Source organism: Onychostruthus taczanowskii, unplaced genomic scaffold (assembly GCF_017590055.1).
Source record: "Onychostruthus taczanowskii isolate IOZ18803 unplaced genomic scaffold, ASM1759005v1 scaffold37, whole genome shotgun sequence".
NCBI lineage: Eukaryota > Metazoa > Chordata > Aves > Passeriformes > Passeridae > Onychostruthus > Onychostruthus taczanowskii.
Window position 1 is genome coordinate 9,494,818 of NW_024501126.1, and position 72,089 is coordinate 9,566,906.

A 72,089-nucleotide genomic window follows, 5' to 3' on the forward strand; every position below is an offset into this window, starting at 1 on the left:
GCATCTCTATGTCTGTGCCTGTATGTGCTCATGCTTTGCAGTTCCCCTCTCCTTGGGGCACTTTGCTGTGCACCCAGGAGTGCATTCATACTTGGGTTGCCCATGTCTGGTGCTTACTGTGGCATGTACAAAAGGCCCATTGCAGTGAATGCCTTCTGGGCCTTGGTGGTTTTTTGCAGAGTTAGATGAGTGTCATGGAATTATCCCTAATGTTCTGCCCCTTCTGTTCATGAGAAATGATCAAAAAATGTTCACAAAACAGAACTTTTTCTTTATTAATGTGATTAATTTTTTGGAATGTTTCAACTGGCTCCACTACTGAGTTCTCATCTGTTGTAATTTCTCCTCCTGGGCGAGAGAAAACCAACGACCATCCTTTGGACTAGGAGCCAATGGATTAATTTGTAAGTTTTCCAAGTATTGAGCATTGCAAGACAAAGAGATTTTGTAATAGTGCTGGACATCAGGTTTTATGAACAACCTCACTTGTTAGAATTATTGCTTCCAGAACTCATCTAGAGAATTAAAAGCTCTAGTTTTCTCTGTCTAAACAGAAACCTCACTGCTGGAGAAATGATCTTATGAAACAGCTCCAAGCTCTTAGTTACTATTTTTACCACTAAATTTGCCTGCAGCTGCCAGTTTGAATTACTTCCATCTTTTCTCTGCTTAGAACAACCAAGGCAGTAGAGAAAAGAGAAAAAGAGGATCTTTAGAGATTTTGATTCTGTAGGATGCAGTAAGAATCTGGGTACCTGAAAACTCGATAGGCATAGACCTGGAATGGATAGAACTATCGATTCCAGCATTTGTCTGTGTTGGTTCCTCCCTTTTCCTCATGTAACCAATTGGCTTATTACCATTGCAGTATAAATCTGTAGACAATCTAGGACAAAAATGTAAGTTAGTTTCCTTATGCACTGCTGATTTTTGTAGGGTTGAAGAGTTAGCTATTTGGAAAAAAATGTCCTTATTTAAGAATTCAAACCTAGGCTTGAATTTATAAAACTAAAACTTGGATTTAATAAAACTAGTAGCTATGCTTTTAAAGTTTCAAGTGATAAAGAAAAAATATAGCAAATGCTTGTAGTTTTGATTTATATAGTCTGATATATGTTGACCTCACTCTGTCGACAAAGCAACGGAGTGTGGAGCTGTCTCCTCTTATCACTTTTATTACAGTGATCAGTCTACTGTAATTTTTATCTATTTCCTGAGATACTGACAGTCTAGTGTTCCTGATTTTTGCTTTTCTGCAATCTAAAACACTGTTTTAAAATAATCATGGCAATTGAAAATGTGGTGTATATATTTAAAAATAAATGTATTTTTTCCTAGAGCATGCTATCTTGTTTATTATTGCCATCACTGAAATGAAGGAAAAAAAGTGATGAAATGTCAGGATTTTTGGAGAAAGTCTTAAGCTTGGTCATGCCATGATTAAATTTGGTTTCTACATTTTCTCAACTGTGTCACATAAAAAAAACTGTTATATGGTTCTCTCCCATGATGCATTCACAGTAGGGATGTTCAATAACTGCGCTATATTTTTTCTTCAAATTCCAGTCATGTGACTGCACTAAAAATAGCTCTGCCTGTGACTTCTGGCTTTGTAGATTTGCTATATTTGCTGTAAATGGAAGAAGATGAGCAGGGGCTTGGAGCTGCTCAGTAGTGGTCTCTTACTCAAGCTGTGAGATGTCATATAAAGCAGCAGATATTGACAGAATTAATTTGAATTAATACTGTTTTTTCTTCACATTCTAATATTGTGTTCTATTTATGGACAGATAGGGAAAAGTAGATATCTTCAGAATACTTTGAACTTCACTTCTAATTACTTCTATTTTAAAATGCAAGTTCAGATGAAAGGTGGAATTAGGAGGTTAATCATCATGCACTTACCTTCTTTCTCTGGAGAACAGAATAACATTTGTGGCAAAAAACCCCAGATTCTTGATCACCAAGGCAACAGATTAACCTATGCTAATAATGCAAACATGATTATATATAAAGATTAATATTTTGTGGACTGCATGGTGGGGATTCCAATGGTTTTATTAAATAAGGTACTACAGAAAATAACCTGTTAATTAACCTTTAAAATTTACCAAAAGGAGGGCTGTGTGGGTGAGTGCCTGGGAATGTTAATGCAAAGGGCAGAAGACACAGCAGGCAATATCCATGATGATAGTACATCACCTGGTGGGAGACAGATTTACAAACCAATGCCCTACTGCTTTGAGATAGAGACCATTTTGTTTTCACAACTTTCTGCTGGACTGACAATCCACTGAGGCTTTGCATTTCCTTCCAGCTGCATTCTTGCCACTACTTTGATGGATGTCAGGGCCAGAAGAAGCATGTGTTAGGACTGGTCCAGAAGATAATCTGCTGTACAAAACGTTTATGGTCTACTTCAGCTAAAGTCAATGGAAGACTATTGATTTAAGTTGAATAGAATCTCTCTCCTTTTTTAAAGAGAAATTTTCTTCCTTCTAGCAACTAGCTTTTCATGGGATCTTGGCTTCTAGTTAATAAAATAGAGTGCTCAAATTTTATTTATGCTATAGTATGGCATATTTTCATGCAGTGTTGAGTAATCTTCTGGGTAAAATGTGTGTACTAAATTTCTTACACACAGCCAATGTAATATAAAGGAGTCTTATTGTGAATTGAAATCATACCTGTGCATATTTACTTTATTTGCAACCTCTGTATTTTCATAGTGATTTCCCTTCCTGGTGGAGAACATTAATTTTCAAATTAAAATCTAGTTAACATTTTCCTAGAAAATACTTGTTAGTCCTGCCCAGTGTTTTATACACAACATCAATGAATTTTGAATATAGTGGCAACTGAGGAAATGTGTGTATGTATGTACATAACATGCAATATGCTTGATACTATATTTCCTCTATTTATCAATATATGCAAGAGATTATCTGTCTTTTCTCTTGCCTTGCTTTACACAGCAATTCTTAGAGAAAGCAACAGAGGCCTGGCAGCAAAGTGGCTTTAACTCTTGATAATAATTTATTTGCATGGAAGCTCATCTGAATGAATCAACTTTTACTTCTACCACAACATTTTTTCAAGTCTGAGTTCTCCAGAGAGATAACTGAATGACAAAACAGTACTTTGACTGAGAGGAGAGGAAACCTGAGAAAGAAGCCTGAGCTTTTAAGAAATTGTTTTAGGAAGACTCTGAAAAACTGAAGAGAGTAGGAAGAGAAGAAAAAGTTAAATACTGGCTGGTGACATGGGAGGATTTTTTTTTGCTGGGAAGCAAGAACAGGGGAGAGGAAGGATTCTGAATGCTGCACAGCACCCTGACCCAGCTGAGACAATACCTAAGCATGATTAGATGGTATGTGAGAAAATACTGAGAGGGACTTCTTCTGATGCCAGAAAAAATTTGTTTGGCAATTTGCTATTAAGTATCCTTGAAAAGGTGAACTGTAAATCAGGAGTGTGTGTGTGCAGCTGGAGGTCTGGGGAAGACAGCTGTGCTTGAAAGACATTGGCATATCAACAGTGGGTGTAGGGCCTTTGTAGATTCGTGGCATAGGAGGTGCTCTTTTTACACATTAGAAAATGAATGAGAGGTAGTAATAGGGAAGGTAGTAAAAGGGAATATTTAAAACCTTCCCAAGAGGAAGCCAGCAAGAGATTAGATGGCAAAAATACAAAAATGACATCTCTCACCCTTTAATAAATTAATCCAAATTGTATTGTTTTTTTTTCTCTGCTCTTATGAAAAAATGTGTCAGAAGAATGGATGTCCAGAGTTAAAAACAAGTAAGCAAAAGTCAGTCCTCCATAAAACTAAACAAAAAATATTCTTACACTGTCCAGTATGTTGCATTTACAGCATCGAAGAAAGGTAACAAAGACACAGGGCAGAGAAGCTAATGCCCATTTTATAGCCTCTGCATACTGCCTTGCCCACAAAGGAATCACAGCTGATATTGAGGGTAAAGATTTGTGTAAAATGTCATGACATGCATGGTGAGCTGTCTGATCGCTAGAAGAGAAGATCAATCTTTAGTTTAGTTTATAATCTTTTAACAAAATGGGCTGTTTAAATTCCCAGTGTAATTCACGGCAGTGTAAACACTGAGCAGCCTGGTCCAGCAAATGCTGGGACATATTTGGTAGTTATGTTATGACTCTTCCTGCCTGTGTTTTTATGTTAAAATATGGCTTCTGTGGGCTTTGGTCCAAGTTATCCGTTTTAGAACTCCATATGACCTGGAATTTTTGGCTGAACCATATGCACCATGAACTAATATTTTATATATTCTCATCATTCTGAAGTGGGATAGATCAGAGTCATGTTCTCTGAATTTGTCTGTTACAAAGAGCTCCTTTGCTCTGCCAAAGAAAAGCACATAAAATATTCATAATGCCTTGCAGAAGAGGACATGCATTATGATCTTCAGCCCAACAGACAGTTAAATGGACAAGGCAAAAGGACACCATGACTAACAACCACAAAAGGGACCCAAAAATCTGGAGTCCAAAAGTAGTAAAGTCTGGGATTTTTATTTCAGTGAAAGTTAGACTACCTACATAGTAGACATGTGTTTAAATATCTAGAAGGATGTAGGCCTGACTGATCACTGAAAGGGGAATTGAGGCAGATCAGAATTAGAAGGGACTTTCCCCAAACAGACTTGAGTTCCACAAAAATTAATCACAAAAGCTAGCCCCAGCCCAAGATAAAAATCCCTATGACTTGAAGAAAAATGGTAGGAACTGGAGTTACTAAGAAGCAGGACACAAGCATACAGTCAAGTGAAATCAGGCCTCAGGAAATACCACAAATTATATTATTTTCCTACCATTCAGCATTTCAGGTAGCAAATCTACAGCCAAAACCTTCCTTTTCAGTGTGCTCTGCACAATTTCCTAATTTCTGAATACTCAGATTTGAGCAGCCTTTGTAGCCTCAGGCTCAGGTCAGTCACGTAACCCAACACTTCCAACCAAAGAAAGGCCAGAATGATTTATCAATCTAGAGAAGAAAATGATATCTTTTTGCACAAGCTGCTGGGCAAAATATTTTTTTTTAAATTTCTCTATTTTTCTACTCAATTTCTTTGCTGTAAGGAATATTTTATTAAAGATACAGACAGATTCACTATGGTTAAATAAGTTCAGCACTTGTCATTTAATTTTTTGTCTCTTCAGCAGTTTGGCTGTTAAAGAAAAACCACAAATCTTAAAGGCAAGATCAAGTAGATTTGAAAATATCATTACTCTTTCTTCATATGGCCCATTCATTTAATGACTACAATCCACTGTAAATCTGCTTTTGCTTTTATTAAAAATCAAGCCTTCACATTTAAATAATATGGTCATCTTTTTCTCATAGTGCCTATGGTGTTATTTACTGTCTGCTGTCTAAACAAACACAATGCTAAGAAGAGTTACAGCAATATTAGGATAAATAGATATCTGTTAATAAGAGTCAAATTTGGTTCATTTTTTCTTCAGTGCACAGACAGCTTTTTTATAGAAGGAGAAATTATTCCTTTGGCACTGTTTAAGACTTGTCATGTATATTGTGGGAGATGAGTGGATTGGTGGGTTTCATTCTGTCCCTTTTTTTTTCCCTAAACTTTCTCTTTTTCCTCCCAGCACTTGAAGACCTCAGAGCAAAATCAGATTTACATCACAGCTACACAGTTCAAGTGTATGAGATGTCCTTTTTTTGCCTGTTGGTGTTATAACCAAAAGAGAGAATAGACCCTTTAGTTCCAGACAGGTAGGCATGAATATCTGAAGAGTGTTTGTAGCAGAAATATTTTTGTCATCTGAACATCATCCTAGATGTTGTGTTGCACACATGTGGGTAAGGGATGAAGTTTGGTACAGGGATGTACCATCAGCAGATGTGATCTTTGAGTCAGAGAGGTAGGGAAGATATTGTCACATTTCCCACTCTAGTAATTTTTCCCTAGTAATTTTGCAGTATTTTCTCTTTTTGATAAGAATTTCTGAAAATAATTATGATTAAAAAAAAATGTCCTAAGTTTAAGTAGGCGGCGGAAACTCATGGCTGCAATAGTTAAATATTTCTAATTTTTAAAAAAATTATTTTTTAAGCAGTAGTGCATTTGAAATATTTTTACACGGTTGCATAAGAATAGGATGGAAAACTCAGGAGTAGAGGTGATAAAGGATGTCTTCCTTCATTTGCAAGTCTATAGAAGACTTCCTCTTTTTTTATTTCATCAATCTAGTGGTGCAGACAGCAATAAGGCTAAAATGAGGTTAGTTCTGAGATAGATTGAATCTGTCAGTGTGCACTAAACTTTGGCAGGATTCCACAACAGCCTGAAAGTTGGTGAGCTGAGATGAAGAAGCACTTTCATTGCTATAAACTAGACATGTCAGCATGCTGACGCCTAACACCCAGGAAAAAAAAAAAAATAACAAACCCTGAGCTTTCAAGAGATACCACACCTGTTTCTAATAATAAATGACATGTTACTTCCTAGCTATTCTCTTAAACTGAGCTATGTTTATCTTCTACCTGACTCCATGATAACTTTGAAGTTTGGATTAAAAGTCTTTTCAAAAAGTAATTCCCATTCATGGTCCAGACCTTGGTAGGCAGTAATTACAACGCTGCCAACTAAAGAAACTTGTTCAGCAAATTTCATCACCAATTTGCAATACTCACAGAACAGTTTTATCCAGCTGTGGGTACATCAGCGCTCCTGGTTGACTTTAAGTTCACAAATGAAGCAGGATGAAGGCACACAAAGCAGCTATACTGGAATGATACTACTGATACTTCTCTACTGTGAAGTGGGCAGTTTGTTTTGTTAAAAAAGAGAATAGAATTGGATTTAGTATTTGATAGTTTGAAACAAAAGCCACTGTGCCATGTCACCTTACAGTCCAGCTTTCAATAGTATATCTTGGCAAAATGCAACACGGTTTCTGTTTTGGTATCCAAAGGGAAATCTGTTCTTCCAAACGGTATATCTATCCTTAATCTGAAGTGTTTAAGATAATCAGATTTGATTGTAAAGAGTCAGGATCAATAACAAATAAACATGTTTTCTGCTGATCAGCAGGTATTCTAATTCATCAGCACTTTCAATCATTTTATTGAGCTTTGTTCAGGTCTATTTTCACAGGCACAACATTTTATAGTGTAAAAATGCTTGGCAAATAAATGTAACTACAGAAAATTGCTATTAACAGCAGGTATAATAAGGCTCAGTTTGAAAAATTCTTAAAACCATTATAAAGTCTTGAAAGCAGGAAAACAGACAAAGAGCAGCGCAGTAGATTATTGAGTTAAATCACAAAGATTGCTTTCTTCTACTTTTTCTCTGTTTTCTTTTCAAAGATTTTTAGGAGGATTTTATAAGGTTTTCTAATTGAAGCCTAGTCAGCTCTGGGAGCTGAAACTAGGGTTTTGATTTTTTAAAAATTTTCATTTTTTTATTTATTTATCTCTGTATTGACTCTATCAGAGCTGGTCCAGAACTAGAACTTATTTACACCAGAGAAATAAATGATAAAAATTGATATACATAAATGTTCATTTGAAGAACGTATTTATTTAAAATTGCTGTTTATGATGGCTTGGTTGTCTCTCTATTTTTTTGTCATACAATAAATATAAGTATGTTACCTGAAGTCCTGCCTCTGGCTAGATTTGTAACAATACAAAAATAAAATAAAGGTTGTTTTTTTTTTAAAGACAAATTTTGTTTCTTTTTTTTTTTTTAGTTCTTCACAGTGAAATAGTTTTGGTGGTGCATCTGAATAAGTAGAGTGCAACAAAATTCAAACCAGGTGTATGAGACTGCATCCCCATTCACATACTTATTGCTTCTCCTTTCCACATCTGATCTTAATTTGATTCTTTTGGTTTGTGAAACAGTGCAGTAAGTTTCACAATAATCTCCACATTTTCTTTTCCTTTCCACAACCAAAAACACAGAAAGTCAAAAAAGAGGGAAAAAAATAGAGTAATAACAAAAATCTTATGTTCCCCAGCAAAATTTAATTCTACAAACAGGCTAAGGATTAGACAAAATTGAGGCTTTTCATAAAAATTCATGTACTCTTTTTTCCTTCTTATCTTTTTCTGTTTTAATATGAAATTTCAAAGAGGATTTTCAATCCTCTGTTCCACAGGGAGTAGTACTATAGCGCTCACTGCTCAGGTCAAAGTTGACCTCATGAGAGCTCAATCAATTCTTCTGTTTCAGTCAGTTTCTTTCAGATGCTGTTAGGAGAGGTTATTGAAGAGAACACATCTTCCCACCTATGTCAAAGAAAGAAATATTCACAACAATTATAAACACAGGTTTTGAGTCTTCTTATGGTTGATGTAATAACTTCATTTTGCAGGTAATATAAAATAGTTGATGGCTATGTTTTTGGCAAATCAGCTTTATAATACCTTATAGATGGCTACAGATCTGATAAAACCATTCTAGTACCAACATGACTAGTTTGTACTTTTTATTTTTCCAAATGATTTGTCAGCAAACCAAAGAAGTTTTCAGTTCTCTCTCACTCAGTTTTAATCAAATGATGTAAAAAAACTTTAAATTTGAATCAGTAATGAAACAATGGTCACACAGGCAACTCATTTCTTTATCTATTAATAGATCTTAATAGATCTCTGTGCTCTTCACTACTTGAAATTACATTTCTCAACATCATCTGGAAAAGAAATACCTCTCTGACATAATTAAAATGCCCCTGAATTTCATTTCCTTCAGATTTTGTTAGAAAAAATTTTGGGCACATTACTTTCAAGATCTCCCGGGTTGCATAATTGTTTTGTTTTCCTTTTTTTTTTTTTTTTTCCCTGGTACCTCTGTGAATTTTATCTTGGGATTGAATTTCTTGGGGATTCAAAGCAACAAAGAGAATCTATGCACTAACACTTCCTGTGACTCTGTGAGAGGCTGATGGAGTATTTACAGCATTGCCTTCATTGTAATTGTGTGAGAGACTTCTTTGTAGTCCAGGTAGGATGTTAAACTTAATGATACCATTGGCAGCACTCCAAACTATGTCTTAAGAGATACATATATGTGGATGTATTCCTGGGCCTTTATTTTCACTAAATCAAACATAGGTGACACAGACAAAAAGTTCTAACACAAGATAATTCTCTGCAAAGTCTCTCTTTGTGGAACAGCATGTGTGATCCAGCACTTGACTCTTGCAACTTCTTGGGATAAGACACAAGCTTTTGCCTAAGTTCAGTCTCAAGGTGCTATTTCTCATCACACTCATGTGCGTGGGGAAAGTTTAAGATTTCCTTTCAGTTACCCTGAAATTGTTCTCACAGTTTCAGTTCTAAAGGTTAGCTGTCACAGGGAAATGAAAGCTTTAAACAGCTCTGAAATATTGTTTGGAGAAGCTGTTGAAAAAGTCAACTGAATTCTGTGTCTGCTAGTAATATTTGGGCATATTTTAATGTCCCCTGGGATCCAATGTAGGTTAGTAATGTTGAGAAAATTCACAAACTCTTTATTCAGTCCAACTGCCAGGGCTATGTTACTGAAAGGAATAGAGGAAGCCTGTCTCTTTTCTTGTTGTGATGCACACACACACTACATACAGAGCTTGACGATTTCCCATGGCCCATAGGGTATAGGCATTTTCCCTGGGTTAGACTTTCCAGATGTTGAACCTGTCTCTCTGTTGTGCTGTATTTCCTGTTGCTGAATCTCATACATGTCAAACCCTTTTGATGTGAAGAAATGACAAAACAGTTTTTGTACATGTGGCTTCGGATTTGGCAGATCCTCTAAATGAAAAACCATTTCCTGATGTGTTTATTGAAGCAGCAAGAATTTATAATGTCATTATGCAAACTGAAAAACTAGTAACTAGTACCACAACCCTGCGGGATCAACTCTTTATCAGGTTTACTCTCTTCTCTCTAGAAAATATTTTGGTTTTCTTTCTGTTCTCAGTTTCTGTTTTTAGTCTAAACCTACAACTTTTGGTGAGACATTGGTTTTCTGTTACCTGTCTGCTCACTTCTAGATAGGAAATTACAGGGTAGGGAAATTCCTTTTTCTCCAGTGCTTTGGCAGTCATTCAAAATTAATTGTTTTTCCACTATGAGAGGTACCACCACCACTTGGATGAAATTGTTTTTTAGATTGTCTTTGGTTGCTCTGCTGGAATTTCCTAGACAGTGTCAAGCTTCAACTTCAAAATGAATTCCTGAAGTAATTCTGATGATTGAAGTAGAAATATTATAAGACATTCACAAAACAAAGGTATGACTCTAAAGCAAAAGACAAAAATGGAAACGTGTCGCTTCAGGTGTTGAAAGATACACTGACGGCAAACTGGAAAGATGACAGAGAGAATCTCCAACTATTAATTCCCATCTCTTACTTGTGGAAACATGCATATATCCATATATGAGAGAAACCTAACAGAATTATCCTGAGTACAACCTCATAAACTGCACAGCATACTTGACATTTTTTATCTGTTTGGAGGGGGTTTAACACCACTTTGTGCTTTTAAATTGTATTTCGCCATAGAACTTGCACACACTTTGTTTTTCAAAAATCCTTTCTTAAGAAAGAGAGGAAAAAAAACCCCAAACCTCTGGGTAGAAGGAGTTGAGTTGTACACTTAAAAGAATTGGCCATCTCATTGACATGTTTAAATCAGGGTAATTCCATGAATTTGTAGCAGCTGGGTTTCTGGCACAGAGATTTAGCTAATCTGGGACCCAAGATAGATAAGGAATCCTCCTCAAAGCATTTGAATCTCACATTCTTTTTTTAATTAGGAGGCATTTGCAAAAATGGGCTGGAGAAAGATGCATGGTCTTGATCTCTTCACAATAATATCTATTTTCCTGTATTATATGTACCTTGTAGATCTATTTCTTATTTGTGAGCTAGCACCTCCCTCTATTTGCAAAACAAAGTAATGAAATGTGTTTATTCTTCCTCTGGGCCTCTCAAAAAATGACACACAGATAACTATGTTTCAAGGAGCTTACACTGCCATAAATTCAGCTGAATTTGGTTCATGCTCTTCTCATTCTACTGGCCCTCAGTTTCAGAGCCCTGTTTAATTATTTACTCAACTCATTTCCTTCTTCCTGTAGTCATGGTCTCTCTGATCCATGGAAAGAGGAGAACAACTACAGAATCAATTTCTTCTGCTTTTTTGAATTATGTGAATAGTTCTGAAATGGTGATGTGATTAATCAAGGCACTTAACTGTCAAATACTGGATTTATATGACAGTAAAGTGAGAGCTTTTGTATGTTACAATACACAAACACACAACCAGCCAAATTGCTTTGTGGTGTAAGTCTGTGTGTAAGTCTTTGTGTGTATGTAGCAAAACACAAAATCAAATATTAAATAAAAAAGATTCAGACACAATTCTATTCTACTTTTCCCAGATGAGCTGAATTCCTACCATAGGAGGAATGTTAAAATTTTTTCAAATTAAAATGACCTAATTGAAAGAGAGCAGCAACTGATCCAAAGCAGTTTTACACAGATCCACATATAGGTACACAAGAAAACAAGGTCTTCTAGCTTCTGAGAAAATAGCAAACATTTTGTAGTTGCTTTCAATTGTTTATGTATGTTACGTTTCTGCACACAGAAAGGTAACAATATCCTAATATTGCTATTTGCATATTTATTATATATATATTTATAAATATGCATATATATATATATTCACACACACATATATGTGTATGAGTGTTTCACACCATGATAAAAATTTCTATTTTGCTGCGCAAAACAACTCCTATGTCACACCTAAATATTGCATTAAATAAAGAAGTATAATTATTTTTTCTGTTTCTTTTGGCTTAAGGCTTACAGTTTGCAGAAATGCACATTTTATGACACTGAATCAAGAACTGAGGCAGCTGAAGAGTAGTCACACACCTGTCCTGCCACTCCTATTAAACTGAGCTCATGATATTCTGAACCTGCCTAAACTCAGCTATGAAATCCTGATCCTCAAGAGCTTTAACATGGGCTTGACTTGATGCATGGGAGCCCTAGAAGAGCCAATGGGATGGCTTCCCATGTGTGAAGGTAAACGGGTGTGTCAGCCTTGCCAGCAGTAGGCTCCTTGGAATGGATACCCTTTTCTCATTTCATGGAACAGGGGATAGAATGAAGTCTAGTATGTCACTGTTCCACTCACTGTTTTAAACAAAATATTGTAACATATCTCTGGTTACTGAAAAATGCTTGGATAATGCATCTGGAAGCTGGCCATGTTGCTTATAGGGGAAGGAAGGAGTGAATAGCCATGGGAAACTGGAAGAATTAGTGAATGAATTTTAAGTGCTTGAGAAGTTCTGGGCAGCTGAAGATTTAATAATTTTTGAGAGATTTGCTATAGTATGTGACAGCTTCTATGACACATTTTATCTTGGAGCAATGTCAGAGAAGGATGTCTTGAAAGGAAATTCAGCTGCAGTGATTAAACAAATCACTCAGTGAATATAAAAGCAGGTACCAGGAGATATAGAACAGTACCGAAATATACAATGAAATGGAACTTGTAAGAAGGTGAGGAATTTTACTTGTAATCTGTGAGTAAAAAGACGTGAAAAATGCTGAATTAGACCCTTTCTAGCCTACTGAAATGATTAAAGGTGTTAGAAATATATGGATTGCTGCTTTTTTTCATTAGAAATGTTGGTTGACTAAAGAAGAAAAAGAAGTTCCATTTGTCCGGATGAAAATCCACTCTGAGAAAAATTTGGCAAGCTCTCATGTGAAAAGCATTAAAGAATGAAAGCTTTTTTAATTTTTTAATGAAGGCATATTTTCTTCAACATCCATATTGCTGGTGGCACAAAGCTTTTGGTAAGAAACTTTGGAGTGAAGTATTTGGTTGAATCTTATCTTCGTCTTCACAGATTTTTTTCTTTTGTGCTCACTATTGCTACAGAAATCTCCCTAGCAGCTTCTTCTCTGATTTGATGTCTCTGGTGAAATTGCAGGAAGTTGTTTGTCCTCTAACAACCTACTCTCATTTAATAGAGTAAGCTTTTCATTCCCTTATGTTTCCTATAACAGAATAGATAGAAGAATGGGCCTTTTTTTGTGCTCTTTCATCTTTTCCTGTGACTGAATTTCATTAACTCCTGCATTGTTAATATTACGGGTTTGTATCTAATTCATTGTTAAGTCTGTGCAATAAAACATGTCTTTAATTATTGTCTTCTACTAAGAATTACTTTCAAATTTAAGGAAATATTAAGTATTGTAATCAGCTCTTTTCTAGATTTGAAATATTGCTGTCAAAAGCAAATTTTCTTAGACATAAAACTGTTCAGTAACACATCAGGATTAACATTATACAGATTGTCACGAAGACATCAGTCATTGAATCAGCTTTTATTCATGTATTTTTATGGATTGACTGTATGTAGCCTTGGAAACTTCATTTGCTCTACTAGAATGATCTCAAACAGGATTTGAGTTTAAGCATGAATGAGAATTTAAATCATGGTGCAGCAGATCTGACCTGGTATAGTAAGAATTAGGAGAGAGGAGGTTTTTAACCTACCCAGAAAGAAGCAGAAGCATCTGTTTAGTGAGCAATTTCCACAAACTTCTTGGTGATGCCCAGGTCAAGTCAGAAAATTGCCTGATTTCTGCAAATGCTGAAGGGCCATCCATAGCTTTCAGATGGTCCTTTTCTGTCAGTGTCCATTCAATCTTACCTCTTACTCCATCACACACCTTGCATGTCGTGTGATCAAATCATATATGCAGTTTTTCTCTTGTGTAGATTAAACATGATGGGTACTATTCACAGGACAGTCTTCATTTATTGCCTGGGAACTTCCATGTGTAAAGCAGAAGATGCGATAAAAATAGGGAAAAGACAAATGTGCAGTCTAAACTGCAATGCAAACAAAAGCATAATAGACTTTGTTATTTTATTGGGTGGTTCTGGTTAATTCTTGAATCCATGCCAGTGGCAGACAGCAAGAACACAACTTGGTATGGCAACCTATCTAGGCAGATATCTAAGTTGTGGTCATAGGTTGAAATCCTGGTCTAATACACCTCTTTTTCAGTGAGAGTAGGACTTTACCCAGGTCAAATTATGTACATTCTACTTTTCTGGTGTGAATGTTGTGGTCCTGTGTGCTCATGAGAAGCAGAGGTCACCCTGCAAGGAATGTGTTAAGCAGCATGGATTCTTGGAGCTTAACCTGGGTAGGGTATTCATCATTGCAATGTAGATTTTGGTATGACCCATTTGAAGCCAGCTGAGCTTCACAGAATAATGTATATCTGGTGAGGATGTGATCCTTAAACTTTCATTGTAATAGCCAAAATATTATGTTCTTTTCAATTAAATGCAAATATCTAGTAAACATGGAAACAATGTTGGTTAGAATCCTGATTCTGAAAGAGGGTATTTTTCTAATTCTGCGTGGAATTACCAAGGCTCTTCTGTTGATATTTCTAGGTCTCTAATCAAACTATCTTACTGTTCTTATTTTTTTAGATAGGTACTTTTGGGAGTAGAGGACAGGGTTGATAGCTTTATAGAACAATTTTCAGTTGCATCAAGAAAAAATAAAAGTTTTTACTCGGAAAAATTTTCTGAACTTTGATTTCTTTCCAGATCCATAATACTGTAAAAACAATTATTCTGGATTTTTTTTCTGAGAGATTTCAATAATATCATAGTTAATTTCGAGACAAGTTTCAAGTGTGGGGAAAACAAAATAGCAATAAAAAGATTCCTCGCCCAGATGTACCACTTTAATACTCGAGTACTTACAGGAGATAGTCCCAGAACATGGAAAAAAAAATAAAATACAGCCTTCACCTTATTTAATTCAGAATTTTTTTCATGGTTCAAATACTTTTTGTTTTCGTGGTGAGGACAATAAATTGTCTGTAAAAAAATCCCATATATATATATATATATACACAGAGTAGTGAAGAAGCTTTAGGTTAGGGATTGAAAGAGCTTTTTAAAAAGGTTTTGGATGGTTTTTGACTGTTTTGCATGCACCAAAAGAAGATGTTTTAAAATTTCATTTAAGAAAAAGATGTACAGATTACAGGATGTATCTCACATGTTATAAGATTTTTGAAATGTCATTTATCAAAGCATGTGATGGCAATATGTCATAAGAAATTATATGTCTGAACTAGGAATGTTAAGTCAATAGTGAAATTGAAATTATTATAAAAATTTTTTCATGGACAGTGGAAATAAAGCTCAAAGAAACTTATTTATAATAAAAATCTAAAATATTGGACATAAGTTTATCTTGTCTAATGTCTTATTTACAACATTTAACACAGACTTTGTTCAGTCATATAAATCTGTATTTTTTCTTCAATTTTACTTTATGTATTTTTTGCTGCTTAGTCCTTTTGAGTTTATCAGAGCCCTACAGATCAGTAACTTTTTCTTCCTTCCTTTCTTCAAATTGGGTGTTGTCTTGCATAAATCGCTACATTTTCCCCCTCTGGGTCTTATTTGAATATTGCCATTGTTAAAAAAAAAGAAAAGAAAAGAGTCACATAGCAAGTTTTTTCTCTCCCCATTAAATATGTCTCAAAGCCATTTCATACACTAGATCTCTGCTTTTGTTGAAAATTTCATCCTGATTTCTTAGACATCAGCAGCTTATGATTTATAACATCAACACCTGTTGCTGTAACAATACCTCCCACAGTTTCACCAGAGATAATGTTACACTAGAAGCAACAGGAATGTAACAGAAACACCTTTAATCTCCCATGGAAAAATATTCTGTCACCAGGTTAAGGATTTGACTGCTGCTCCATTTAAACAGAATTTAATGTAGGTTTTATTTTAGTGGAATTATTTCTATTTTAGACTAGATCTGCCTTAAAATGTACACATAATTTAAATTGCATGATATCTGGCATGAAATCTTTCCAAGCTTGACCTTGACCGTTAGGAAGCTAAATTCTGAGGTTCTTAACTTAGAAAAAAAAATAATTTTTTAATGAGAATTTCCCTGAATAACTTTAGTCTCAAATTTTTCTTCTTTGGATTCATTAGGAATGTTAGTTAGATAATTGGTATAATCTCCTTTTTTTTGCAGTAGGAAAGCTCTGTTACTCAGAAACAGGCAATGTCCAGATTTTGATGGCACTACCGCCATCCATTGATGGCGGTGATGATAATCCATTATGCAGAAATGAAAAACCTCATTTCTAAGAGAGTCAATAGATGTTGGGTCATTTTTGAATTACTGATTCTCATTAAAATACTTATTGGTTTTCATTAAAAGAGTTACACAGATTAGAATATATGTCGAACACTAGTTGCAAAATCTTTATTTAACATTTCAGCACATCTGTACAAAGGAATGGTAGGTGTGGAGGTCACTCTTTTGTGAGAAAATAGGAGACATTTGACCATTGAACTTATCATCCTACCTTGCAGTCATCTTTTAGAACATAGAAATGTTAAAAAAGCAATGAGAGGCCAGTACAGAACTGCATTTCCTTCTTGTTAGGAAGTATCAGTAAAAAGTAAAAAGATCATTAAGTATTGCATTAACAGGGTAATGTATTAGGTAGATTTCAATGTTCAAGCTTGTTGGACTAAAAGAACATTTGGAATTTCATTGTAAGTATTGAGGCATTTGCAAATACCCATTTGCATATGTTTAATCAATTCCAAGTGCTATAAGAATGTTGCTATGATTTTCAACTTAATTAGTACCTCTTTTTCTTTCTTTTTTTTTTTTTTTTCTATAGGTTCTCTTGATTAAGTTGTACGTATTGGAAAGAATAAAAGATTTTTTCTGGTGTGTTTATTCCAAAACCAAACTACAGTCTTAGTTTTGAGGAAATTGCTTTTTGACAACTAAGAAAAAGTGGAGCATGTAAAATTATTTATGACACATGCCTGTTCAGAGACTTCTCTGAAAGACAGGTTGCTCCTTTTAAGAATACTTGCACAGTTTATTCTTTGCAGTTTTGTGCCCTGAAGACATCCAAGGATGTCTTGGAAAGAATAGCAGCAATACGACTGCTGACTTAATTTGAATAAGTCCTCTTTCACTTCTCTGGAGTGGTGCTCCGTGATAAATTTCAGGTGAGAAGAGGTCCTACTGTTCCCAAGGCAATATAAACACTTAGAAACCCCAAAGAGTGTTGGAAGGTTTGTCTGCATTTCCCTGCCATGTCATTAGTCAAAGTGAGACATTCTTGACCAGCAGAGGGTCCCTCCCTTAGCTGAGAAAGGCCTCTAAGGAACTTGCCCATTATGTGACCAGATGAGTCCAAAGAGCATTGTCAGAATAGTTTATGTCAGGAGCCCAGTCCTGAGAGAAAGGGTAAAAATTCCTGGGAGAAAGCTGTGGGTGGGTCTGTTCAGTGAAGCTGTGGTTCTGCACTGAAAATTCCACAGAGGCAATGGTATGAACATAAATCTAGTGTGTAACTCTTTTTCTCTTACAATCTGTTGGTGTAAAAAAAAAAACCTATCCCTAAATATTTTTACTGCTTACACAATCAAGACGAGGAATGCCAAAAAGTGCATATATAAATTGGTGCAATATAAATTGGTGGCCAAAAATGTGTTTGAATTCACTCATAATCTCAAAGCCTCACTGACAGAAATGAAAGTAACTGTTAATGCAAATTATTATCTTTGCCGTGGATAGGTGCCTTCCAAAGCATCTGCTCATCTTTATAAGGGTTAAACAATATTGTCTCAATAAAAGTCTATGACTAATTTGCTGCTTTAACAGGCAACAAGCTAAAGACTGTGAGGAGTAGGAGTGCTCAAAAAGGATCAGACTAGCACATTGTGTGTAATTTTTACTCATATAGAGGAAATGTGACAGTGACACTTTCAATGTTTTTGTTAAAATTTCTGGCCCTGCGGGAGACACTGTGGTTTATAAATAATTTATTGTCTAATAGGTATTATTGTATTTTATTTTTCTATCATCTTTATGGGATTGAAAGGGCAGGTTTGTGTGGGAAGACTCAAGTTCTAGCTCTTGATTCTCCTCAGTGCCTGTCCTTAGATATAATCTAATATTATAATCTAATTTTCCTTGCTTCTGAGCAAACCCTGGTCATTCATGGCACTTCCAGAACACCCTAAAAGTTTGATCTGCTTGTATTGTCCCTGTAAATATTTTGCAAGCTTGCAATGAGCCTATTAGGGAAATATAAAAAGTGAGAAAGTATCTGTTTTGGACACAGCATCAAAAAAAAGGAACTCTTGAAAAAGGTGTTTATCTCTTTGAGACATTCTGAACAAGTTCTTCTCTCCTGGAGGAGAAATATCTGGTTTAAATGCAGATCCTACAAGTCAGTGGTTTCCAGGTGCTTTTATGCTTGATCTTTACACAGAGTCATTAGTGGATCATAGAAGAGGTGTCAAGCAGACCTCTTGTAAAACAGCAAACTATGTGCCCAAACTATTTTTCTTTTTACAGGTACTTGGAGTTTTTTCTCTGGTTGGATGTACCTCTGACAGTTTAAAAAACCACCATTGTTGGGAGAAAAGGTAACATCAGGGCATTAGCCTAAATTGGGCCTTATTTGCACTGCAATTTTAATGAATCTACTTTTTTCTCCATTCTGATCAAAATTATTAAATTATATTTTTACAGCTAGTTTATATGAGTAATTTAAGTGTAATTCAACATTTAGCTGAAATTATTCTCATTCTTGCACATCTGCCTTTTAAAACATCTGTTCAGTTGTGGGTGGTTCGGAAAGCATAAATGGCCAAACCAGGATTTACACTGACCTGTTTACTGATCCAGTGAGCAACCACTAATCCAGTGCTGGTTTATGCTTGTGGAGGGAAGGATGGTTTGCATACGTGAAGGAGGCATAGAATAAAATGCAGTGACAGAACAGGGACCAGAACTATGAGATTTTGTACCCAACCTAAACTGTTTGCAATGAGATCATGTAATTTCAGGAAGATATGTCATGATGTTGGCAGCATCTGAGAGACACCATTTGTTAGACTGCTAATGGAAAAAGGAAAAGATGTTCCCTTGTGATAGAGACCATATTCTGTGATTCTCTCAGAATTTAATGAGATTCTTGCCATAATCAGAATAAGACGTGTAACAGCTCTCTTTTTAAGTATCATTTAATTTAAACTGTGATCACTCAAATGTCTTCTCTAAGATCTTTTCTGTCTCTAAATTTCTAGGCTCTGTCTCTAAATTTCTGTCTCTAAAATTCTAGTGTCTAAAGATTTTATAATGAATTTCTTTCCTCAGAAACACCTTGCTTTCTAGTGTAACTGTTCTGAAGACAAGGGAATCATTCTGGCTTTATCCCACCACAGCCAAAATGAGAATGCAGCTTATAGTGTCAGGCAATATTATGAAAGTGTGTGAAGGTTGTTTCTTTCTTCTGAAAGATCCCTTTTATTTCTTTCAAAAACAGGGCAATCAATGTAATGATATTGGTGCAAAAAACCCTTGAGTTTTAAAGTGTTAGTTTACTGGACTGTGGCAGCTTCACCGAAATTCATACATGACAGGAAACTGTGCTCCTTATATAGAGGTTTCCAAAGGCTAATAAAGCATTCTCTTTTAGCAGTGAGTTGTAATATCTATATTTTGTGAATAAAATAACAAAACACAAATATTTAAAGCCAAAATTTTCTTGGAAATTATTGTTTAGAAATTGCACCCAAGCTCACACTTATATAGATATGCTTGTTAAAATCAGAGTAGTTATAAGTTAGTTGTGCTCAATCATCCTTGCACTCACTCTCCACCAACCGGAGGGTTTTTTTGTCATCTTAAAAATAAGGTTGCTCTCTTGATTCATATTGTTGGTTTAAAAGTCTTGAAAAGTTAGCAACGTCTTAAGCAACTCAAATCAAAATCAACTTGGGTAAAAATATTATCTTAGTGCCATACTGGTTATGCTATTGCAATGCTGCAGGACATTTAAAAGGGGCTGAGTATTATGGGAAACAGGCTCTTTTCCCCCCTTTTATTCTTTTTAGTTTTGGAGAAAAGGGAAAAGCAAGGAAAAGCTCAAAATCAAAAAGTAATCTTGGAGCTGTGCAGTGTGATTTCTTCACTGTAACTTGCCTTGCAACAACAGCGTTTTCAACAAAATCAAGGAAGTGTCACTAGTTTAGACATTTTTAACATGGACCTATATAGTTCTCTAGCACTTAGTCTTGTATTTCCTCCTCTGTGTGCCTGCCTCATATAAATTGCAGCTGTTACTTTAGCTTCCAGGCAGTTTGTACTCATTGCACTTTGAAGAAAAGACAATATTCCTTACCTGGATTAATCTAAGATACCCTTGTTTATAGCTGTAGACCTCTATCAGAAGTCTCTTGACCTTAGGTAAGACTGTATGAAGTACAATAACAAATACCTGAAGAGCTTTAGAAATATTTCAGGAGGTATTTTCTTCAAATGAGTTATTTTAATTTTCAAAGAATTTTAAGTAGCTTTAGAGGATTCCTGTGGTCCTTTGTGTTGCACTGCATGTAAAACTCTTTTCTACTCATGGTCTCTGTGATTTCGTCTGGAAGGAGTTAAATGAGTAAGTGTTCAGATTCAGTTTGAAGCACGCTATTTACATTTGCTGTGTCCAGGTGGGCACAGCTCTCTCTTCCTGAACTCTTTACCCAGCCAAACATCAAACTAATTCAGTAAAACATTAGGCAAATTGTATTTACGTAGTCCTGTCCTAAGTACGAGCAACTTCTTATTCAGAAGAAGTTGACAAGATAAAAGCTGTGTTTTCAGTAAGAACTTCTTGTTACATACCCTGTAAAAATTTTGTGTATTTCAGCCTCAGCTGGTTGACTTTGATCCCTCTGCAGCTGAGATAAAAAGGCACTTCTGAAACAAGATTCAGTCTACTATTTTCTTCTGGTGAGAGATGCCCTCCATGTTCCAAGCGATGGGGAGATCTTAGGAGTTTGGGTTGGAGCTTTAATGAGGCCTCTACTATTTAGGCTCTTACCAGTCTATGAAATTAACTCTTCCATTAAACATCTCCATCCAGTACAGTGAAATTTATTTCGGTAGGGAACTCTGATCAGCTTGAGACAGGCTGGTGCAAATATTTATTTTGCATGAGCAATAAACATAGATGTGAACCGGGAAGAAATCTATGCTACGTAGGCAGAGGTACTGACAAGAGTAGTGTGCCTGTCTGACATTTGCATGTTTCAGAAATTGACCTATAGAAAAATATAAAATAATTTCAGGTAATTTCTCATCCCAGTCAACCAAAAAGAGGGAAAAAAAATCAAGTCTGGCTTCTATTAAAGTAGCTAAGCAAATACAAGAGAGCTACAGTATAGAGGAAGAGAAGTTTTACCTTCTAATAGATGAAATGTAATAATAGCTTGAAAGAACTAGTTTGCATTCCTCTTCATTTAAAAAAGTGGAAATAAGCATGTGAGCAGAAGTGCTTGTGGGATAGATAGGCATCTGCTCATTTTACTTCTTCATCTGTGTTACAGTTTTAGGCATTAAACTGCACCGTTTTAAGGAACTTTAGGGCTTTTGGACAGTTCTCCATATAACTGGAAACGTCAACTAAAATGTTAAAGGTTCATTCTATTTCTGCAGCAACAGGAAATAACCCTAATTATTAAGAACTCTGAAATCTATGAATTATGATCTTTAGAAATATCTTTCATTTTAGAGGCTAACAACTGGATGGGGATTATATTTTTATTTTGTCATAGTCTGTAGCAATGCAAACATTGCCTGAAATATATAAAAATTATATAATAGAATTTATTCTACAAGGAAGTATGAAAGCAGCATGGTGCAACTTCCAGTAAAAAGACCTCTTTTTCTCCTCCAAACCTGAGAGATGATTTACTCTAAGAAAAAAAAAAAAAATAAACAAAAAACCCACCAAAACCAAAACCAAACAAACTAAACAACTCCAAAAGCCCAAACAAAAAAGACTCCCATTCTCTTCCTCTCCCACTTATTAAATTATGCTCTTAGAAACATCAGTCCAAAACATAAATCCTATGGGTAGCACTCCCTGGGCTGAGCAGTAGGGATGTATTGGCTGGAGGAAAGCTGTAACAATATTTGTTGCACACCAGTATTTCTAAGCTGTAATGCAAGCTAATTTAGTTCAGGTGCTCTCATCCTCTCCATGTAGGCACCTTTCCAGAGTGCAGTGGAGTGCTCGTACAGGCAGTCCCTGAGGTCCTGAGAAGTTCTGCTGATCCAGCGCTGCTTTACACTTTGCACTTAGCCTGTAGTTTGGCCCCATGCATTAAAGATTTGAGCCCAGTGTGCTCAGGAGCACACAGAGCCCCTGCAGGATCATACTCTAGTACTTGCCAAGCAATTTCCATCTTTCAGTCAGGACTAGAAGGGGCTCATTCACAGCCTCTCATCTTACACAGTGCATGTAGCACATGTCACTCCATTCACCCCAAATTCAACAAGGTACAGTCTTACCTGTTCACAACAGAATAACTCAGCTGGCAAGGAAATATGAAGTAAGCTTTCCTTTATTTTCTTTTTTTGACTATCTGATTTTTAGATTTACCACCTTGCTACCTGAAGTCAAAGCATTTTGGAATGCACTTTTTCCCTGGGCAGTAGTTTTGCCCCTGTACACTTTGTTTCTCTTCTGCTGCTTCTTTCTCAGAGGGACAGAAAGGACTTCTAGTAATGGATTATAGTGGTGAATAAATATAGCAGATGTGAACACTTTCTGAAAATGTTGTACAGTTTTATGATTTGCATTGAAATATTTGTATGGGGAAGATTTTTATGTATGTCTCATAATCCATGTGTGAGAAAAAAAGGCAAGTTGGGCTCAGTCTGACCTCAGAAAGTACTGGAGTCTCACACTGTTCCTGTTTTTTATTTGGCTTGAAATAATTTCCTCTTCTGTTTTTGAGATTCATGTAAACTAAGAAAATATGTATAAAATCCTGGACATACATATTATATTTAAAGAAATGCAAATCTAGGTCTTTGCCTAAAAGCTTTTGGCAGGTACATGAGGTTCATGCAAGCTGAAGCTGTCAGTGTAAAGCCTTCCTGCCAAGGCTAGAGATTGGTTGCCAAAAACTGTTCAGTGAACAATGCTGCTCTGGATAGAAAGGAAAAACCTCTTTAACACTTGATTCCTATGGCCATTTGTCTGTTTCATGTCTGTAAGCTGCTTTTGAGATGCCGAGGCCCCTGCCTGGGTGCTGAAATCCCATTGGTACTCAAAGACGCTTTAGTCTTACCAATTTCAGAAGAAATCAGACAGGAGTGCCTATGAAGAGAGCGCCTATGCTGGCAGGCACAGATAGGAATGAACGAGCTCTGCCTGCCCTTCCCTTGCCAAATCAGTGTGAAAAGCGTGTCAGGCCTTGCTGAGGGTTCTTTATCACTGCACCAAGATCTGCGCAGCTGCATTAGCTCTCACCCAGGTGTCATGCAGCCTGGCAAGCACGCATGTCTCTGTACAGTCCTGCAGATGGACCTTAACATCTAGGCCTTAATATAGGTATAAAGATCCCTTTGTCCCTTTTTGCTTTTCCCTGCATACAATGGTATTGTAATCCAGTGAAATTCTTGGTTTTGTCTTTCAAACCTCATGAGGTAAGAGGAACCTACCATAAGCAGAGCCCCTCAGTATCACAGACAGAAAGACACAAGGGATTTTAATGATTTATTTCTCCAACTCCAGAAATTCAGGATGCTCTTGGGGCTTGTAAATCATGTTCTTCCCAATTATAGGCTTCCTAAAGTTCTAGTTATCTAGAGTAATACACATAGGATAACATGATTTGGTTTATAAAATTAATATTTTGTTGTTGCTTCTGTTGTTGCTTTTGTTGTTGTTTCTGCAACACATACATGCAGTATTTAGTACATGATTAGAAATAATTTATAGATTTTTCCCACTTCTCACTTGTTAACACTTTCAAGTACCTTGTCTGCTTAAATTGTTATTGTTATTGTTAACAGTGTGTTTTAGCTACAGTTTTATCTGTATTTCAGTGCTTTCCAGTTTATTAACAGTCATCTATCATATCTTCTCAAACACAGGAGGTGGTTTTTGGCTGTGGCACTCTGAAACTTTCTGCAGCTTTAGAGAAACTGTTAAATTTAGAGGACAGGAGATATTTTTTTTTAGATAAGAAATAATAAATAGGTGGACAAAGTTTGGTATCTTATTAAAATGTTTTTCCTAATGTCAAACATTTATAAAAGTTATTATCTGCTGAAGGGTCTTATTCAATTTGCAGAGTGTCTAAATTCCACCAAAGATCACAGGCTTAATGAATGTTTACTCCTGGCAAGCCCCAAGTATCTTCCTAACTGCCTGATTTAAACTCTTTTATCTCCTTCTTAGGTGTGTCTTTTTCTCTCTGACTAGAAACAGTAACATGGATGAAATTCAAGCCAACTAAATATGCTTTCTATGACAGAAGTATGAATTTACAGTCACAGATTTTGAAAAAAAAGTAATGTACATTAAATATAGATGCAACATATTTAATGAAAGAAATGCTAAACATTGGTTAACCCTTCTAGTATGACAAGAAAAGGTAGTAAGACTGATTTTTTTGTTCCCTAGACTCATTTGTACTGTAGTCTGTTCCTGTTTTGTGCACATGAGAACATAGCCAATACCTTTCAGAGAACAAATTGAAAAATTGCTTTAGAAATGGTTGAGGGGCAAAGTGAGATCTAAATGTGAGCTAGTATCAAAACAAGGTAACAGAGCAAGTGTTAAGGTTCTTATTTTCCCTCTCTTCTGATATGTATCTCTTTGATTATATTCTTGCTCTCCTGTTCTTCCCAACATTCCTCACAACCTTTTTAAGTTTTAAATTAGATATATATATATTTTTTTTTCTTTCCCCAGATAATTATTAGATCACTTGCTACTACTTGGATAAAACAAACACTATTGGTTTTTTAACTTTCTGATTACTCTGGGTTTTCCTGACTATGCTATGAAATATTCCGCTGTAGAAAGCGTGAAAGAAGGGAACTGCCACTTGTTTTGGTTGCTAGAAAGTAATGAAGGTTCTTTGATAATTTATAATTTGTATGTATTTTTTGTGTGTATTTTTTCTAAAAGGAAACCTGTGTTCTCTTGTGACTCACCCATCCCCTGCTTTTCCCCTTTTTGCATTCTTAATCTGTCTTGCAAGGACTGACAGTTTACCTACAAAACCAGCAACGTTCATAGGAGAATGGCTGCTACTTTAATGAAGTTATCCTCTCCTATATTCCTCATATCATGCTGACCAATAAAACATAAATGGCAAATGGCCATGATGCTGGGCACTGCCAGTCCTACCAAAATCACTGCTGTTGAGTTTTCTTTCATCATCACCTCAAGAGGTCTAATCATTTTAATTTGATTATTTTAACTAAAGCATTTTTTACCAACCAATTTACTAAATCAAGCATAAATATATTTTTCTTTCTTATGGCATTGTGTGTTCACACCCACACAAAATGTACTGTTTGAAGGAGGCTTTGTGCTAAGCAATAAAAACTAAAGCCTAAATTTCAGGGTCATGGTGGACCACTCCTTTAGGAAATATTATGACTGCCACCTATATTCACACAGCTTTTACTACAAAACTGGAACCTCACATTCAAATTGCTTCAGACCTCTTTTTTTTTTCCAATGGCAATTTTATCAGCAGAAGCACTCCTACACTTAAAGGTGGTATGAAAGCATATATTTCCTAAAAAGCTTACTTTTCAGATGTCACTGCTTAAAAAAGTTGAAAGTCTTGCTTTTGTAGCTAACTTGCCATGTTAGAAAGAAAGAAAAAAAAGTTCTTAGTCAGGAACATCATTATATAAAATCTACCTTTTCTTAGATCATTTTAATGTGCAAAAATACAAAGGGCTGAAATTCACACTGGTTAATTTTTTATGCTGAGGATATTCACAGCATATATACTTTTTGCAATTTTTTTCAACTTTACCTCTGTATTTGCATCCCTTTTAAGTGTTGGTTTATTTTATATGTGGAAAAGTCTGCAGTAATATACTTTGAATTTCTTCTCTGCTGAACAAATAACCTCCTCTTCCCCTTGAAGTGAAGAAGTTTTTTCCTTGCCATTAAATTTGAGGTCCTGGTGCTTTTAGTCGAATTCATTTCATATATGCAATATGTCTTTCTAGTCAGAATGAAATGATTATTTTTCCTTTCCTAAACTGCTAGACTTCTGGGGTCATTTCTTTTCAACTTTAGGAATGGGGAATCCAGTGGGTGAGTAGGTTCGGATTACATGTTTTTGTCTTGTGAAATTTAACATCTTTTCAAGTTGTAATGGTTCTCCAACCCCTTTTATACGAGGCATGTCAAATATTTTTCATTGGGAGAAAAAATGCCCAGAAAATAAATCCATTTTTACCACACACATCCACAGCTACTCAACTCTTCTGAAAGTGCAAATACTGTCTTGTTAATGTTCCTGTTTTGGTATTTTAATGTATCAGTCTTAGAACTTTCAGACTACTATCTTAAAATTTTCCTTTTTTTTTTTTTTTCCCCTCACATTTCCATTACCCTCCCATTACAAAATAATTTTGCTTTTAAAATACACTTCTGGTAGCACTGCAGAAAGCTCAGTCATCCAAGTCTGGGTTTCTGGAATAACCAATCACTGTGCAGTGCAGTTTTTCCATAGCCCATCTGATGTCTTTTGTCCCTCTGTGAATGGAGGTTTTAGAGTTGTGATGAAGTCCTGTGGAGAAAAAATTGGAAGTCACATAAGCAAGTTATGAAATCCAAGAAAAACGGCAAGTTAAAAACTAGAAAAGTCAGTGTCAGGTGGAACTGTAGTCAGTTGGCTACATCTTTTAAGAAGAGATTTTGAGTGGCAAAGCATAACTGTAAAAAGGTTAACAAGAGAAAAGCTCTGTTGTGAGACTCCACAAAGAGTGAAGAGGAACAAGAAGAAAGCTGGCAATCAGGATTCATGCTTCAATAGACCAATGCTTACAAAAAGAAAGAAAAGACAGAGAGATACGCCCTCAGAAAAATGTGATGGTTAGGTAACTCCTAAGTATTCAAGTCTCCGTGCTGCCTGGCTGGAAACAAGAATATAACAATCTTCATGAATATTTTGGCTCCTGCTGCAGGAGATCTGTACACTTCAATGACCAGCTGTCATCTGAGCAGGCTATATCTAAAAAAAGTATTCAGAATATTTTCTGTAATGTGGGTGTCTAGCAAGCAGAGGAAAAAGAGATCTTGAAGTTCCTAATATGAACCAAGTTTCAGAGTTTGGTTTATACTAGATCTTTGAGCACCTGTTAGGTATGAAAGTGTAGAATGCTTTTCTACACAGTGATTAAGAGAAACAAAGGGTGATAAACACATGGTCATCATTGATGCTCAGCTTGTGAGGAGGCAGTAATACCTTATGTCAGCATACTCAGATAGTACTAAGACACAGGGAACTACCTGGATAGTGTTCCTACAATATGGAAGGGACAGAAAATAGAAATTATGTGCCTAGACACAGAATCAAGTTACAGATCATCTTGGAATTTCAAAAGATTCCTTATGAAAGAAAAATTAGCTATGAGTAACCTGAACCTTTCCAGTTTGGAAGGCAATTTCCTTGACTTGCGCTATCTGAAGGAACAAAAGAATGGGACTGACATTCTTTCCTCTCTTTCAAGTTCCTTTTGTCTCTATAGAACAGTGGATTAATAACACTGCATTTTATTCTTGTTGAGACAAATTATCCTGATGCTTATAGCCCTATGTTTCAGGTGCCCTACAAATTTGTTGAGAACAGACACCCAAAGTCTCACCATCTGAATGAAAAACAGGGAGCTGAAGTGTGTCCAAAACAGTGACCAGTGTCTTCAGCTTGCTGTGAGCAGTGACATAGATGGGTCTCACAAGGATTTAGGGGTCATGTTTTAAATACAGTTTGAGACATCATTCATAACACAGACGAAAAGTCTGAGGAACACAAAGTTGAATTTCTTGAACATCATCCTATAAGCCTGTATGACTCACAGTTTATGGAAGCAAATTGCCATGGTTGCTGTCAGCCCCAGAAAGGCCAGTGACCAAAATAGAACCTTTCATTTACTCTTTTACCTCAGAGACAGGTAAAAAGGTTGAGGTATATTTTTGAACAATGGAGTCAAGTTTGAATTTCCTCTGACACAGCTGACTATGGAGTTAGTGATTTGGTTCTGTCTGCTTCATTTTATCAGCAATAAATAAGTTTAAAAGAAAAAGGCAGAAAAGAAACTGCAATTTTAATTTGTTTCTTGAATGAATGAACTTCAAAGATATTTTTTATTCCTTTTCACCTCTGTATCTTGCTTGTTGATCCTGTATGGCAAGAAGTATATTTTCAAAAGAAAAACATCTCTTGCTGTATTCAAAAAGGGAGTTGCATCCCTATCTATTAATCAAATAAATTTTTTTCCTCTGTGTTATGAGAAAAAGAGGGTGTTATGATTTAAAACTCTAACCTAGTATAAGGCAGCAATACAGCACTTTGTTTTTGGGCTTTTATCAAACAATACATTTCTTGCATAACCATTCTCCTTGATATGTAATAGTCTTGTGACTGGTCTGTACTTTCACATGACTATAGCTGCTCATCATTGAACATAGAATTTGATTTTTAACTCGTTTAAAAAATAAAACCATAAGAAGAATATTAGCAAATCAGACTACATGTTTTTAAGTGTAGAAGTAATCAGAGATATTTTTTTTGTGAAACATATTTCTTTTTTTTTCCATTTCTCCTTTAGAAAATAGATAATCAACAAGAGTGACTTCTATGTCTTCAAAAGTGCTTGTCTTGAAAAATCTCCAAAGTACTTCTTAAAAGAACCTAAATATGAAACTATCGTCAAAAAATGAACCTACATATAAAATTTCAGCATCTGACTCAAAATATAATGGAAAATATTTCAAATGATGAAAACGTAGCAAAGAAAAAAAAGAAAAAAAAAAGTAATCCATAAAAATTTATTTTAAATCATCTCATATGCTTTCAAATTTTAGCCATTTGCATGATTTCACAGAGTGCTCCCCAAAATGTTTCTGCATATGTCTAAAGAGTGGTATGGTAGATGTTCATGGCGGATCTATGCAGTTGTTGCATCGCACATATCAAGTGATTTTTGTGTCAGATGATGTTGCCAGGAAGCTCTTTCCCAAAAAATAATTTGCAAAATGAGCTAGTATTAGATCACAGCGCATCTCAATACATCTTAATTTGCTGGCTTAAGGAATAATTGTTCTCACAGAACAGATTTCCAGAAGTTATTAATCTTCACCTTTGTGCCAGGTTTTCAAGGCGGATCTTTAGAGCTACCGAAGCTCTGAAGTGAGTGGTTAGAGCCTTCCAGGGGGACCACTGTACTAGCAAGGTTTTTCATAATCTGTCTCAAAATCTCACTGTGGGAATACTTTAAAATTCTGTCCTTGTTTATTATTTGAAGAATTTTAAAAATCTGGTTCCATTGTTGCATAATTTGATTAATGACATGTAGAGGTATAACAGTGGCAGAAAAATACTACTGCAATTGGCAAATCTGTGCAACTTGACATGCCTGAGCAATTCCTTTCAATGGATCATATCTGTAGCGTGGAAGTAATTAATAAACAAGAAGGATTACTCTTAGAGATGAACTGTGTAAATGATTAAATGCTCTGCTGCATGGCAAGTGTGCTGGATGGAGCATGGTGCTCTGAGGCAAGGCACTCACCACAATAAGAACACTTACCAGTTCTTAGCCTGCCTGATTCTGAGCATTTGCAAAAAATGTAAGAAAACAGTTTTTGGAAGTCCATTTTATCTAAAAGCATGGCCCATAGCTTCAGCTTATAGTTCTTTTACACTGTGTTAGTTTTCATCTCCTATATCTATATATTTCTCAATATTTTGCTCAATATATGTCTGATATTCTGTTAAGGGTCAGGCTCGAGAAACAAAATCTTGCCACAGCAGCTTTACTTGCCACAACAGTAGGTTGAAATAAATTATTTTTTCTTTTTCTTATTTTTCTTCTTTTTTCTTTTCTTTTTTATTTTTTCTTCTTTTTCTTCTTTTCCATATTAGAGGATATAGTTTCTGATTGTTCTGGCAAATTTCTAGCCACAGTTGTGCAAATTCAATGTGTTTAGAACTAGAGAATCATCCCACTGAAAACACATTTGCCTATTCCTTGGTGTACAGTCTAGTAGGAATATATGACATGACATAAATAAATCTGCTATCAGCTTGATCAGGATTTGCAAACATTGATTGAGAATGAAAGGTTTGCATCTTACTTGCTAAATATAGAGGGACAAATTACCTTATTCATTGGGAGAAATAAATGGAAGCCCATATTCTTCCCATCATTTTTAAAGACATCCTCTTGTGATAAAAAGCTTAGCAATTACTGGTCAGCTTCCCAAAATCTTCAGAACTGCATGGCCTCTTCCAGGGTAATTTCAAAACATAGGTGCTGGACTGCATCCATCTATTAGATGTCAGTTTAATCCTGGTGCTGTCACTTACATTTCACAACACAGTAAAGTGGAACATGGCTCTACATTTAGGAAAAGGCTTTCCAACCTCAAAACAACTTTAAAAAAAATTCCAGAAAGCAATCAAACAAACAAAAAGGCTAAGGTGCATAACAATATGAGTAAGCATTGTCTGGATCTTACATGTTACAAAGTGCAAGCTCCATTGTTAATTGATCTAGGTTGTGTTACTGAATTTGGCTACACAATTTGTTGTCTTGACTTGCATGGAAAGTGACCACACTGCAGTTTCTTGAAGCCAAATTTCCTGACTTTAATAGACAGATGATGGAAATTGGTTTGAATATTTTCTTTTTGTTTGGGCAAAGACCCCTCTGAAACTGGTGAGGGACTGTCAGACATAAGTGTGCTCACTGCCTATCTGAGAGTTGGGCAGTAATTAATGTTTACAGAACCCTTGGAAATAAGTGATTAAAGTAATTCAAAGCACTATAATTTGTGCTTGAGGTATGAACATGTTTGTACATCTCTCTAACCTACTCAAAGCTATAGTACAGTCATGATGGGCTGGGATTGTAGGCCAAAGAAAACTCCCTTTGGTAGAAAATACAACATTCATTTATCTTCCCTTTCATTGCACCTTCCATCATGCTTGAACTGTTGTCATTTCAAAGACAAAAATGCAGTTCCTTGTCTAGTGGGCACAGTTTTACTTAGGTTTATTCCTAACGATAAGGTGGACAATTTAGAAAAGTAGGCGTAAAAATCCTTGCTGTTGCCTAGTATACGCACTCAAATGGCTGGGGAAAGAAAAAATAGTAAGGATACAGAAGTTCCTGCTCTGAGGGAAAGTGCAATTTGCACCACAGCAGAGAACACAGTAGCACTAGGCAAGTGGAATACATGAAGACACAAACATATTAATCGTGCTTTCTAACAGTATAATTATATTCAACTTGGCTGCATTTCCAGCAAAATAGGTCAGTGGTTTCTGGCTATACAGATATTACAAATCAGTCTTATGCTAAATGGACAAATACAGTTAGTGCAATTTCACGTAATGTAGCAACTTGTTAAATTTGGAGATCATGATCTAAATACCAAAAAGTCCTGATAAATCACTTACTTCATAATTTCTTTTCAAGAATCTATTATGTTTTGTTTTGACACTGAAGAAAAAATAGACTGAATTATGGAAGAAGCTGCATAAAATAATTAAGTTTTGACATTTCTTTGTCTCTGCTATTTTTTTATTTAAATAGACACTGATATATCTTAGGGACTGACCTGAATAATTAATGCACCTGTGCTATAAAATTTCCAGATTATTTTATTTTGCTTTTGTATAGGATAATGCTCATTTGGAACCCTAATTAAATAAGCAAAAAAGAATACGTGACATATACTATCACACATAATAATTATATTACAATTTCTAATTTATTTCCTTCCCCAGATCTAGCGATTATGTACATTTTTTAGGAAAAAATTCATATAGGCCTTATCTTCTTACAGGTCCATCTTTAAAAGTGAAATGCTGCATCCTTTTTCTGCATAAAACCCCTTTTTCATTTTAACAAAATGGTCTATCTGGTATCCAGATACCAGAGAGCATTGATAGCATTGTTGGTTGCATTCACCTTTTCTTGACTGAAGAGGTAGAACCCTGTGGAAATTGCTGTGTTTATTATTGCAAATGCATCTGAGATCAAGGCTGACTTTTCTTGACCTAATTAACGTGCCTTTCAAAATCACCTTTCCATTTTTAACAGAAGAAAATAGCTCTTTTCAAACATAAATATCTTTCAAAATATCAGCTTGTTGAATGCTGCTCTACTTTTCTACTCCCTGAATTTGTAGGTGTCCCCACTGGCTGATTGAATTCTTATCTAATGAACAACTCATTCCAACTGCTAAACCAGGAAATGAAAGTTGTTATTGTTCCTAGACCAAAAAAGTGAGACAAGGAAGCAGAGTGTAACAGGGCTCAGTACATCCTCTATCAACCTTTGTACAGGTCCGCTCACAGCCAATATCAATTGAAAGCAATAAAAACACAGGGGACTATATCAAAGAATGTAACATTAATCAGGACCTTAAAGAGCTTAAAAATAGCCAAGACCTTATGCATCACTTTTTGACACTTTTTCAGTACTATGATTTTTGGACTGTATGCCCATATGGTGAAGTCAGCTTTTTCAGGCTTAAAATAGTGACATCACTACTCAAATGACATATCTTTTAATTCTGGGAATCATCCAGTTGGTATTTTAATACAAGGAAACAAGGCTGCCAGGGGACAATATCATTTTGTTTTATTTTTTGCTTATGAAGCAGTAATTTTCCATCTTTAACTTAGGAGAATTTCTTTTGGAGGAAGAGACAGTCAATCTTTAGTTACATCATCAGTGTTCATAACCATCACACTAATGCATTCAAGTTTGGAACACCTAGTCTATAGCTCAGAAGAGGATAAAACTCAGTGTGTTGATGTCTATCCTTTGTTTCAATCATCATTACTCAATACATATATGGCACAGCCCAACAACCAAGGCTTTTCAATACCAGTAAAACTAGAGGCCTTCTACAAATATTACACAGAGCTGAATTATAATTGCAGGGAATACTGAGTCCACATTTCATTTCAATTTGCTTTTGTTATGTGAATTTAGTTCTGGAGGAAGATGCCCTATTCACAACTCTGGAAGTGGTTTACTTTCTCAGGACTGGTGCTGCAGAGCCAAGTCAGTAATGCTGACTTCCCAAATGCTTTAGTCCTGGTGTAATCACTTGTAAGGTGAGAACAAATCCGCCAACAATAAAGTTGAGTTAGTGCCAATACAGCAGTTTATTGATTGAAAAATAAAGCAAACAGTTCTGCTTGGAAAGATGCTGCACCGTGTAGTTGTCACATGTAATAAAATGGCATCTTGTGATGTTGACTGCACCAGAAGTCAACTGTTTCTTCTTCTAGATATTAATATCAAACTCTTAGATAGGCAGACCTCAAATCCTTTACAAAGGCCACACCATTTTATAGTAATAAATAATATTTTAAATTTTGTTTTTGTCATGGATACCATGTCCTAAAGATAGACCATTTTGTTAAAATAATTGAGAAGGCAATTGGTTATATTATGCCATTGTAAATAAATAATTTTTGGGTCTGGGTGTTCATCAGGTAAAAGATATGAAAGGCAGAAAAGTTGTAGGGCATCCTGGTTGAGAACTAATTATTACTCTTAATATAATAGAAAACATTCTCTTGTACATCAATAATTTATCTTAACAGTCTTATACATCTGGAAGTGAATACATCTTTTGCTGTGTTCCCTTACACTACACCACTAAAACAATGTGTGACCCCTGCTCTGCCCTGACTGTTCCTGCCTAGCTACTCCTGGGTCTTCCTTCCAAGCTGCTCATTTCAACCCAGCCTGGGACTGCCAGTACCCAGGACTGATCCAGGACTACTCTAGGTGAACCTGTGTCCTGGTCATGGTTCTCTCCCTTGTTGTCCTGGCTAATGGACTGGATTTGCTGGATGGAGTTAGGAACTGCCTGTAGGCACCTCCATCCCTGTTTCCAGTCCTCTTTCTCAGAAAGGCTTTGAACTGTGTTCCAGCCCTGACTCCATCTCTGTTCTCTGAAAACTAGGGACTTTTGTTGGAAACATCCCTCAGATATTTTTTACCATGGTGCTTCCAGCCTAGAAGATGTGAAAGAATGAAATACAGTCAAACTGGGGGTGTTGCTTTCTGTTGGTGTATTTGAATCTATTTGAATTTGTTATCTATGTGAAGGTGCTGTGTTTCCAGCTGAGTCATAGTTAAAATAATTTATATGAACCACACTCCACGTAGTTTATCCAAGTTATGTTACTACACTCTAAATGAAGGACATAAATAGAGAAGGAAAAATAATTTTTTTGTGATTGTCTTGTTTCTAGGGGATTTGTGAACTACTACTTATATCAGCAAGGCTACTGTGTATGGTTCAAAAATTAAGTTACTGCAATAAATGTAGAATTCCTTTCCATGTACTGCATTGTCATAAGAAGCAAGCACTATTTTTGCTGGTATTGGGTATGTCAGAGGTGCGAAGTCAATAATCTGTGACAATCAATAAAGCTGAACAAGCAAGAAAAAAAGAACTGATTTGCTTTAGTTGAGATTCCAACCACACAGTTATGAAAGCATCACCAGGGTTTTTTGAGATGATACAAGAAGGGATAGGATCTACATGTTTTTACAAAATTTAGATGTCACCATGATGCCCCAAAACACTATTAAACTATGAATAACAGGATATTTCTTTAACTGAAACATATTTCTATATAAAACAGGATAAAAGTGAAGTGCACACAATACAGGATGAAGTAATCAATTTAAAGTCAAGACCTTAGCTTTTCATTATATTTAATAGCAGACATTTCCCATTTTAGGTTTCCCCTAAAGTTAGAAAGGACAAAATAAAATAAAATCTCCACAGAGCAGAAACAATACACCCCTAAAATATCTGTGAGTCATAAATTCAGAAAGTGCCTAATAAAGGACCTAATTCTTTTATGTTTGCTGCTATGTATCTTCATAAATACTTTACGTTTCTAGTTTTTCTTTCAATAGAGCTGCTTAAGGATAAAGCATCAAGAAAGTGAGAACTAGACAAACTTTTTCACCTGCCTATCAGTTTAGGCAGCCTGTGAAGCTTCATTTGAGAGTACATACATTTTGACAAAAATAACATACTTTCTTATTTCCTCCCCCGCTGGGAATTTGCCAATTTAATTTATCGAAGATTTTGAGATGAGAGGAGGGGAAAAAAAAAAACCAAAAGCCTTTCAGCTAGCAGGATGTTGAGCTTTTGAAGTTCTATTTTTATTTTTAATTGTATTTTAATTGATTGGTGATTGTGCAATAGAAATAGAAATCTACTCAAAAGAAAAACTACAGGAACACATTAGCAAAGTACGGTTTTGCCAGTGTGTGTCTACAGTGACCTGTGGTATGCTCACCACGTAATTTATTCTCTGGTTTCTTTACTGAGGCTGTCAACAATGGGGACAATTAGAACTAATTGTAATGGTAAATTTAATTGTCTGGATGACTATACATTATAGGGAGAGTGATGTGCTTAATGACCCTTGGTTGCTACTGACCCAATGTATTTTATCCCCCACTGCTCTTATTTTTATCTGCCTTTCATTGTTTTGGGTGTCATGAACCCACTGAAGCCATTTTGTCTTTCTCTGACACAATCAATGCCAAAATCTGCAGCAAACAATTTCTCTCTCATGTATAATTTTAGGTTGAAAACACATCCATCAGGAAAGATATCCCACTTTGATATTCAAGAAAGAGACAATCCCTTGGGTCTATTAGGAAAGTTTTAATGTGATTTAATAGAAGCTTATTGTAATATACTTTATATATAATAATTTTATAGTAATATTACAGTAGAAGCATACTTTACTGTATTACATATAATTATAGAAATAATAGTCTGAAGACCTTATTCAAATGCTCCAGCTTCTTTTTTTTTAATTTTTTTTTTTCAAATTCAGTATTGCAAGATGAAGACAGGGACTCTGCATCAGACTGCAGCTCTGGGATAAGGATCTCAGACTGCCACACAAATATGAAAAGTCTTAACTGAAAACATTTCAAATCAAAATATATTGATGCATAAATGTTTTAGTTTAAGGGTTTTCTTCTCTGCTGTGTTACTTGAAGGTGACTTTATGCGATGAAAGCTAGTGCAGAGGAGAGATCATTGTCTTTATACACTAATAATGGTCCTAAAAGTCTCTCTGGGCAAGAAAAACATGAATGGGCATTTTTCCTCCTTCATTTTCACCACGCTACTCCATTATTATCACATACAATTATTGTAACTTCCATTAATAGAAAAGGGAAGTCAGAGGTCAGGATGCTCTAAACAGCTGTAACAAAGATACTTGTACATAATAAAGTGGATGATGTGTTTGATTATAGGGCCCAACACTGGCCAAACCAAAGTGAAATAACAGAAAATCCTTATAAAGGAGACCCAATGCAATGCCTGATTCTAGTCGATTCTACTCCAAGAAATCACTGAGGGATGATATGGAACAAATGGGCAGAAATGGTAGGCAAAGGGGAAAGGAAAAGACCAATAAACTATTTTAATGTGACCAAAGTCACAGCCACCTAAATCACAGAACATCTTGGATTGTAAAGGACGTTAAACATCATCTGAAGATGATGTGCCAGGATGCCATACAATAGATCAGGCTGCTCAGGGCCCCATCCAACCTGGCCTTGAACACTCCAAAGGATGGGACATCTACAGTGTAGCTGGGGAGCCAGTTCCAGTGCATCACCATCCTCACAATGAAGAATTTCTTCCTAACATCTAATACACATCTCTCTTCTTTTGGTTTAAAATCATTAGTCCTTGTCCAGTCACTATCTGCCCATGTAAAAGTCCCTCTTGCTCTCCTTTTTTAAGCCCCTTTCAAGCACTGAATGTCTGCAGTAAGGTGTCAGCCAGAGCCTTCTCTTCTCCAGGCTGAGCAACCCCAAGTCTCTCAGCCTGTATTTGTAGTAGAGGTGCTCCATCCCTCTAGTCATTTCTGTGGCCTTCATCTGGCCTCTCTCCTGCAGGTCCATGTCTTCCTTTTGCTGAAGATCCCAGCCATGGATGCAGTACTCCAGGTGGGGTCTCACAAGAGCATTCATTCCAAATGATTTAGAGTCATATTGATCGTAACATTTTAAATACATTTATATGTACCAACTTTCCCCCCTCTTCCATAAACAGCTTTAGCAGATCAAAAAGTTATTTGTTTCATCCATGTCATAGTTGTAACTTTGTATCTGTTAGAAATCTTATCTTTATATTTTGCACCTGGGTCTTGCATAACTTTCTTGCACTTGTCAAAGTGCACTCTGTGACTGAACAAATACAAATATTGCTTGCAAAAACTTATATGTATTTCTTGTTATGAACAATTCCAATAACCCTAATGCCGTTCCGTTAACTTTTTCTGGAAAGAAAATTTCAAAAAGATACCTTTCACAGGATGCAAGTACAAGACCTATACAGCTACAGTAAACAGATATTTAAATACTCATTGTTTTTCATCCCTCACCTAAATTTAATTGCACAGTCTAGCCTGTTGTGAATCAATGAGCTTTTAGAACAAGATGAATATGTGTAAACATAAATGCACTTTTTAGGGATATATCCACCTTTTAATATAAATAATGGGCAAAATTTTCAAGGACGTGTAGAACTGGGTGTAAACCTCTCAGTTCTGCTTTCTTAAGCTACACAAAGAGGTGCAGGTAAATACACACTACAGACTTGTAGTGCTGTGCAGATGCAGAGAGCAGTCAGGCTTGTGCCACACAAAGTGACAATGAAAGTGTGGAGGGCAGTGGGAGCTGACCCTAGGGCTGCTTCCAGGGGAAGTTCAACATTTCTGTCAAGACTTTATTTTGTCCATGAGGCTCATTAGCTTAGGAGTAACACTGGATAAAAGCCACTAAAGTCCATTTGGGTCTGAGCCTCTGTGAGTTGACCTGAACACTCTGGGAAATGCAGTGCCTCAGGAAACTCCCCTCCAAGAGCTTTCGCCTCTCACAAGATGTCTGGGAGAATGCAGGCCTAGAAGATTGCTGGCACCCTGGAAAAGAATCCTTTGGTGGAGTTTAATATCCTGCTTTAGATCTAATAAAGCTTCAAGGTCAGGCAGGCACACAAAATTGTTTAGAACTGAGACAGGATTTGGGCTCAAAGTCATAATGATGTGTCAATTTATTTTTAATATGTGAAATAAACCTTTTAATTTTTAACTCCATCTAGCTTCTTTTTTGTGTACTTTATAATTTCTTTCACAGGAAAAAATTCTCTTCAGTTTGAAGAAGAGAATTTTCTGATAAGAATGTCCTAAGCAAGTCCATCCAACAGGCTGCTGGGTGTGTTTAAATTCTAATCAATATGCATACTGAGATATGTGGTTATTTGCAAGCAAGCCAGCTCTGTATGTCTAGGCTGCTATGAAACCTTACAGAAAATTAAACAGAAACTGGGCTCTGAGCCCAGGAAAACAAAACCACCACTGCCAAAAAACAATACACTGAAACATTATACATCTGACATAATACCAATTAGTCTCATTAGCTTTGTGTTTGCAAAAATCCTTTCTTAGCAGTGTTATTTTTTAAAAGCCCTCTCAGCCTGATTCTTCTTGTAGTAAGCATGTAATCCTCTCCTTTAACTTGTCCTGTGATGTTTCAGTGCTCAGACCTGCAAACCCAACACATTATTTTTTGCTCATGAAATATACCAAAAATCATGTCTCTGTTTTTGAAAAAACAAAAAAGCCCATGATGCAGTCCTTCAGAAAAAAGTGAACATATAGCTCCTCCTCTTTTCCCAAAGAGAGGATCCAAAGTGTGTGCTGTCTTTTTGTGAGGTGTAAATTATTTCTTAGTTCAATAGTGGGTAAGGCCAGCTACAGGCACTGCCGAGGTTGTACAGGAAAGATCATGTTATAAGTTTTGTTCAATAAATAATTATGCTCCTTTTTCATGGTTTCTTTGAGGCTTTTGATCACAAGAATGAAGCCTGTGGTTCTTTCTATTCATTTGGGTTTTTTTTTTTCTCTTCTGTTTACAAATGACTGACTCACTACTGTGTGATCCTGAAGGGTTCACAATCCAACAATGGAGTGAATCAGCCAAAACAGTCATGTCCTGGTTTAAATGAGCAGACTGTGAGTATTCAGAAACACCTCAGCTTCAAAAAGGAAAATGCTTACATTGTTGATTGTTAGAGCCATGGGGAGAGGAGCTGGCCTTGTGATAAACTGCTACTGGCACACATTTCACTAAGGATTTTTATATTTGTATCCTGTGTTTTCTGCATGCTATTGAGAAGTCTTGCAGGAAGTAGGTATTTTCAGGTGCATTTGAATATATGGAAACGTGGCAAAGTCTGTCAGAGCATGAAATCAGATTAAATGAAAATACTGAGTCATGGAGTGGCAGTGGAGGATGCTGTGCACAGAACAACATTATTTAAACAGTGTTGGTGGCAGACAGGCTGGCAGGCCACAGTAGGACATGGTTTGGTTTCACAGGAAAAAAAAGTAATTTTATTTGTGGCACTGCTGTTCCATTCTTGTTTCATCTCAACTGTACATCAGATTTTGAAATCTCTGCACAGCCAAAATACAACAGGGAATGTGTAAACCTGAAATGTCTCCGTCTGGTCTCAGCAGAACATTTCAGTTTTAATTATATATTCTCCTTTCATTTTGTTTGATTGTAACATTTGCAAGAGTTTCACGTTGAAGTTACATAACTTTTCAGAGGCATAGGATGTATAGATCTCTTATAGATCGATTGATCACTGATTTATTGGCATCTCAAGATAATAGCGGGAATGAGATATGAAAAGCAACATTCAAACAGAATATTAAATTTGATTGAATAGAGACACAACACTAAAGACCTAACTTACCTAGCTTCTTGCACCTTGTTGATTAACACAACATTAAGTGAACACAAGCTACTGCAAAACACCGGTTGTCAGGATATGAAAGAAGTGAATGCAGTTTAAAGAACTGCACAAACAGGCCTAGCTTAAAAATATTGGGTGTGAAATCCTTGCAGTTTCTTGAAATTATATTATGAGTAAGGAAATAACTGCATTTCACAGGAAATGGCCAGACATGCTGAAGAAATCAAAATTCCCTCCTTTAAAGCAAGAAGAGGAAGCTCTTCTGCTGCTTATGTCTTCTAATTCAAAGTTCATAGTCACATGGGTAAATTGGTGCTTTCATACAAGATTTTAGGAAAAGAGTGGGAGCATGATATCTGAAAATTAATTCCTGAACATTTCTGGTATGACTTTATAAAATTTAGTAAGCTAGACTAATAAAATAATTTTTTAGGAGAAAAAAAGTTTAAAAATGTTCACTTGAATAATCTGGATGAACAACCTTCAATTAAATACACTGACCAATGAAAATATGATTATTCAGCTTTATAATGCGACATTTCAGACACTTTGGGGTTTTTTTCCTCTGATTCTTCCTTTATAAATAAAAGAATGAAGGATAATTATTCAGGGAGACAATTAAAAGAATAGAAAAATGTAACAGAATACTATTTTTTTTCAGTGTCATCTACATCAAATCAACTTAATGAAGCCACAGGACACTTTTTTAGTCACTTCTAAATTTCTGCCTTTATTGTGCCTGCCAACACTCAGAAACTGTCATTCACTTTTGTACACTCTTTCTTCATTACAACCAAGGCAGCTTTTCTTTTCCTCTATTATTTTTTCCCTTTCAAACCAATTAATATGAAGGGTAAGTTTACTTTGTATTCTAAGAGTAAAAATTAAATTCAAGGTTTTGGTAAGGGGTTCCTGCTGTTAAAATATATTTTTTCAAATTTTCATGAATATGCAGGGACCTCAGTCAATCAATACATGCACAAACAGACCCAGCCCCTGTTAGGATGAATTTACAGCCACAGCTGACAGCAGGCGGATGCTGAAGACTAACAGGGAAAGAAAGGGCTTGTGGAAGAAGTTGTGAAATGATCTTTGCTAACACAAGCACAGCCCTGATTGCCCGGAAATAGTGAAACAACAGCAGCAGCTCTCATTTGTAGACATTTCTACTGAAAGACTTTTCCTAAGCAAATCCAGTCTTGTCTGGTTGAGCTGTCTGAGGAGTCATGTGCTGTTTCTGACTTGCCCACTGAAAGGCTGATCCTAGCAGCTGATCCTGTGTTGTCCATCTCCCTTGTCTCACCTTTGGGCTGAGCTGCAGACCTCAGCCTCTCCTAGTTCAGGCCTGGATCTGAAGATTTGCTTTGGCCTTTGCCATGACCAGGTGTCCCCCACTGCCTCCTGGGGCACAGGATGAGACTGAAGGGCCATGATACCTGCAGATAAGTGCTGTTTTGCAAGTAATCTTCTTCAGCAGAACCATTTTGCATTATCTAATTGCAATCAAGCAACCAGTCAGTAATCGGTGTTTCCTAATCTGTTTTACTTTCTGTCAAGCAGAGACAACTTTTTAAGATGAGCTGCAAGGTCTTTTTGTCAAGCTAGTAAAGGTTATCTGAGGACATAGAGTAGACACTTTCATAGCTTTAACCATCACAGAATTGCTTCATGAGGCCCTATTTACTCATTTGGATATACCAGAAAGACTCACTCTGAGCACAGTAGCACAGTACATGTGGATTTATTAAGATAGTAACCGCTGTAGTTAAGCTCTAATGCCTCTGGAATTGTTGCACTCATAACCCTCACAGAAGTTGTGTTTGACTGAACTTGGTTTTATTATTTGCCAGCTGCCTCCAAATTTCTCCTTTTTATTACTTATTTTTTTTCTGCTGGTTGCTCAGATACTAGTGTGGTGCTGTCTTTCTTTTCTAGTCGCTAGTCAAAATTTGTAACTAACCTCCTGAGAAGGTTTTCACTAGCAAATTTGATTAATTGTGAAGGATTACATCATGAACAGGCATCTTGAAAACCTGAAGAGTTAATTTTCTGTTAATCTTACAAGTGGATACTCTGGTTTGTTTTTGTGAAACTGCGTTTTGCAGGGATTCTTTGGCAGCAGATGTAAAATCCCCTCCCATGAATTCTACCTTGAGAATCTGTGTTTCCTGTTACTGCATTGAACATCATAGTCTAATAGATTTGAATTATCAAACCCTTGTGGAATTGCTGACGTTTTTCTTGCCGACCATGAATCAGATTATCTCTGCCTTTATGCGTTTAACTTTTCTTGTGTCACTATTACAGCATTCTCTATGGTGCTGGAAAAGTAAATGTGGATAAGAACAATATTGTGGGGTTTCTCAATCCCCTCCAAAAAGACAGCATTTCTCCTTGTTTTATCCCAATGTCAACAAACTCCAATAGGAAAAGTAAGCATAAGCTGCAGTTAAGAGTAGCCTGGCTCTCTCTCTGGCTCAGTTTGCTGATCTACCAACACCTCCTGCATCATCTGCTCTATACAAACACTTCTTCCTCTAAACAAATGTGCTCACACTTTGGGGCTTTTGTTTAATCAGGTTGCTTTGGTTTTTTAAAAGACTTTTTATCCCAGTTCAGCGATACACATTGTGTGTGAGCTTAAAGGATCCACATCTTTCTTGTTGTGGTTGTTGACGTTGTTTTTTGTTGTTTGTTTTTGTTTTGTTTTGTTTGGTAGGTTGTAGGGGGTTTTTGGTTTTGGGGTTTTTTTTTTTTTGGTTTTTTTTTTTTTTTTTTTTTTTTTTTTTTTTTTTTTTTTTTTTTTTTTTTTTTTTTTGGTTTGGTTTGTTTGTTTTTTTTTTTTTTTTTGTTTTTTTTTTTTTTTTTTTTTTTTTTTTGTTTTGTTTTGTTTTGTTTTTCTTTTGTTTGGTTTGGTTTGGTTTGTTTTTTTTGTTTTTAACACTGCAGTTTGGGGTCACCTTTCAGCCTAATCCCTCAGGCACTGCTGGCAACAACCTGAGCTGCCTAGTCTGGCTGCCTCTAGCCAGTGCATTGCACTCCGTTTCTAAATTTCCTCAGCACTCTTGATAGGGCTCTGTCTTTTAAGAGGCATAATTCAGCCACAATTCTGTCACTCTGCTTTGTAACATTTGCCTAGATTGGATTAGTGTCTCTGCAGGTGGTCTGTCTCCCGCTACACTGCAATGAAATGGAAAGGACTGAAGGCAACTGAGCGCACTAATCATTTCTCAGGGTAAACAGCCAGGCCAAAGTACTCTTTGTAACCGAGTAGAACTCACTCAAGAAATCCTAGTCACACATGCATTATTTTTCTGCATCGGAATCTTTTGGCCTACTGTTTGATGGGCTAGTGGCAGCAATCTGTGTGTGTTCAGACTAGTTCTTCCACTCAGTCTCTTCTTGGAGTGCACAAATAACGAATCACTGAATTTTCATCTCTATCGGGGAAAAAACTGGACTCAGTCACTGCCCTATAGTGTAGGCTTTTTGTTTTTTTTTTTTTTTTTTTTTTTTTTTTTCACTTTAGCCTGTATAATTTTCATTAATCTATTATACCTGAACTGTTGTAAATACCTGACTTTCTCAGTCTGTCACTTAGAAAAAGTGAGAAAAAAAAGTTATTTTACAACCCTTTGAAGACATTCTTTGAAGCACTTTAAAGTTAATTTAAACTCCATAATATTAATTTTTATTAAAAAAACGTAAAAAAATTCCCCTTCTTAACTAAAATTCTATGAAATATGAAATCTCAAACATAATGGGTAAACTTAGAATAAAAGTGCACAAGTATCAAGGAGGAAATAAAATATATCAATGGCACAATATTATCTATGTTCCAAAAGTTGAATGGGTAATTCTTCAAAATTTTATTTTTCTTTCTATTGTATCTGTTACTCTGTGATAAACACAGCAGAAGAAATTATTAGCTTTTTCAAAAGTAATTGTTATCTTCAACACTGAACTATCTGCAAGCTTCAGAAACATCAATTTTATAAGAAGCCTCTGAAATAATTTGCCACGTTCATTTTACACATTCCTTAAGTAGAGAGAATATTAAGGGCTTGGTTCTTTTTGCTAAACACAGACATTCAGAGAAATCCAAGGATATCCAAGACATCCACATTACAGTAAAAGAACCAAGAGATGCCTGTCTAGACTTGTAATTCTTGTCTTGGATATTTTAAAGTGCATTAAATATATATGACCAACAGAAACTCACTTCCAAAAGTCCTTTTATTTCAGCTGCCAACCTGAAAAATATCTATGACACAGTTTTAATGGAGCAGTTTGAATCATATTGGCCCCTACTTTGTGCTCATACCAGTTTCTGTTGATGATTTTTGCAGGTATAATTACTAAGGCCAGGTCCTCGAGTCTTTCAGGTGGGCATCCAGACGTGGCACTCATGGACATGCTGGCCTCTGAGCTAGACCTCAGCTGCCCCTTTGACTCCAGCAGACTGAAGGAAGTAGTTTAGTTCTCAGGACGCTGTTTAAGAACCACTTGAACCCAGAAGCAGCTGAGATCTGCAGGCTGGGCTTTGTGTGACTTAGCGAGGAAAGCCTTCACTGAGTGTCTGCCCGGCTGGTGAGCCCTTCCTGAGCCACATGCCAGAGTTCAGGATGTGAGGAATGCTCTTCCCTGTTTGCAAAAGCACATTTCTTAAGTCTTCTCAGAAATCCTCACAAAAGAAAGTTACTGTCATAGCCCTGAGGGCGCCACCAACTCTGACCATCCCTGCCCACCCTCTGGGGCTTGTCACACTTCCCACAGCCCAGGGCCCCATGCCAGCCCCCTGGAGCCATCAGCCCCTGCCCCAGCAATGCTCCAGCAGGGCTGGTCTCCATCTCCCCATGGGTCTGGCTGTCAGCTTCATCAAACCAGGCTCCAGCCTTCATGGTGCTTTCTGGCTTGCCTTGGACCTGGCTCATAGCTGTGGACCTGCCCAGCTGTGTCCATCCCGGGTTCCCCAGAATCCTGTCTCTTGCTGTGCCCTGACAGATACACAGTAAAACAGAGCATCTCATCCCCTTTGTGTGATAATGTGCTCCAATACTATTTGTTCTAATGTCAGGAGGTTTTTTCTTGTTGGTTTCCTGATTTCACCCACCTTGACCATTGTTCAGCTCAATATTTTCTTTCCATATAAATGACATCTAGAAAAATAAGACACCTGCTCTGCCCACAGTAACGTATAAAAAGCTGGAACCTTCCATATGTCAAAATGAAGTATTTTCTGATATGGTTGTGCCCAGCCTCATCAGTTGAAATACCAGCCTTTCCATAGCTTTGTTAGTTCAGGAGTAAAAAAATAATGGAGGAGTGTGTACATTGAAGCAGGATCTAAACATCATTTTCTAATTCTTTACAAAGCATACTTTGAAGCAAAATATCCTCAGTGTGTATTGCTCAAGGACCAGGTTGCCCTGTGAGAAGTGTGAACATGAGAGAAATAGCCTTTTTCAGTCATCCAGTAAAAGACCTGATCACTTTTACTTTCTATTTTAAAGGGGGTATCTTTGGGCACAGGTCTGTGAAAGCCAGAGATACTTCTCTACAGTTCAAAATAATATCTATTTTGTAAAAAGCAGTGGATTGTAAGACATACACATGTCCTTAATGACTCCTGCTGGCTTTCTGCTCAGTGTGCTGCCTTTCTGTGCCTTTCTTTTGGAGTTTTAGTTCCTTCTTTATATAGGGAGACTGGGTGCTTCTATGTATAAGATGCTGTGAAGCCTTGCACTGGAGGCAGGATGCTGAAATGTTAGGTGATATGAAATGATACTGTGATGTTTAAATTCCACCTGTAAATTTAGCTGATGATGGCACACATTGACCTAAGCAGGCCCACTGAGCACCTGAGTGAGCCTCACATGCTGTATTGCAGTCAGTCCAATCATTAGGTAGTATACATGCCCAAGCAGCTTAATTTATGTTGCCCAAGTCGTGCACACTCAGGCAGCCTTATTTCAGCTTGTCTAATTAAAAAATTGAATAAATCTTGACACAATAATTCCCTAAACAAATTTTTATGAAAGTCAAATAATTGGTGGAGGAGGACCAGACACTAAAATCAGCATGTTAATCAAGAGTGTGGAGACAATTACTTCACAGTCTTTGCACTTGTGTCTGGCTATTGACAGGCATAGACATGATGCAGTTTTGGACTTTTAGTAAGATACAATTTTGTTCTTTAATTAAAATCTTTACTGGGTACGGATTTATCCATTGTGTAGCAATGGAGAAAATTTGCACAAATGGCAGTAAAACATGATGTAGTACCCCTATGAGCTATAGGATGTTCAAGACTCAGGACAAACAGGACTCAGAGGCCACTGGAGGCAAGAGGTGCCTGTGCTGCATCGCACAGAGCACAGGTTCCTTCAGATGCTGAGAGCTAAGGAAGGATGGGGCAGGAAGGATTGCAATGTATGCAGCTTGCACATCATGCTTGCCTGTATGCTTGATGCTTGTGTAACTCATTGCAAGACTGTAATTAATTATCTGGGCTTGTTACAAAGTTTGGTTTAGTGAGGTATTTTTGTTTGTTTTGTTTTGTGGGGTTTTTTTTTTTTTTTGGTTGTGATTTTGTTTTGATTTTTTTGGGTTTTTTTTTGGGGGGGGACTTTTAAGATGTTGCCATTCTGCAGAAGATGTCAAATTTCGCCCAGAGGTTTTTTCTCTCAAGGTTGTAACCTGTGTCTGATTAGGAATCATTTGGAGATTTGGAGGCTGTCAACTCTGTGATGCCTGGATGTCGGTTCTGTCTTCATGTTTGTTTTCCACTTTTTTTTTTTTTTTTTTTTTTTTTTTTTTTTTTTTTTTTTTTTTCTTTTTTTTTTTTTTTTTTTTTTTCTTTTTTTTTTCCCTTTTTTTTTTTTTTTTTTTTTTTTTTTTATCCTGTAGTTTTTTTCATGTTTCTTGCCTGCTTTTCTCAGGCTTCCAGAATGCAGCCAGAGAAAGTACAGTTGAGTGAGAAAGGACATTCAGGGCAGTGTGCATCTTCAGAGAGAGAGGAGTACTGATAACGCTACATACAGAGGGATGTTTCCTTTTGCAGAATGCACATTGAGAGACGTCTTTTCCTCTGAGACATGTGGGATTCAAAGAGTTATTTTAATTCTAGCAAATATGCTTGTATAACTAAACCCTAGCATTTTCCTTGCAATAGTAACAATTTGATCTAAAGTGCAAAACTGCTCTCGAGCATGCCAGGCTTTTTGTGCTGAAGCTCTTAAAGGGCAAACTGCAGCAGCAATTGCTTTCATATTAATGACTGCTACAAGGAAGGACTTAATTTTGTGATTCATAAATATCATTAAACTCTAATTTATAGACATGACTCTTTCAAGATATAAAGTAGCCAATCAGGCCAAAGCAATTAGAATTTCTACATTTTGTGTTTTTAGTATAAATTCATTATTTCTGTCTGCACATTCTCAATCTTAGGGCTGCCATTAGACTGTATTAATGAGAACATGACACTGAGCCAATCTTAGCAACAGCAGCTGTACCAACAAAATGCTCTCCGGAGGAATATTGATTTCCTTTCTTGGATGTACTTAAACAAAGGCTGGTATTGCAGACATCTTAACCTCTGTGTGTGCTTTAGTCTTCTGAACATTACTGCATCATTGCCTTTATTTCTGAGAGAGAGTTATTCTGCACTTTGACAGAGATGCATAGCTTTAAGTGCTTAATTGATAGTCAGCACATGCAGATAAGCAGGATTAACCTTCTTTTTAAAAATGTGTTTTTCCAAATGGACTAGTTCAATAATTACATTTTTGACATTAATAAAATACAACATAATATGAAGCCATAGTGGAAAAGAAAGGCGAGCACAGAACACAAAATATTACCGACTTCTTGGCAGGGAAAATTGGTCTTTTTCTCATTAAAAGTGTGTGTCATTTCAGTAAATGCTTCAGAGAGGAGACCAAAATGGTTACTTGGGAGTCTTGGTGCTTGCTGCAGGAGACAGTCTGTGAATTATGCCCATGTTTAATGATTGCTGGAGAGCTAGGCAGATCCAGCAGGACCACAATTCACAACTCATCTCAAACATGCACTTCCATGCATTTGTCTTGCTTGCATTTTTAACACTCCTTCCTCTGCTCACAGTGTTGCATGTACTCTTCCATTTAATAGCAATTTAATGAGATTCAAAAGTGCCCTGACAGTCAATGCTAATTCTCTGCTATTCAAAAGCCTGATATTTTTCTGCACAGGTATTGACAAGTAACATTTGAAGTAAATTACTCAATGAATGAAAGCAGTTCTGGAGACATTCTGAAGGGATACAGCATCACCAGATTAGGTGCACTTAGGAGTGCCCATAATGATAGTTTTTACTAAAACTTGAGAAAAAGTTGGTGCTTCTTGCTGAAATGAAAGAGGAGCAAAGTACAAACTCAAAATGTGAAGCAAAGATCAAATTGAGAAGTGTCTATCAAAGCAAACATCTAGGGTGATAATCTTGGGCTATGTTTCATAGTAGTACAGGGGACATTCTTGTCGAATTTCATTAGCTGAGTTACTATTTTCCAAAAAAACCCGCTTGAGCTCTGTGGCAGCAGTATAAATATATAGTCAGCAGGAACACCACTGCTAGAGGGAGGGCATGAAGAAAGCTGTGGTATCTGCCAGATGCACTGGACAAGATAGATATGGAGAGGACAGTGCAGAACAAGTGTCTCTGCCACTGGTTAAAGGTTCATGTTCAGGACTTCAGCAGAGGTAATGCAGATTCAAAGGGGGTCACTCAAGTGATGGAAGATCTCAGTAAGGTTCATGGTGGATGCTGCTAATTTGGTATCTTTGCTTTTTATTTTGTTAAAGAATCTTTTTTTCTACCCAAAAGCTATGGTAAATTGCTGGGAAGGAGATTGAGAGTTTTTCCAGTTGGCTTCTCGCTGGATTACATGGAGCCTTTTCAAGGAAAGAAGCGACTAACCCTGCAAAGCAAGCAAATGTGCATAGCTGAGGGGCACCTTTGCTGAGAGTGAAGTAGGGCAGGCAAAGCATCTGAAAGACAACAAAGAACCAGGAGCCTGCAGCAGAACAGAGGAAGACAGCTGGGAAAAACAGGGAGCAGAAGTCAGGCCCCAGGGGTCATGAGATTTTTTTTCCCCAGCAGACCCAAAGGGGGAATGTTCAAACTCCAGTATTGTGTAAATCTCAGTCTCACCCAAAAAGCAACTGAGTTATTGAACTAGGATCAGGCCTAAAGCCAAAGGGTCACACTACAAGGACACAGTGGATTGGGGGGGGGGGGGGGGGTTTTTAAAGAGTTTTTTATAAAACATTTTTATTTATAATCTGCCTCATTCTCAGCTTTCTGTCTTCTAAAAAGTTTATTCTTGTTAATGTTATGATGTAGTCTGGCGCTAGAGCTTGCATAGCATGGCATGACTCTGGGGGCACTTGCTCTGAGAAATAGGTGCTGACAGACCCACCTCAGGGTACTGGCAAACTTGGGGTCCCTTCACAGCTATGCAATCCTAAGTGACATCCTAGCAGGATGGCTTCTGCTTCAGAAGGATCAGGATATCAGAAGAGGAAACAGAACATTAATGTTTTTAAGGTTCTATGTGCATGTTACTGGGCTTGCCAGTCGCTACTAATTGGGGCATATGGTTACTTAGATTTGATACGAGGCATTATAGCTTTTTCTCATTCTTCTTCATGTGTTTCCTTTCAGAGTTTCTTCTGCATAACACTCTCAATCTCCTATTATAGATTTATTTATTTATTTATTTATTTATTTAAAATAGAGGTTCGGGATTGAATTTTAAATAGTTGTCTTCTGGGAATTATTTGAGTCTGGGCCCATTTTTATTTTCTTTAAATATCGAGGCATCTTTTAACACCATTGTGCATTCATTTAGGAACAGAAGTTTATTATTCTGCACATTCAAAACTGAAAGTATATTACCATTTTATACATTATTTTATTAATTAATAAAATACTGCCTTTGACATTAGATAATGAATTGTCTAGAATAAGCTTATGTTGCAAGAGTCTTATGAATTTTTGTTTTCAGAAAAATACTTAAAATTTTCAACACATTCCACTTCTTTGTCTTTGGAGTAATCTACAGTAGGAAGCTGTGTGTCTGTCTGATGTTTTCCTTCCAGTTTGACAGCAGAATAGCTTTTGGAAATTCTTTCTTTAGAGTTTTCAATGCATGATTTTTAGCAGTTACTCCAATTTCAGTTTAGTTGTTTGCTCTCTGAGCAACACAAGTGATTAAATGTAGTGCACACATAATTTCCAGTTTTGAGAATGGTGTAATGAGATTGGTCTATTAAGAAGATAAATAAGATGAACACAAGTGGGAGTAAGAATAGCTGGTGGCTTTATTGCAGTTCATCAATTTGAAATAAAGAGAATTACAGATATGAATTTGCACTAATTTCAAAGATGCTCAATACATGCTTAGCAGCACACTTACCCAGATATCTGTGCAATACACCTCCCAAACTGAACAAAAACTCCAAAAAGAAAACAAAACTTTCCAAACCCCTTATGAGATCACTTCCCTCCCCCAGCAATTAATCAGGTAATAAGCTGCCTAGTGGATGGGATTACCATGACATGATGACATGCCCTAGGCACTAAATAAATGCAGCAATTAATCAAGAAGCTCTGGGCCCCTTCTCTGCTTGTGTGTTGAACCCAGAGGTAGACATGACACATGGCAGTGACATCTGTACACCCTGAGTACATCATATTTTGTTAAAACACAACAAATTCCTTGCTGGTTTATCCACATTTCCACATTACAAACCATGCCTAATTGGGAAAAACTAAAAACTCTGCAGCATGCTGTCTGAATTAACATTTCCATAAAGATCCTAAAATATTCTAATTGCTAGTTTTCCCTGTGTACAAACCTTTAGGTCTTTTTATTCTTTCTGCTTAGAAGTGAGATGAGTCTATATAAGATCCATCTTCTAAACCCAAGGAGTATACTTGAGCAATCTGAAGTAGCTACTACACATTTCCAAGGACATTCCATGTCACAACAGTGGGACCATTGGCTGAAATATGTTCCACTTTTTGGTCCTGACAAAGCTCCTGATCAAACCATTCCTGTACCTGTAAGCTGTACTCTCCAAGAAATCAATACTTTTCATTAAAGGAAAGTCATTAATTCCTTTTATATAGAGGAGTTCTGAAATGTGTCATAGGCTTTTACCTGAGGAAAATTAAAATGTGTGATTTGCATCCCTTTAAGATCTCTGTGAGTCCAGCTTTCTAGTCCTGTGATGGACTTTTTGGTCAACACTGAGAACTGACATGGTTAGTTATTTCACTGAAATAACTGTGCCTGTTACAGCTTTTAAGCTCTTCAGCATTTAAAGCATACAGTACAATATTTAAGAAAATTATACTGAGGAAAGCACTGTGATGTTTCTATTTTCATTAGAGTACTATGTGCTCTGAAGCGTATTTTGGATACTTCTACAGATCAAAAGCATGAACTCTGCAGTAACTCTCATTTTACTTTGAAAAATGTGAATTCATCTCATGAAAATTTGAAAGGGTCATCTGTTCTGAAGACTATGTATATAGATAATCAACTCTCTGTATCAATCTACAGTCAGTTAATTTTTTCTCTTCTTTCTTTTCCTAATCCTTCTTGTTCTCCATTCAAATATAGCCCATTTGCCTGTGAATAATCTCCATTCTGTAGGCTACAATCTGCTTGCTTCTTGTCCCCTTAGAACTGCATACATCTATAAATATTTATTTCTATTTCTGTGCTTCAGAGTTTCCACACTGGACCAGAGATGCGTGAATGGCCCGTTTTAGAGAGCTACCAGCATTCGATGCTCCAGAAGACAGGAATCCCTCAGCACACAGGCAGAGTATAGGTCATCTGCTCTTCTCCTTCCTATTAAAACTTTGCAGGCCTTTTCTAGTGGTAGGAAAGGGCATAAGTTCAGAAAGAAAATCTGAAAACCCTTTCTAACTTTCACATATAACCACTCTAGTAATGTGTGTATATATATAAGCAACTCAGGTATGTTACTCCTGTTCCATCTCTTGCAAAAATAAAAAATACATACTATGTTTCTAGTATATAATGTCAAAGCTATAGAGCAGTATGTAGAATTATTTTTTGACCTGTAATGATCTATATATTTTTAGACCTGTAATGACAACAGTTATTTCATTTTTCACAGGAAAATGCCATTGATCAACTTCAAATAAAGCTCAAAACTCCCTTCCCAGGGTTGATAAATCAGTGTATTGGGTTGTTCTTACTTTTATCTGTCAAACAGGTTCTTACCTCCAACCATAGGTCTTCTGTCATAAACATCATTCCATAGTGAATGAAGCTAAAGATGACTATGGGTGCCTCTGGACAGAAGATATATTTCTATCTGGGTTGTTAGTGAAACATCAATTCCTACATTTTCTACTAGTTTATAGATAATCTGGTTTTGTAAGCTGTTCTTTGTAGTTTCTCTATTAATAGCATATTTTTTATAAACATTTGGCTGAAGAGAAGGGAGGAAACCTGATTAGAAGGAACTGTGATTATCCTGCCTATTGGGGGGATTTTGAGTACTTTTGGGAAGAGCTTTTCAGATGGCAGGCCAGGTGGGAGGAATGACAATTGAGCCAATAAAAAAATTATTCAGACAGATACATGGTAAAAAACCATTCATGTTTCTGATAACAGTATTACTAATATCTCTGAGAAGTCAATCACTTTCTACCTCTTGTGAGTTGTAGATCACTGGTTATTTTTCAAGTTTGTTTTTTGTGCGTGCCTGCCTGTTTATTTGGAATTGTTATGGTAGATTTTTGTTTTCTTTTTTAAGGGAACTCTTTAAAATACCAGAAGCAGATTGCTGTCTAGAATCTTCAACTTTCTATGGTTTTCTTCAGTCAACCTTGGACCCCAACTATATAGATTGGAAAATGTCATAGAAAAGGAGTGCTATACCTGATTTGATCCTTTTTTTAAATACAATTATGTTTCCTTATTTGAAGGATTTCTTGTAGAGTGATTGAGGTCTTGGAAGAAATATATATGTGCAAGAGGAGGCTGAGGATTTGGACATAAGTATGTAGCTTCTAAGAAATGAACTGGTAGCTACATATCTTGTTACTAAAAATATGAAGAATAGCCTTGCTCAGTTGATAGTCCTAATACTAAACTCACATGAGCCTTTAAAAAAATCATTAGTCCGCAATTTGAACTTGCACTTTGAAAACTATATGACTGAAAAATTTTGTATTGATATAAGTATACTTACAGCATATATGTATGAATTTACACTTTCCTGTGTAACTTTCAAGGGCAGAGAAACATTTATTTTGAATATCGAACCAATAGATTTTCTGAACTCAAAGAATGAGTAAAGAAATGCCTGTACAAAATTACCTACTGTCCTTGTGATGACCTTAAGGTTTATTTACTTATATGTGTAAAGAAAAATATTTAAATATTAATATTTATTAATGAATTAAATGCTGTTGTTCATGAACAAAAAGGGGAGATCTCAGCATATGCACAACATTTATCGGTACTGAGTTGCTCCAACACTGATACACAGATAAACAGAGGTGTTTTTTCTCTTAAAAATACGTATATGCTTAAATTAAAGATGTTTTTCTCATTGGTCTTTTTCAATAATTAATGATGGGAAAAGCCATACAAATATATAAAACTAACTTCTGATTTGAATTAGTCTTGCTTTTAATTTTTCAGATTCAGAAGTTTCTTAAATGCTTCTGCTTTGTTTTTATTAACCTATTTATCCACTCTTGTTCAGTTGTCTATCAAATTTTATGGAGAAAATCTTCTTAAAGGCTGAATTTCTAGTTTTATATTTCCAACCCTTAATTGCAGAACAGAAAAGTGATTTAGCTTGGTTTCATTTGGTCATACTCAGTGGGAACACATGTAATCAAATCAGTGGTCATCATCATAAATGTGGATCTCTTCCTTATTTTTTCTTTGTTCTTGTTTCATCTTCCTTGTCCTTTAGGCTTATTTCTTAAATATTTTTGTATCATTCACTGTTTTTTTTATTTGGTTCCTTCCAACCGTGTTATTTCATTCCTTATTTTTATCAATGTTTATGCAATATATGATCTTCTTCATTATCTTCTGAATGATCTACCTTTTATTTCAGACAACTTCTGTCTTCCTATCTCTTTTTGCCTGCTGCTTGACAGAGACTGCCATGACCACTTAATGTTCCCTTCAGCTGGCACTTGACCGTGGCAGCACTGATGCCAAACCACCATATGTGAGAGATTCAAGGTGGGCTAAGATTGTCAGCTGTTATTTCCCTCATCATCCTAACAGTTTTCCAAAATTGCCCTTTCCTCTAGCTATTTCCAAAATTTTTGGGCTGAAGTGTTTTCTACAGATTTCAATGCAAAGTCTCAGACTAATGCATAGCTTCTTTACTTTTATTTCTCAAAGGGAAGGAAAAGAGGAGCTGAAACTGAGAAGACTAGTAGACCTACCCCTTTTATGATTTTTTTGTTTGTTTGCAAGGAGAAGGTACTGAGACTTGGCCAAGGTCTGGAAGTCATGTCTGTTGGCTGCTATTGCTCCTTGGGACTCAACCAAGGAATCTGACACAGCTGTAGTTTTAGCAAGTCTGTTTTTTATGTTGGAAGAGAGATGGTTGAAATGCTATCAGCACTCAGAACTTGTTCCAAAAGTTGGACAGAACATTTGAGTCACTGTTTGTAATGAAACCTTCATCATTCATGGCTCATCTCTACGCCATGCTTGACATAATCTTCTTGTTTCCCTAGTAGAAGGCAGTATTTTCTCCAGATAATCTGAATTCAGATTGAAATTTAAGAGGAAACAGCAGCAATCCCAGAACTGAGTTAAATTTTCAAGCTCAGCCAATTAAACAAAAATACCTATAGGGCATACTGGCAAATAACTCATCTTGTGTATAACAGGTTCATGTGGAAAATGTGTTTATGTAGTTTAATACCATTGGTTTTGATGGAGATACGAAGTTCAAGAATGAAGACAGATCAACTGGTTCACACGGAGAAAATCTCTGCTTTTCACTGAAGTGGGAATTGGTTATTGTTGTTTATTTTACCTAGACTAATGTGTTTTTCCTATAGAGCGCTTTTTTGGAAAATCAAACAACTGAAATTTCTTTTGTTGAATGCATTTTATTTCACTTAAGCTGAAAAGGATTTATTTTATTTTGGAAAATACAGAAATAGGTAAAATCTTTGATAAAATAAAGCCACTGAAGTGCAAAATAAGACAAAACAACAACAACAACAAAATCTAGTTGCTGAAATTGGTGATTTTGTTGGTTTGTAGTCACAAATTGGCTTGCTCTCATTTTTTATGCTCTTTCCAAATCCTAGTTGATTTGAACCTTAAAGAAAGAAGGAAGCAAGGAAGAGGCAAGTCAAGGGTGACATAGGCAGCCATTGCACCATGCTGATCTTACACTACAGAAATTTCTTGTGAACTTTAAAAAAAAGAAAACAAAACACACATTTTCCTTAAATAGAAATCCTGTTTGTTTGTTTGTTTGTTTTCACATCACAATGCAAAAAAATTAAGAATCTTTAATTTGGGTAATAGTGATAAAGAAGATAGCAAAAGTACAATATTGAGCTCACTAAAATGGAGGAAATTCATGCTGGATTTTCTCCTAATACATCACAATCAAGGTTCTGGTATGGAGTGCTTATCAGTATCTACAAATTTAATTGGAATTTGTATTTATAAATAATCTTTTGAGTAGGGTCATTGATCTAGGCTATTTCAACATATTTAAATGCATGGTTACTGGTGTAGTTTCCGTATTCAAAGCAATTTTGGAAGTCACATTGATTTTAAATAAAAGAAGATAAAATAGCCACAGCCATCCTCACACCTATGTGTGCTGGTCATTTAGCTGCCTGTTGGTGGCCTCTTGTTTATAAAGGATTTGTGATTACTGGTTGTGCTCTGAAGCATGCCTGAAGTATCTTTTAAGGCTCCTACATGTTTATTCTGCTTTCAGCTTTTCCTTTTTGCTGCTGAATTGCAGGGGGTTGCCTATATGTACCCCATCACTATGGAACCAATGCATGAAAGCAGTTCATAAGGGCAGTGTTGGACTAGATCCTTGAATGCCTCTGATTGATAATTTAGGGAGAATAAGCAAATACTTTTAACAGCTGAGTAATTTAAAAGATGTATCTATCTTTTAACAGCCACTGTATTATCATTATTTTAAATATTTGCAACCAATCTCCACATGCCTGTGCACTTTTACAGGAGTTGTTGGTGAAATAAAATTTGTCAAGACTGCTTGAAAACAATCCCTTTGGATTTCAAATTTTATGGCATTATTCTACTGCCCTTCTATTAAGGTCAATCAGATTTCTGACACTGACCTTTGTGAAAGACAGAGATCTGGCCTTTCATAAATCATTCTTGCCTCTGCTGAGATAGTCACATTTGGAATAAAAAGCTACCATATTCTTAGGCTCAAAGGACACATGCTAATTTTGAGTAGAGGAATTCAAACTAAAATAGGAATACAGAGATCCTTAGACTGGAAAGGGCAAGCCCAGAGGCAAATGAGAAGGCATGATTGCTAAAATTGCGGTATCTGTTTAACTAAAAGGAATTTCAATTTATATTTACTTGAATGCCTGTGCTGTAATGTCTGGTATTACGAGGCATTTCATAAAAGGCTGCTGCTAAACTAAAAATTCTCTGTTAAAATTACTAGGAAGCAACATTTCTGTGATGAAATACATGCTAAAAATATTGACAAGAATAAATCCACACCATTCTTTTGGAAAGCACCAAGCCTTTATCTGAGAAATTAACATTCACTGAAGAAAAAGAGAGACAAATGAAACTGTGAAAAATGTTTTGCAAATGCACACCTCTTGCACATAAAATTCCTCTTCTGTTGAAGCAGATCTTATTTTATCTACTTTGAAACAATGCTCGGCATAACTGTCAGTAATAAAATAGTAAGTATTTCCAGTCTCAGCCCTTTAACACTCAACTTCAGTGATAAGCAAATTCCAGAACCTTCAAGTACTTTTTAAAGGGTTGCACAACTTGAAAAGGTTTTTTTTAATGCTCAAATTAAAAGTGAATCAAGGAAGGGAAATAAATAACCATGAATTTCTCAAATTTCTAGTAATTTCACTTTTTTCATTAATCATATTTTAGGCAGACTTTTTGATATTCTTGTAGTTTCTTTTATAATTCCGTCAAATGACAGAAAATGTATAGCTCTACTTCTATTCTTTGAAATCCACACCATTGAAGTGCCTTTTTTAATCTACTTATCTTCCTTCCCCCTTCTATTGATTTGTAAGCTGGCAGTGTTAAGTATTTTCAAAAAAAAAAAAAAAAAAAACCAAAAAAAAACAAACCCCAAAACAAAAAAAAAAAAAACAAACCCACAAACCAAAACAAAGCCCCCTCCCCACATAAAAACCCCCCAAACCCCTATATGTTTTAGTAACATTTCTGCCCTTGTGCTTCCTTTTGAAACTCTTAGCAGATATTTTTTCACTTCCCACTCCAAGCCATTGTAGGATCTTACTGTTTGCTATGTTTACTTTGGGGATGGCTATAACTCAAGCCAAGGCAAGTTGTTTAATCTCTGTGTTATCAGTAAAAGCTTGTAGAATATTTTCAGGCACACTTTTTTTTGGAAACCATTAGGCAAATATCCTACCAAATATTTAAGTACAGGTGTTTTCTACGCATTTGTAAAGATGAGCCCACATGAAGAAGAATGTAAATTATGCCCTTCCAGAAACCAAAATATATCTCTCAACAACAAAATAAAAACTTCTCTAGCTGAAGTTCAACTTTGTTGTTGCTTAGGCAATTGAGGGGAAATGGGAAGGGCCTTGCTCAGTTGCATTCTTAGGGGAAGTTGAGTATGGTATAAATTTATTTATTTTCTCTTTTCATTGGGAATGCTCACCATTTTGGCTCTCTCTGCTAAGGAGTCCAGATTTTTTATCAATCTGTCCAGGACTACAGGATCTCTGCCTATAATTCCCCCAGCTGCTGCTAACCCTCTGGTTTTCTGTCAATACTTGCAGGAAATAAAATTTACTTGGCTGCCGCTAACCTGAGTTAATTAATTACTACCCTCTGCTTTTCATCAAAGCATTCTCCAGACATTTGATTTGATGCCTTCTTGATCCATCTCAGTGGAATGAATTTAGCCTATAGAGTATTCAGAAAAATATTTATGCATGAGATTGGAGGGCAATAACCTCAAAGAGCATGGAAATGCCCAGGGCTGTGAGCAGGAGAGGTAAACACTTAATCAAGATCAGTTTATAGCTGAGGAAGACATAAACTTTCTGGTTTTGTCAGGCTCCAAAAGTCATCTTAATCAATCTGTAAACCAACGAAGCATCTTTGTTCAGACCTTCGCATATGATCCAGTGATTGAACAATGGATACTTTTGTTCCAGCTCTCCTCTTTACAAAGAAGGTTTAATTACTTCTCCCAGTTAACCAACATGACATTTAGTTTTAGAGAAGTTTCCAATTGCCCACAGATCAAGGATAATCTTGCTGGCAGATACCAAGAACCTTCAGCATAGGAATGCTTAATAGCCTGCAATATATTATAGCTGAAATGGTGAGAATTGTGAAAATTGGTTATATGGTATTCAGTCTCCTATGCCTGGTGAAGTGTTTCATAGCTGGAGAGTTATAAGGGCTAGGTTTATTTTTGGCTGTGTGTTAAAATACAACTTCATGAAAAACTGGCAGGACTTCTGGAGTTCTCTGTGTACTGAGAATTAAAATCGTTGCTGTTGCGCATCAGGAGCTAGATTTTAATATTTGTGGTAGTGAAGTCATAAGCACTACATATTAAAGGCTTATTATTAGTGATGCACTGAAAGAATGCTGTGTCTAGAATGAATTTTGGGTTTGTTTATTTTTTTTCTTATAAATTAAAAACAGGCAATAGTCTTAACCTCAAAATACTTGAGCTGTGTACTTTGCTAGTGTATGTCATCAGTCCTCTTCAAAACAGCTGGAGAAGACTTATGAACATTTTCTGCCCCCTGGTTTCCTAAAATTGCTTTCATAGTTTGCCAGCAGTGAAAGAAATGGATAAGATGACAGAAGTTCTAAAGGAGCAGTAATATTTTACAGCCTCTCATCCCTGAGTAAGGTCTTAACTTGGCTGAGATAATGGTAACAATTTTGATCTTATTAGTAATCTATACAAACAGCATTCAGGGTTTTCATGGTTTTTATTAAATTATTTTGTATCCACAAGTATCAAAATAAGGAAGAGTTAGATGACTGTGTTTTTGAAAGTAATGTCTTTAATAAAAACAGATCCTCTCTTTAATAACATTGGTCTCATGCACATTTATTTGTGCTATCTGTGAAGGTACACATCAGATCTGAAAAGAAAAAGAAAATCCTTCTTCATAACTGCAATTCTGCTCATTTATCAGCAAAACTGAAAATAAGTAGAAGTCAGGATTTCATGGGACAAAAAACCCCCACCTGATATCAGTTGAAAACATTTTGAAAGGATCATTATTTTTAAGTGCTTACCTCAAACTCATGTTGCAACACTACCAAGAGGAAAGAAGAGTGTGATAGCACTGTTTCTATCGTAAATTAGTATCCAGCCTGCAGCTGTGTAGCTCATTAAAAACTGTGTCATTTAGGGATATTTTGAAAACACAGAGGTCCATTAAAGAGACTGGCAGTGTATGGTTGTCAAACAGACATGCAATTATTGTCATAATATTGCCATCAATTGGATGGGAAAAATTACACGATGAACTGAGAAGCTGTTTTACATCCTTTTGAGATTTTCCAGCACAGTTTTTCCTTTATTTAGGCCAGCCATCACCCATATTTGAATATGAGGACTCAGAGTGTTTACTGGGAGGCTTTGTGAGTACTAATTGAAACTTCACTCTGGCTTCTGAGGGCTACAATATTTTCCTCCTGCTTTCATACTGCCAATCTACAGCAATTTACATTGCCACGTCCCTGTGACACATATTAGCTTCTGGTTGTCCATTAAAAATCTTGCAACATAATTTCTTGACATCCACATTACTGTCCAGAGATGTCCTCTTGTCATGCTTGGGTTGTTTGGGATTACTGAAGGTGGGAATCTCATTTCTTCCCTCCATGGTGGTGACAAAGCACACACGATGTCTAACTCACACAGCCAAACTCTATGGCTGCAGCTCATGTTGTCCATGTGTTTTAGCTCTATACTGATGTGATTATTTCCAAGAGTCAGTAAAGTCCAAGACTGAGTAAAGCTTGTTAATTCTGCTCAGGTCTCAACTACAGCTGCCTGAGCTGTGTTACTCACTTCGCAGTGTGGCTGCAGTTTGTGTACTGGCCTGAAGGCAAGCCCTCTTCTGCGGCTTTTCCAGGGTTCCCTTTGCTGGCCAGCTTCTGCCTCTGATTACTGAGGAAGCTTTGGTGCACTTTATACACCTTTGCTTCTCTCTTTTCCTTCTCATTATAAACGGCGTCCCACAGTAAACAAAGCCTCAAGTGACCCCCAACCAAGCTCTGCTTTGCAGGGTTTAGGAGGCACTGTAGTCTGAGGAGGCTGGGGTGGTTCAGGGGTAGGGACAAAAGCTGCTGCTCCTCATAAGACTTGTTTTATCCTTCACCAGCTTTACTGCCTTTCTTTGGAAGAACTCCAGCTCCCCTTTTTGCAACAAGGAGCCCAGAACTGAACACAAATTTCAGAGTGCAGCCTCACCAGTGCCGAGTACAGGGGGATGATCACTGCCCTGGTCCTGCTGGCCGCACTATTGCTCCATTCACCACCACTTTCTTGGGCCAAACATCCAGACAGTTCTTTATCCACTGAATAGTAGAGCCACAGAAAGTCAGTTTATCCAGGAGAATGCTGTAGAAAACAGTGTCAAAGTCTTTAGTAAAAGTCAAAATCATAGATTTGGTGTTCAATTCTGTTCGCAGATGTTTGACAACCATAATGAACAGCTATTTGTAGTGTTGGTGTTGCAGATAAAATACAAAACAGTCCAGGAAGCCTTATCTATTTTGGTTACAATAATTTGTCACTTCTATGTATACAAATTGGCTAAGGTCTTACTAGTGAAATTACTAGTAATATACCTGCCTTCATATTTTTTTGTCACTTTGTAAGACGCTTTATGGAATGGGGACCTGAGAGGAACACAAGTTACCCATTTATCAAGTGCTGTGCATTTTAGAGAAAGAAGTACGTGGGTTGAGAGGGGACAGGGAGAGAGAGTGATAGGGTTAGGTGGAAGCATGCCACCCATCTGAGAGCCTCAATGATGTCTCGTTGCTCCCCTCCATCTGGACTTTTTGGCACGCCATGGCCATGCCTTGCCACCATGTGCCACACCGAAGAGTATGGATAAATATACACTTTGGGCTAGGTGGGAACGCCCATGTGCCTTCCTTTCAGGGAGTCAGTTTCACACTGTCCCTTGCAACACTGAGGGTCTGTTGCATTGCACTGCAGTGCTCTGATGCAGGGCCTGGGGACCCCTTTGGGGGGCCCTTTGATGGGCCATGACACCCTCTCTGCTGTGGATAAGCTTTCCCTGGGAGAACGGGCCCTCAGTGGAATCCTCTGCACAGTGAAGGATGGGTGGTCACAGCCTCTGGCCTGAGGTTTTCCAACGCACACCCAAAGCCTCTGTCCCCCATCCTTTGGTGGGAGGGTCTGTGTGAGCCTGGCAGCTGATCGCCCCGGGGCTGTGATCTCCTCCCCAAAGGTATTAGGCTTGTGGTTTGTGAGTGTCCCCAGCCCTGAGCTGTTACTTTGTCTTATCCTCATCTGTGAATTGTTGTGGTTCGTTCTGGGGGGGTGGGGGGGGGGGGGCACCCCGGGGAGTTCCCGGAGGGCCCCCTAAGCTGAGAGTTGGCAGCAGCGGGCAGGCAAGGAGACTCCACACGGCTTCTGAGGGTGCTGATTAGATGAGGGTTTATTGGGGGTCCCATCCCTGGGAACAGCAAGGTTACTGAGGGAGAAAGGGAAAGGGGGAGGGGGAAGGAGGGGGAGCCTAGGGGAGGGAAGGGGCAAGAGGGAAGGAGAAGGGCTGAGAGAGCGGAAGGGCTAAGAGAGAGGCTGGTTTCATAGCACAGTTTAAGAGGGAGATTGAAGTGGGCCCGGAATCAGGCTTGGGCCAATGGGATGACAGATACAGGATGGTTCAGGGCAGGACCACAGGCTTAGAATATACCATACATTTCGGAGGGGTGAGACAGAGCATACCATTTAAACAAAATGCAATACAACAGTGAATGGTCCAGGACCTCACCCCAAAGGCCTATTCAGAGTGTGGTGGAAACCTCTGTAGCTTTTGTAATACAGTCTTGCTATAATAGACAAAAGTCTTTCATGAAAATGTTTAAGTCATAAACTATAATGTTTCAGTCTCTGACAAGTGGGAATGCCAATAAAAAACTACACGGAAAAAATAATGAGCCAAATTCAGTCTTTCTTTTTTTCTTTTATTTGAGTCTTCTGAGAAGATCACATAGGAATAACCACATAAAAAGCACTAATGTAATCCTGTTCTTATTAAATGCAAAGATATTCTATATATTGGGCACAATAACAAAATCTTTTGTGTTCTGAGGAATAATCCATTTTGGCTAACACCAGACTTGAAGGTACAGTCTCACCCTCTCTGTTTTGATGATGTGTATTTTTTCAGCTCAGCTTTTTGGGAAGGATCAATAGCTAAATGACACTACTATTTGTGCTCAATCCCAACTGGAAAGGCTGAAATTTGGACTCCAGGATTCCCTCCTACTTGCACTTTGCTTGCATAAAGTTAGAGGATTTGGGGGCTGTCAGGCCTGGTGATTCCCAGTGTGGCTAAATGAGGGCACATTTTTCAAATCTGGTTGCCCTCCAAAATTGTATTAGGACTGAAAAACATGTAAATTTAAGCAGAACTCTGTGGTGTTGAGTGGTGACCATGCCTTGATTATTAAGGATATAAAAAAATACACCCACCAACTTTCAAAATTATGCCTTGTGACACATTTGTCATGTGTCAGGCTCACAACATCAATCAAATCTTGCATCCAGTGACTGGAGAAATTATTTCATCCAATGCAGGATTTAATTATTTTAAGAGGCATTTTCAGGGCACAAAAAATGTAAAATCTTTTAAATCACAATGATATGGAAACAAAAATATTCACTATACAAGCTCCTTTGTGCTTTTTGTTCATAACACATTGACTTACATCACCTGTCGTGCTACAGAGTCACTGATTACTAATGAACACATACTTGACTCTGTCATTGCCACTTGGGCCAGAAGTCTTTCTCTCTTTCCCTTTACTTGTTCTTTCTTCCTCTTTCTGCCAGCTGTATACATTGTGTGAACACAGCTTGTCAGTTCTCAGGAACTTCTGTTTTGTCTATTGCCTGCTCCACTGATTGTTTCCATCCTTGAGTGGTTTCTATATTCTGATATTTGAGTGTAGAATTTAGTATTTGAGCAGGACTGCAGTGAACATTTGATGGCAAATAGCGTTATAATGTCATCTTGCACAAATGCTTCTAGCACCTTTCAAAAGGCATAAAGTCAATCTGTCCTACACAGCAAGCAAAAATAGCAACTGTCTACACTTTGTTTCTGTTTAGTAAACATCAGAGTAGAAACTGTGTTTGACTAAGGTGTGGATGAAATAAAATTTTTATAAAAAGGAATGATTGTTATAGTTGGGGCATCATGTTATTTGAAATGGTGAGATTTTCCACCTTGTTGAGGATAAACCTTGAGCAGGAAGGAAGCAACAATCTGACTCAGTGCTCATTTGCCAGAAAGGAGTGGCAAAGTTTTCAGAGTGCAGAGGCTGAAATTTTTTTATTCCCATCTCTTACTATATCAATATGAACTGAGGGGATTAAAAGGGATCTAACTTCAGCTTTTGAGATGGAAAAGGGGAAACATTGCTGGATTATACCTCCTGTCCTGTGGCAGGCATTTCCCTCCCTGCTGGGGTCTGGTCCTACAATAATTATGTAGCTTTTCATTAAGATTACTGGGCTGCCACTGCAGTTAATATTGACAGTATTGAGTGAGTAGTTTACCTGAGTACTCAGTACAGGGGTGCACAGTGAGATCTGACAGAGCTGAATTTCAGATACAGAGACCAAACTCACAGACCAAACTGGTGATGACTCACCAAAAATCACCTCTTGGAGAAAAAAAGGAACGAAAAAGGGGTTAGCTGCAGCAAAATTCTGACTTGAATCAAGAATGATCTTATTTAAATGTGTCAGAGAAGGAGCTGTAATGTGCTGGATTGGCTTGTCATGGATATCTAAACAGTGACAACCTCTTAGGTTAGGGTGGTTTTTCCTTTGAATAAACTTCAGCATTACTAAAGTGGGATTTAGTAATGCAGTGTTGGCTTGTATTTATGACCCTCCCCATTCCATACTCTTTTGGGTTTTGTACACATTTGTCATTTCATTTTTCTTTCCACTTACCCCAGTATGGGATAGAATTACTGGGACTTCACACTTTTTCTGCATATTTTCAGATTTTGGTCAGTTTACTTGGATACAGGAAAATATACTAATTTGGGTCTGTTATTATTTTAAAAGAACAGTTTAATTACATCTTTCCACTTATGCTTATTTTGCAAGATTAATAAATCATATAATCTGAGGGAGAATGATTTATATATCAGCACCAATACTCTGATATCATACTTGTTTCTACCTACCTTGAAACCACCAACAGTGCAAATTTCATTTGATCACACCATTCTTTCTAATGCCATTTGAGTGCTTCCCACAGGGACTGATTTCATCAGAGGATTAGGTAAGAACCTGGTTTAAACAATACAGTCCCATTTTGTACTTATCTGCTAATTAATAATATATTCTTAAAGAATCTTTATGCTAGCATTTTAAGTACACAATTTATTTTACATAAGTCAGAGACTAGCTTGTGTACTAAAATTGCATTTTCTTAATAGTCATATTCCCATAAACTGGTCATTTGGAAACATGGATGTAGCATGGAAAATATTTTGCAACCTTAAATATAATAGTGACTAGTATCAGCAGGAATGCAGTAAATGCTGGGGTTTGGTTCCATTGTCCACTCTGGCTAGCACAAAAAAAACCTCTTCAGATGTTTGGGTGGCTAAAATCTAGCTACTGCCTCAACCTGAATATTATCTGCAAACACATGAACAAACAGGAGACCTTGGCTTTCACTTTTGCAAGGCCAAACAAGCCTAGTCTTTGTGCACCTACCAAGGAAACCACACATAACTGGCAGTGATAAGGACAACAAAAAGAAAACATTAATTACTTTGAGCAGCATTAGAGTAGAGGGCTCCTGCCGTGCTCCCCAGTTACTTGTTCTTCACAGCTGCCTTCTCAGCTGGGGGCTCTAAATCAGCACTGTGAGAAGAGACAGAAATGACCATAATGTATTTCTTTATGGTGACAATTATCTTCCCCAGTGTAGAAAGGTAGTTCTCATGTAATACTCCAGACTTCTGTTTTCCAATTGAGTTGTGCTTATTTTTTCCTATCACTGCATAAATTCAGTCAACTGAGCTTGTCTTGACTCTGTTAAGAGTCTGATCTCTGAACAGCTTTACAGAAAATGATAAATGCAGAGACACTCATCGCAAAACTGATGTGTTTTGTTTGTACTCGGAAATGTTTTCTACTTCCCTCCCCCCTTGCACAGCATGCATTTAAATTATGCTTGGTCAAATTCTCAGCTGCCAGATGTAGGATGGGGGAGGGAAGCATCTCTGAAACTTATGTTAATCCAGTGCCAGCTAGAAACTGTTTGGTCAGGGTAGATCCTAAGATCCTCTTCCCTGAGAAATCAGACAGAGACGTGAGAGGCGGAATTTGGTCTCAACAGATATTAAATATTTACACAGTAGCTCTATCCATCTTAAGAAGTTACCTATATTTTTTTCAGTCAATACAGAAAAAAAGAATATTTCTAGGACCTATTAATCTTTCATCTGAACTCCAACAATCTGCCTGTAATTAAATGAGTTATGTCTGAAAAGTTCTTTTCTGTCACTGGCTACAATAGGAGGAGATTTAGGGGTGAGCTCAAATGTAAATATCTAGGTTAGGTGACACAAAAGTCTCCTGAGGCTCTGTTTACCTGGGTCTTCATCCATGACAGAGGAGTCTTTGTAATTTAAACAGTGGCATTTCTGCTCTTTGTGTGAATGTGGAGTGATGCACCTTCTCTTGTTAATTGATAGATATTCATCTGGAGATACAGCAGAACCTCCTCATAATGACTTTCACAGATGTCAGTGCTCCAAAGTTAGTGAGGGATGGGACACTACTAAATAAACCCCCAGATTGTCCAATAAATCTGTGGTCAAAATATTCTACATCAAGCCAAGACATTTAAAATATTAGGAAAGACCTTCTTGCTTTGTTTTAATGTGTTTAAGTGAAGGCTGATCACATGGAGTTTGGTGGTAAATTTGGTACTGTAGTCACAGACTTTGAGGGGGAGTGGATATGTATATTTTAATTATACATATTTTAAAATAATTGATACTAAATTTTTCTTTGTAAATGCGTTATTTACAGATATACCACAATATTCATTAGCTTCCAGATATTTTCCTTGTCTTCGACTTGTACTAGTTTCTTTCTTACATGCCTGGTGTTACATTGTGATGTGCACCTGACATTTATTCCAAAAAAGATTTTGCCTAATCAGATACCTACCTCAACATCCTTGGAAGATACTTTTTGTGTCATCAAGGTCTCAGATTTTGCCCAACAAATTGCTAGCAAAATACTTAACTTGCAAGTGTTTTAGATATGATTGAGTACCTCATTAACACCTTTTCCAAAAAACTATAGTGAGAGTAACTCCTACAATTTGTACTTCCACTTCCTATCAACCTGTGGTGTGTTTTTATGATCAAGTTAACTAATGATTCTTCCAGGAAAAGTCTCCATGGCTCTTTTTTGTTAATAATGAAAAAGGATGTAAAGTACAAAGTATGTGTATCAGCAATATGTAAGAGGCAGCAACAAGAGCATTAATCTGAGTCTCAAGAGACCCTTGCTCCAGGATGAGTTTTTTTATGTTACTGGACGTAACCTTTAGACACAAATTTATCCAATATCTTTGGTAGACACTGGAAGAAAACAAGCAAAAATTGGTCCTGGTTTCACTTGGGATTTCCTTTTAATTACATGACTGTCACACAGTCTGGTTTCTGATTTCTAGCCAAATCTTATGTAATTCTCCACACCTCACTGAGATAGCTCATCAGTGTAGCATAAACAGCTATCCTTACAGTTGTTGCAAATCATGGGGGGGGGAAAAAAGTATATCAATAATCTTGTAAGGCACATCCTCTAGATACCAAACATACTGAGAAAAAGATAAGCAAGTCCCATGACACTTTCAGACCTTTTATAGCTTTATCTATTATGGTTTGTATGTATGTCAGTATTTTCACCCTGAATTTTTTTTCCCCATGGGGCTTGAACATACACTTTTATCTCATGCCTCAGTTTTCCTTATAGCCTGCTTGATCTCAGTGTTCAGAGCTCTTCACTTTTGGTCTGATGTAGGTGGATGAAAAGTGCCTCGCTGTGTAAAGGAGCCATATAGCCTGAGATTAAAATGCTCTGTTATGTGCCAGCAAAAAAATTTCATCTGCTCAAGATGCAGGCAAAAAGGAGGAGAGAACTCCTGACGGAGTCGAGCTTACAATGTCATGTAGGGATATACACGTGCCTGGCGTGAGGGGGCAGTTCCCACAGCATTTCTGTCTGAGGAGCTACAGTACAGAAACAATACAATAACTGTATCTGCACTAGTAATTTTTGTCAGGTGTCTCATAATTTGCTATATAGGAATACATTTTTCCCATTATAAAGAAATTAAGAGTGATCTTTCACTGTAGCAATACAGTGTTTCTGAAGCCCAATCTGTTGCTGGACACTCCTGTGCATATGCCACTCTCCTGTGTACTACAGATGTCAAAGAGTGGGTTCAGAATTCCTGGTGTTCTCTGTGCATGGCTAAATTCAGTCTGGAGATGAAAAAAGAAAATTATTTGAGACTGTGTTTGTAAGAGCTAGAAGCTGGTGTGTGATATGCATCCAAACTGATCCAAATGCTTGCACTGTGGCTGAATCCTCACACAGCGAGGACTGACAAGAATATGAAATGTTTTCAAATCTGTTGTATTTAAAAACTGTGGGGAAAGGGTGGAAGTTCACTTTAAATTAGAGTCAAGGGCATGCAGAGAGAAAGCCTTGTGAAATGGTACAGAAAGTGTCAGGAGGAGAGAACTCCACCACCCTGTGGAATCAGGAGAGCAACACAACAGATCACGCTATCACCAAGAGGGAGGTCATAAGCCCCAGTAAAAAGGGGAGGGCACATATTCACATCCCTGTTCCCGCCTGTGCTTGTTGGGAGGAGTCCTTTCCCCCTCCCTGGAGCAGCTGCAGATCCGCCAGGACTGCGGGGAAGGAGCACTGCCCCCTCCCACCCTGCCTTGCCTCCTCCGCTGCTGCGGCATCTCCACTTCGGGGGTTTTGCAGGGCTGAGCTACCCAGATGCTGTTTATTTTGCAAAACGTGGGAGATAATTGCATTCATGTATAAGGACACAGAGAGATTTTGTATATGCATTTGTGTGTGTGTGCGTGTGTGTGTGCATGTGTGTGAGTGTGTGTGTGTGTGTGTGTGTAATATTTGAAGCTGTCTGGCACATTAATTTAGCCACCTGTCCTAGCCCCTTTCTGCTGCACAAATTAGATTGTCTCAAGGGAGCCTGTGCAGCTGATTGGGTCTGCCTCGTTACTAAGGCAACCCTTCTCCTCTCTGCTACATGCTTTATAGCTCAGCTTCACCAGGCAAAAGATGGAAGAGAAAAAAAAAAAAGTGTTTTAGACCCTGGGGATACCAGTACTTAATAGATGCTCTTAGCAGACTTATATATTCAGACAAGAACACAGTTTCTAAATGTGGAAGAGTGGCAAAGCAAGTAAAGTCAAATATATATGAAGGGGATGATAAAGACCAAATTAAAGGCTTTTGCAAATGCCATATGAATCTTAAATTAGCTATGCTGTGTTTAGTTGATGCAAAGGTATCATGACAGGATATATCAGCAGCTGTCCCTTTGAAGGTCATCCCTGATTAGGAAGAACAACAGAAACTCTTTATGCCAAAAAACCCACAAATGTAGGGAGGAGTCCTTATGTCAGACTGGCTACAGCCCAAATGATGTTTTATGGTCATTTTTCAGAACAAAATTTTTAGTTTGTTCCTGTTTCCTGCTTTTAGGTGATTTGTATTGATTGAATACACCGCAGATATGGTATGCATTTTATGATGAAACAAGGCATGATTTTTTCTTTGAAGAAGCACTTCTTGATCTCATTATTTCTTCAGTGGCAAATCCAGGAACATGATAAGCAAAATAAACATGATTATACTCAAGGATGGATAACTGTTTAAGGTAATTATATATGCAAATGAGAAACAGGGATGGACCTTTGAGCTGTAAGTTCTAGTCTTTTCTGTGAGGACCTGTGTTCAAAAGTATAAATTTGTGTTTGCACTGGCACAGGTGATGTGCAGTTATAGTCTATGATGTACCTGTTTATCTCTTCTTGTGGTCAGTCCATTAATTGTAGATAATCATCTCTGTTTTGTTATGTTGAGGGGATCAAGGGAAATCTTGTTTGGACATTCAAAGGTCTTTGTGTAGATAGGATTGCAGTGAAGATATTCCAAGGGTGTAGATTTCCTTATAGATGGATTTAGATGCTTATAACTGGAGGAAAGGCTCATACATATAGCTCTTTACAAAAACAAAAGAAGAGGTTCTCAAGGAAATACAGCAAGCTGGATTTTGGGGTTTAGGGCTTGTTTTTTGCATCCTACTAAATAACAAAAATCATAGAGTTATAAAATAGCTTGAAAGAGACCTTAAAGATCACCTAGTTCCAACCCTCCTGCCAGGGGCAGGGACACCTTTTGCTAGACCAGGCTGCTCAGAGCCCCATCCAACCTGGTCTCAAACAAATCCAGGGATGGTACAGTCATAACTCATCTGGACAACCTATTCTTATTTCTCACCACGCTCACTGTAAAGAATTTCTTCTTACTATCTAATCTAAACCATTGCCGCTTATCCTGTAAGGACATAATTTGTACATGCCCTTGTAAAAATTTCTTTCCATCTTTCTTGTAGCCTCCCTTCAGGTATTGGAAGACCACATTTAGGTCACTTCTGAAGCCTTCTCTTTTACAGGCTGATCAATCCTAATTCACTCAGCCTTTCAAGAGAATCCATGGCCTTTCAAATTCCACCCTCTGTTGCCAGGCCTGGTAGCATCACAGGCAACATCCAGCTTAAAGTAGAAGACCTGACAAACCTCACTGCATTTGACTTGGTGAGGAGAATAAAATTTCAGGAGTTGATATCCCGTAGGACACATGATATGTACCTCTCATGATTTCTTGAGAAGCAAGCTAATATTTTTATTTAATTTGCAGTAATACAAGTGGTACTGATCATATGAAACTCAAATCTTGTTAAAAGTTAATTACAGAATTTGATGCCTTTCCATGCAGGCTGCACAGATGAAGGTCATTTCACTGTTTTGGAAGACCTTTCATTTCCAGTGCAAGTCAAAGTAAATAAAATGTTAGTGGATTCAAACTATTCCAATATTCATCTCTCGATTTTCCACACTAAAATTTAACTTCTGCTGCTCACTTCAGCTTTAATGTGTTTCAGTTTAAGATTTTTTTTAAAGCACTAAGAAAATTATTTTTTTGTCAGTGATAGTCTGCAATCTGCATATTTTTCCCTGAAATTTTCACAGTGTAAGCTTTTGTAGATTTATCTTTTGCTCTAGTCTTGGCAATTTGAATGACTTGAACCTTGAACTAAGAAAGTGGAGATTCAACTCTGAAAGTTAGAAAAGAAATATGTATCTGGAAACTGAAAACATATGTTAAAATGAGTGCAACTAGGTAACAGCATGATTAATTTCCACTTGGAACAACTATCTCTTAATTTATCAAGGAATGGTTTTGAACTTGTGCCTTAGTCCTTTATACATTATTTGGCTTGGTGTAGTAGAAAGCATTATGTGCTGGTCTGCTATATAGAAAAAGGCAAGTTAGACATATTGTTCCTTGTAGATAATCCATTTAATTAATATAAATTCCCTTCCATTAGGGTAAACTGAAAATTTTCATTTTTTGTGGCTATAAAGATACAAATGATGCATTTTCCGTTTCCAATGATCTTAAATGATCTATCATAATGTGATTTTTATGAGAGAATTAATGAGTCACCTTGTAAAAATCACTTTTTCAGGGAATACTTTTATTGGGTTTGCTTGGCAGGGTTTTTGTAGTGGTGGAAGGGGTTGCTACACATAAGGGGATGAGTTGTCTGAGAACCTGCTAGAAGCTTCTCTGTGCCAACATAGCCAATGCCATCTGACTCCAAGACAGACACACAGCTGGCCATGGCCAAACCCATCTGGGATAACATATTTAAGAAGGGGGTAAAAAACTGTGCAGCAGCAGCTGCAGCTGGAGAGAGGAATGAAAATATATGGGGGAGCAGCCCTGCAGACACCAAGGTCACTGGAGAAGGAGAGGAGGATGTGCTCCAGTCACTACAGCAGAGATTCCTCTGCAGCCCGTGGTGTTGACCATGGTGCGGCAGCTGTGCCCCTGCAGCTCATGGGGTCCCTGGAGGAGCAGAGATCCATCTGCATTCCATGGTGGACCCCATGTTGGAGCATGTGGATGTGCTAAAAGGAGGTGGTGACCCCATGGGAAGCTCATGCAGGAGCAGGCTCCTGGAAAGACCTGTGTAGAGAGGAGCCCATGATGGAACAGGTTTGCTGGTAGGACTTGTGACCCCATGGGGGACCCGCACTGGTACAGCCTGTTCCAGAAGGAGTGCACCCTGTGGAATGGACTCTGTGCTGGAGCACTTAGTGAAGAACTGCATCCCATGGGAAGAACCTACCT